The sequence below is a fragment of the Oncorhynchus masou genome, unplaced genomic scaffold (assembly GCF_036934945.1).
Source record: "Oncorhynchus masou masou isolate Uvic2021 unplaced genomic scaffold, UVic_Omas_1.1 unplaced_scaffold_751, whole genome shotgun sequence".
Taxonomy (NCBI): domain Eukaryota; kingdom Metazoa; phylum Chordata; class Actinopteri; order Salmoniformes; family Salmonidae; genus Oncorhynchus; species Oncorhynchus masou.
The window spans coordinates 1-65,000 of record NW_027013971.1 but is presented as its reverse complement, the minus strand read 5'-3'; the positions used below and the strand labels follow the sequence as shown (position 1 = coordinate 65,000).

At 45.9% G+C, this 65,000-nt stretch overlaps 2 protein-coding genes and 1 pseudogene across 2 annotated transcripts; 1 reads left to right on the top strand and 2 right to left on the bottom strand.

Moving 5' to 3' along the window:
• Positions 1 to 26,472: 26,472 nt before the first annotated feature.
• On the bottom strand, positions 26,473 to 29,646 carry LOC135537331 (protein SEC13 homolog; annotated as a pseudogene).
• A 1,391-nt stretch (positions 29,647 to 31,037) lies between these two features.
• Positions 31,038 to 57,713, top strand: LOC135537333 (cullin-associated NEDD8-dissociated protein 1-like). Its single transcript, XM_064963532.1, is given in 18 exon segments — positions 31,038 to 31,205; positions 33,154 to 33,297; positions 33,942 to 34,096; positions 34,460 to 34,583; positions 34,844 to 35,025; positions 35,028 to 35,099; positions 39,125 to 39,230; positions 39,427 to 39,584; positions 40,544 to 40,839; positions 41,094 to 41,235; positions 42,333 to 42,560; positions 42,754 to 42,967; positions 43,351 to 43,890; positions 44,059 to 44,681; positions 44,992 to 45,161; positions 50,413 to 50,577; positions 51,182 to 51,289; positions 57,126 to 57,713. Coding segments are annotated over 18 exon segments (3,720 nt in total). The 5' UTR covers positions 31,038 to 31,137; the 3' UTR covers positions 57,351 to 57,713.
• Positions 57,714 to 60,237: 2,524 nt separating this feature from the next.
• LOC135537330 (large ribosomal subunit protein eL32-like) lies at positions 60,238 to 61,553 on the bottom strand. The gene is made up of 2 exons (XM_064963531.1): positions 61,354 to 61,553; positions 60,238 to 60,418 (listed from the first exon to the last, which is right to left on the bottom strand). The coding sequence occupies exons 1-2, from the start codon at positions 61,473 to 61,475 to the stop codon at positions 60,289 to 60,291; spliced, it is 252 nt and encodes an 83-aa protein (XP_064819603.1). The 5' UTR covers positions 61,476 to 61,553; the 3' UTR covers positions 60,238 to 60,288.
• Between the last annotated feature and the right edge of the window lie 3,447 nt (positions 61,554 to 65,000).

Below are 65,000 nucleotides of genomic sequence, written 5' to 3'. Positions count from 1 at the left end.
CGGTGTTATCCGTCGGCGCTGGGAAACAGCCCGGTGTTATCCGTGCGCGACAACAGCCCGGTGTTATCCGTGCGCGACAACAGCCCGGAGTTATCCGTGCGCGCGACAACAGCCCGGAGTTATCCGTGCGCTGACGAAACAGCCCGGAGTTATCCGTGCGCTGGGAAACAGCCCGGTGTTATCCGTGCGGGAAACAGCCCGGTGTTATCCGTGCGCTGGGAAACAGCCCGGTGTTATCCGTATGGGGAAACAGCCCGGTGTTATCCGTGCGCGGGAAACAGCCCGGTGTTATCCGTGCGCGGGGAAACAGCCCGGTGTTATCAGTGCGCGGGGAAACAGCCCGGTGTTATCAGTGCGCGACAACAGCCCGGTGTTATCCGTGGCGCGACAACAGCCCGGTGTTATCCGTGGCGCGACAACAGCCCGGTGTTATCCGTGCGCGACAACAGCCCGGAGTTATCCGTGCGCGACAACAGCCCGGAGTTATCCGTGCGCGACGAAACAGCCGGAGTCATCCGTGCGCGGGGAAACAGCCCGGTGTGTCATCCGTGCGCGGGGACAACAGCCCGGTGTCATCCGTGCGCGGGACAACAGCCCGGTGTCATCCGTGCGCGGGGACAACAGCCCGGTGTCATCCGTGCGCGGGGACAACAGCCCGGTGTCATCCGTGCGCGGGGACAACAGCCCGGTGTCATCCGTGGCGCGGGGACAACAGCCCGGTGTCATCCGTGCGCGGGGACAACAGCCCGGTGTCATCCGTGCGCTGGGACAACAGCCCGGTGTCATCCGTGCGCGGGACAACAGCCCGGTGTCATCCGTGCGCGGGGACAACAGCCCGGTGTCATCCGTGCGCGGGGACAACAGCCCGGTGTCATCCGTGCGCGGGGACAACAGCCCGGTGTCATCCGTGCGCGGGGACAACAGCCCGGTGTCATCCGTGCGCGGGGACAACAGCCCGGTGTCATCCGTGCGCGGGGACAACAGCCCGGTGTCATCCGTGCGCGGGGACAACAGCCGGTGTCATCCGCGCGCTGGGACAACAGCCCGGTGTCATCCGCGCGCGGGACAACAGCCCGGTGTCATCCGTGCGCTGGGACAACAGCCCGGTGTTATCCGTGCGCGGGGACAACAGCCGGTGTCATCCGCGGCGCTGGGAAACAGCCGGTGTTATCCGCGTGCTGCGGGGACAACAGCCCGGTGTTATCCGTAGCGGGGACAACAGCCCGGTGTTATCAGTGCGTGGGGACAACAGCCCGGTGTTATCAGTGCGTGGGGACAACAGCCCGGTGTTATCCGTGCGTGGGGACAACAGCCCGGTGTTATCCGTGCTGGGAAACAGCCCGGTGTTATCCGTGCGTGGGGAAACAGCCGGTGTTATCCGTGCGCGGGGACAACAGCCGGTGTTATCCGCGCGTGGGGACAACAGCCCGGTGTTATCCGTGCGCGGGGACAACAGCCCGGTGTTATCCGTGTAGCGACAACAGCCCGGTGTTATCCGTGCGTGGGGACAACAGCCCGGTGTTATCCGCGCGTGGGGACAACAGCCTGGTGTTATCCGTCGAGCGACAACAGCCCGGTGTTATCCGTGCGGCTGACAACAGCCCGGTGTCATCCGTGCGGCGGGGACAACAGCCGGTGTCATCCGTGCGGGGAAACAGCCCGGTGTTATCCGTGCGTGGGGAAACAGCCCGGTGTTATCCGTGCGTGGGGACAACAGCCCGGTGTTATCCGCGCGGGGACAACAGCCCGGTGTTATCCGTGCGCGACAACAGCCCGGTGTTATCCGTGCGTGGGGACAACAGCCCTGGTGTTATCCGTGTAGCGGGGACAACAGCCCGGTGTTATCCGTGCGCGACAACAGCCCGGTGTTATCCGTGTAGCGGGGACAACAGCCCGGTGTCATCCGTGCGCGGGACAACAGCCCGGTGTCATCCGTGCGGGGACAACAGCCCGGTGTTATCCGTGCGGGAAACAGCCCGGTGTTATCCGTGCGTGGGGACAACAGCCCGGTGTTATCCGTGCGTGGGGACAACAGCCGGTGTTATCCGTGCGTGGGGACAACAGCCCGGTGTTATCCGCGTGCGTGGGGACAACAGCCCGGTGTTATCAGTGCGTGGGGACAACAGCCCGGTGTTATCAGTGCGTGGGGACAACAGCCCGGTGTTATCCGTGGGCGACAACAGCCCGGTGTTATCCGTGCGCTGGGAAACAGCCCGGTGTTATCCGTGCGCTGGGGACAACAGCCCGGTGTTATCCGTGCGCGACAACAGCCCGGTGTTATCCGATGCAGCGGGGACAACAGCCCGGTGTCATCCGTGCGGCGGGGACAACAGCCCGGTGTCATCCGTGCGGGGGACAACAGCCCGGTGTTATCCGTGCGGGGAAACAGCCCGGTGTCATCCGTGTAGGGGACAACAGCCCGGTGTTATCAGTGCGTGGGGACAACAGCCCGGTGTTATCAGTGCGTGGGGACAACAGCCCGGTGTTATCCGTATGCGTGGGGAAACAGCCCGGTGTTATCCGTGCGTGGGGACAACAGCCCGGTGTTATCCGTGCGCTGGGACAACAGCCCGGTGTTATCCGTGCGACAACAGCCCGGTGTTATCCGTGCGTGGGGACAACAGCCCGGTGTTATCCGTGCGCGGGGACAACAGCCCGGTGTTATCCGTATGGCGACAACAGCCCGGTGTTATCCGTGCGGCGGGGACAACAGCCCGGTGTCATCCGCGCGCTGGGACAACAGCCGGTGTCATCCGTCGGCGCTGGGACAACAGCCCGGTGTTATCCGATGCTGTGGGAAACAGCCCGGTGTCATCCGTGCGCTGGGACAACAGCCCGGTGTTATCCGCGGCGTGGGGACAACAGCCCGGTGTTATCCGTGCGTGGGGGACAACAGCCCGGTGTTATCCGTGCGTGGGGACAACAGCCCGGTGTTATCCGTGCTGGGAAACAGCCCGGTGTTATCCGTGCGTGGGGAAACAGCCCGGTGTTATCCGTGCGTGGGGACAACAGCCCGGTGTTATCCGTGTGACAACAGCCCGGTGTTATCCGTGCGTGGGGAAACAGCCCGGTGTTATCCGTGCGGCGCTGGGACAACAGCCCGGTGTTATCCGTCGCGCGACAACAGCCGGTGTTATCCGTGCGTGGGGACAACAGCCGGTGTTATCCGTGCGCTGGGACAACAGCCCGGTGTTATCCGTGCTGGGGACAACAGCCCGGTGTTATCCGTGCGCTGGGACAACAGCCCGGTGTTATCCGTGGCGCGACAACAGCCCGGTGTTATCCGTGTAGCGGGGACAACAGCCGGTGTCATCCGCGCGCGGGGACAACAGCCTGGTGTCATCCGTGCGCGGGGACAACAGCCCGGTGTCATCCGTGCGCGGGGACAACAGCCCGGTGTCATCCGTGCGCGGGACAACAGCCCGGTGTCATCCGGGTGCGCTGGGACAACAGCCCGGTGTTATCCGTGCGCTGGGAAACAGCCCGGTGTCATCCGTGCGTGGGGACAACAGCCCGGTGTTATCAGTGCGCGGGGACAACAGCCCGGTGTTATCCGTGCGCGGACAACAGCCCGGTGTTATCCACGCATGACAACACAGCTGTAAGGCAGCAGAGGCCAGAGCTAGCAGTATCCTACCATCAGCACCACTCTACTAGACCCACAAGCATTTCCCTAAACCCACAATAACATCTGCTAACCATGTGTATGTGACCAATAACATCTGCTAACAATGTGTATGTGACCAATAACATCTGCTAACCACGTGTATGTGACCAATAACATCTGCTAACCATGTGTATGTGACCAATCACATCTGCTAACCACGTGTATGTGACCAAAAACATCTGTATGTGACCAATAACATCTGTATGTGACCAATCACATCTGCTAACCACGTGTATGTGACCAATAACATCTGTATGTGACCAATAACATCTGCTAACAACGTGTATGTGACCAATAACATCTGCTAACCACGTGTATGTGACCAATAACATCTGCTAACCACGTGTATGTGACCAATAACATCTGCTGACCACGTGTATGTGACCAATAACATCTGCTGACCACGTGTATGTGACCAATAACATATGCTGACCACGTGTATGTGACCAATAACATATGCTGACCATGTGTATGTGACCAATAACATCTGCTAACCATGTGTATGTGACCAATAACATCTGCTGACCATGTGTATGTGACCAATAACATCTGCTAGCCACGTGTATGTGACCAATAACATCTGCTAACTATGTGTATGTGACCAATAACATATGCTGACCATGTGGCCATTAACATATGCTAACCATGTGTATATGTGACCAATAACGGGAGAACACCGTACAACAACCGGAGAATACCGTACAACCGGAGAATACCGTACAACCGGAGAATACCGTACAACCGGAGAATACCGTACAACCGGAGAATACCGTACAACAGCAGAATACCGTACAACAGCAGAATACCGTACAACAGCAGAATACCGCACAACCGGAGAATACCGTACAACAGCAGAATACCGTACAACAGCAGAATACCGTACAACAACAGAATACCGTACAACAGCAGAATACCGTACAACAGGAGAATACCGTACAACAACAGAATACCGTACAACAACAGAATACCGTACAACAGCAGAATACCGTACAACAACAGAATACCGTACAACAGCAGAATACCGTACAACAACAGAATACCGTACAACAACAGAATACCGTACAACAGGAGAATACCGTACAACAACAGAATACCGTACAACAGCAGAATACCGTACAACAGGAGAATACCGTACAACAGCCTCTCCATGTAAATGGATTAATGCTATTGGTCGTTTTCAAAAGAAGTCCAATAAAAGCGTAGCAACTGCCAGGCACAGCGAAATGCTGCTTCCTGCAAGACAATAGTTGAATTGATTAGAGAGGATGTGAGGATGTGCTGTGAAGAACTCTCCCATGTTCGGTACTTATTGGTACCATGTTCGGTACTTATTGGTACCATGTTCGGTACTTATTGGCACCATGTTCGGTACTTATTGGTACCATGTTCCGTACTTATTGGCACCATGTTCGGTACTTATTGGCACCATGTTCGGTACTTATTGGTACCATGTTCGGTACTTATTGGTACCATGTTCGGTACTTATTGGCACCATGTTCGGTACTTATTGGCACCATGTTCGGTACTTATTGGCACCATGTTCGGTACTTATTGGTACCATGTTCAGTACTTATTGGTACCATGTTCGGTACTTATTGGTACCATGTTCGGTACTTATTGGCACCATGTTCGGTACTTATTGGTTTCCCTTCTAAACCTGAGTAGCAATCAGACGAGGGAGATTGTCTGAGAGAGTCAGTCTTTGTGACAATAGGCACACTCGTGTCTGTGTGTCTGTCTCTGTGTGTGTGTGTGTGTCTCTGTGTGTGTGTGTGTGTCTGTCTCTGTGTCTGTCTCTGTGTGTGTGTGTGTGTGTGTGTGTGTGTGTGTGTGTGTGTGTGTGTGTGTGTGTGTCTGTCTCTGTGTGTCTGTCTCTGTGTGTGTGTGTCTCTGTGTGTGTGTGTGTGTGTGTGTGTCTGTCGGGTACAAATATCTCTATAACCTTTCAAAGTGGCACTATTACAGTGTCCTTTTATCTCTCCTTTCAAATAATGGATGGTGTGTTCAGAACTCTATCCTGGTCCTATCAGAAGTGTGACTCCAAGGTTCCTTCACTAGACTACTGCAGCAGGCGTCCTGTCTCCAAGGTTCCTTCACTAGACTACTGCAGCAGGCGTCCTGTCTCCAAGGTTCCTTCACTAGACTACTGCAGCAGGCGTCCTGTCTCCAAGGTTCCTTCACTAGACTACTGCAGCAGGCGTCCTGTCTCCAAGGTTCCTTCACTAGACTACTGCAGCAGGCGTCCTGTCTCCAAGGTTCCTTCACTAGACTACTGCAGCAGGCGTCCTGTCTCCAAGGTTCCTTCACTAGACTACTGCAGCAGGCGTCCTGTCTCCAAGGTTCCTTTACTAGACTACTGCAGCAGGCGTCCTGTCTCCAAGGTTCCTTCACTAGACTACTGCAGCAGGCGTCCTGTCTCCAAGGTTCCTTCACTAGACTACTGCAGCAGGCGTCCTGTCTCCAAGGTTCCTTCACTAGACTACTGCAGCAGGCGTCCTGTCTCCAAGGTTCCTTTACTAGACTACTGCAGCAGGCGTCCTGTCTCCAAGGTTCCTTTACTAGACTACTGCACCAGGCGTCCTGTCTCCAAGGTTCCTTTACTAGACTACTGCAGCAGGCGTCCTGTCTCCAAGGTTCCTTTACTAGACTACTGCAGCAGGCGTCCTGTCTCCAAGGTTCCTTTACTAGACTACTGCAGCAGGCGTCCTGTCTCCAAGGTTCCTTTACTAGACTACTGCAGCAGGCGTCCTGTCTCCAAGGTTCCTTTACTAGACTACTGCAGCAGGCGTCCTGTCTCCAAGGTTCCTTTACTAGACTACTGCAGCTGGCGTCCTGTCTCCAAGGTTCCTTCACTAGACTACTGCAGCAGGCGTCCTGTCTCCAAGGTTCCTTTACTTGACTACGAAACACACAGACACGACCCCGCCACACCCTACGGTGCATTGTCAGCGTATCATTCCCCTAGCTGCGTCCTCATTTCTTACACCACCAAAATCGGCCCTCCACTGTGTGTGTGTGTGTGTGTGTGTGTGTCCCCTGAGAGGAGAAAAACTTCTACCCATAATGTAATTGACAGATCTTTACTGTCCATGCCTAAGGGACTGCGATTGACTCTGCTGAAGAGTGGCTGCACACACACACACACACAGAGAGCGTATGTATGAACCCGTGTCTTAACGCACACACACACACACACACAGAGAGCGTGTGTATGAACCCGTGTCTTAACGCACACACACACACAGAGAGCGTGTGTATGAACCCGTGTCTTAACGCACACACACGCACGCCTGATGAGTGACTATGGACACTTGTCTTAACTTTTAACCTACCACTCAACTCAGCTCGCAGGAAACAGCACCACACTGACTGACAGACAAGATAGATGACTGCTGGTTTTTCTGTTTCTTCAGGAGGACAACTAGCCCCACTGCAAGATGGCATCTTTCAACAGCAGCTATGAAGAGTCAACCACGAGGAGGAAATGACTGTAGTTCTGTCTCAATCAACAACAACAGCCCTCAAAGCTTCTTCTTCTGGGCCACTGGTCGTAGAGAAATGTATACAGATCTACAAATCAGGTAGAATTACATTCCTAGCATATTGTACACTGTGTTCTGTTCTACCCTCTAAAGAGCAATAGTGGTGTGGATCTAGTAACGTTAGGAACAGACAGAGCGAGGAACAGTCTCCCCAGTACTCACGGGATCAGAGCTCTAAGTGTTCTGGGTAATCCAGGACCATATGGTCTACCCAAGGCCTTGTAGTAACACAGGGTCAGTAACAGGAGGTCTGCCTGGTGCCTGGAGGTGTAGGAATCCCAGTAGACTGTAGTTCTAGGACACCCAGCAGGGTCGTAGGGTCACCCTGGCTCTAGGACACCCAGCAGGGTCGTAGGGTCACCCTGGCTCTAGGACACCCAGCAGGGTCGTAGGGTCACCCTGGCTCTAGGACACCCAGCAGGGTCGTAGGGTCACCAGGATCATGTCTCCCTTGCCTGTCTGTAGTCCTCACTAGACCCACAGAGCGGAAGAGTCTCTCTCTGCATCTCTCTCACACACACACACACACACACACACACACACTACATTTTCCTGACAGAGACCTAAACTGAATAAATATGAGTCCTGTATTTTAATGTCAGACGTTGATCTCTTCCATCGTCCAGCCAGTCTCATCTTTGCATCTCAAAGCAGGGAAGTGCGAGTCATAGACAGATACCCATGTACCAATGACTTACTACTGTACATAAAAACGTGCTTATTGCACGGAAAATGTCATTAGTTGTCCTGTGAATCAGAGTGCTGGATTATTCTCAGCACACATTAAGCCTGCCTGCCACAGTGTGTACCTACATAGGTATTAGGACCAAAAAAAGTGTTTTAATGGTTTAGGATAAATACAGCAGGCACAATGGCCTGCAGAGAGAGGCAGAGACATGATGCTCTGAGTCCTCCAACCACATTATCACCCTGAAGAGAGTGCTCCGCGTGGACTAACCCTGAAGAGAGTGCTCCGCGTGGACTAACCCTAAAGAGAGTGCTCCGCGTGGACTAACCCTAAAGAGAGTGCTCCGCGTGGACTAACCCTAAAGAGAGTGCTCCGCGTGGACTAACCCTGAAGAGAGTGCTCCGCGTGGACTAACCCTAAAGAGAGTGCTCCGCGTGGACTAACCCTAAAGAGAGTGCTCCGCGTGGACTAACCCTAAAGAGAGTGCTCCGCGTGGACTAACCCTAAAGAGAGTGATCCGTGTGGACTAACCCTGAAGAGAGTGCTCCACGTGGACTAACCCTAAAGAGAGTGCTCCGCGTGGACTAACCCTAAAGAGAGTGATCCGCGTGGACTAACCCTAAAGAGAGTGCTCCGCGTGGACTAACCCTAAAGAGAGTGCTCCGCGTGGACTAACCCTGAAGAGAGTGCTCCACGTGGACTAACCCTAAAGAGAGTGCTCCACGTGGACTAACCCTAAAGGAGTCGGTGTCCAAACTTTTGACTGGTACTGTATATATCACAAAGACCCACTACACACACACCATGTGCACTTAACTTGAGAACCTTACATAGAAGGAATAGCAGAGTATTTTAACCTATAGAATATACAGTGCCTTTGGAAAGTATTCAGACCCCTCGACTTGTTCCACTTTGTTATAGGTTACAGCCTTCATTCGGAAATGTATCAAATCTACACATTACCCAATAATAACAAAGCAAAAAAAACAGGTTCTTAAAAATGTTTGCAAATGTATTAAAAATAAAAATTAACTGTTTTCACATTTACATAAGTATTCAGACCCTTTACTCGGTACTTTGTTGAAGCACCTTTGGCAGCGATTACAGCCTCGAATGTTCTTGGTTATGACGCTACAAGCTTCGACACACCTGTATTTGGGGAGTTTCTCCCATTCCTCTGTGCAGATCCTCTCAAGCTCTGTCAGGTTGGATGGGAGCGTCGCTGCACAGCTAATTTCAGGTCTCTTCAGAGATGTTTGATTCAAGTTCAAGTCCGTTCAAGTCCGGATTCAATGACATTCAGGGACTCATGCCTTAGGGATGTTTCTCAGCGGCAGGGACTGGGGGACTAGTCAGGATTGAGGGAAATATGAACGGAGCAAAGTACAGAGAGATCCTTGATGAAAACCTGTTCCAAAGCGCTCAGGAACTCATGTTCACTTTCCAACAGGACAACGACCCTAAGCACACAGCCAAGACAATGGAGAATTGGTAGACTACAGAATTGGAATAGATGATGCTGCCACCACCATGCTTCACCGTAGGGATGGTGCCAGGTTTCCTCCAGATATGACGCTTGGCATTCAGGCCAAAGAGTTCAATCTTGGTTTCATCAGACAAGAGAATCTTGTTTCTCATGGTCAGTCCTTTAGATGCCTTTTGGCAAACTCCAAGCGGGATGTCATGAGCCTTTTACTGAGGAGTGGCTTCTGTCTGGCCACTCTACCATAAAGGCCTGATTGGTGGAGTACTGCAGAGATGGTTGTCCTTCTGGAAGTTTCTCCCATCTCCACAGAGGAACTCTAGAGCTCTGTCAGAGACCATCAGGTTCTTGGTCATCTCCCTGACAAAAGCCCTTCTCCCCCAATTGCTCAGTATTGCCGGATGGCCAGCACTAGGAAGAGTCTTGTTGGTTCCAAACTTCTTCCATTTAAGAATGATGGATGCCAATGAGTTCTTTGGGACCTTCTATGCTGCAGAAATGTTGGTACCCTTCCCCAGATCTGTGTCTCAACAAAATCCTGTCTCAGAGCTCTACGGACAATTCTTTCCACCTCATGGCTTGGTTTTTGCTCTGACATGTACTGTCAAGTGTGGGACCTTATATAGATGGGTGTGTGCCTTTCCAAATAATGTGCAATCAATTTAATTTACCACAGGTGGACTCCAATCAAGTTGTAGAAACATTGTAGAAAACAAGATGCACATGAGCTCAACTTTGAGTCTCATAGTAAAGGGTCTGAATACTAAAATGTAAGTAAGGTATCTGTTTTGTTATACATTTGAAAACATTTCTTTAAAAAAAATGCTTTGTCTTTGTGGGGTATTGTGACGTCATTGTGGGGTATTGTGGGGTCATTGTGACGTCATTGTGACGTCATTGTGTGTAGATGGCTGAGGGTATATTTTTTTGGTTTATCCGATTTTTAATGTGGGAAAAAGTCAAGGGGTCTGAATTCTTTCCAAAGGCGCTGTACATGTTGTACATCATCATCAGCACACAAGAAAGCATGGAAACGTGTCATAGAGCACAGCACAAGAAAGCATGGAAACGTGTCATAGAGCACAGCACAAGAAAGCATGGAAACGTGTCATAGAGCACAGCACAAGAAAGCATGGAAACGTGTCATAGAGCACAGCACAAGAAAGAATGGAAACGTGTCATAGAGTACAGCACAAGAAAGCATGGAAACGTGTCAGAGCACAGCACAAGAAAGAATGGAAACGTGTCAGAGCACAGCACAAGAAAGCATGGAAACGTGTCAGAGCACAGCACAAGAAAGCATGGAAACGTGTCATAGAGCACAGCACAAGAAAGAATGGAAACGTGTCAGAGCACAGCACAAGAAAGCATGGAAACGTGTCAGAGCACAGCACAAGAAAGCATGGAAACGTGTCATTGAGCACAGCACAAGAAAGAATGGAAACGTGTCATAGAGCACAGCTTCACATCACATACACATGTGCACTTTCAGTGGTCTACATCCATTAGAATATGTTGCCATTGACTCATTTATGAGCACACCAGAAGGAAAGGAGAAATAAAATTAAGTGTAAACTAAAATATCTGCTTTTACTGAGCGATCATGCATATGCCAACAGTGATCAGTCAGTCATGACAGTCCCAAGCTGTGGTGTTATAGTACAGACCCATGTTGGGGGGCTGTAATGCCCTCAGGGTAATCAGGGCAACACGCACACACACAAATGCACATACACACAAACGCTTGCAACGTGTGCGTGCACACACACCATCTGTACAATAAACTGTTTGGAAAGCTCCATCTCACACAGACTACACAGCCGTGAGTACACAGTCTACACAGCCAGTAATTAACACCTAAAAACACTTAATAGGTGTGAGCGCGTAGACGTTACAGTGCAATTATGTTAATGTTAATGAATTTACCCCCATAATTACTCTAGCACACAGGGTGGCAGGGTAGCCTAGTGGTTAGAGCATTGGACTAGTAACTGGAAGGTTGCAAGTTCAAATTCCCAAGCTGACAAGGTACAAATCTGTCGTTTTGCCCCTGAACAAGGCAGTTAACCCACTGTTCCTAGGCCGTCATTGAAAATAATTATTTGTTCTTAACTGACTTGCCTAGTTCAATAACGGTAAAATAAAAAATAAATAAAACACACTCATGAATCTACGGACATGATTATCCAAATCATTCACATGTTCATCAATATTATTTTCTAAAAATGACATATTTAGGAGCATATTTTTTTTAGAGAGCTTGATAAACGGAGTGTGAAACCGGGAAATAACAGAAGTGCATAGGTTTATTTTCACTTTAAAACTCTTGGAGTGCGTCCCTATGTGAGCCCTTTGTCTAAAGTAGTAGACTAAAGATAGGAACCAGCCTTGGTATACAGACAACCTGGGTTAATTGAAAGGGGAATACCTAGTCAGTTGTACAACTAAATGCCTTCAACTGAAATGTGTCTTCCTCATTTAACCCCCAACACTTCTGAGTCAGAAGCTACCTGGCCCAACGCTCTAACCACTGGGCAACCTGGCCCAACGCTCTAACCACTGGGCAACCTGGCCCAACGCTCTAACCACTGGGCAACCTGGCCCAACGCTCTAACCACTGGGCTACCTGGCCCAACGCTCTAACCACTGGGCTACCTGGCACCCAGATATATATATATATATAAATAAATATAAGAGAGGGGGAACTAATGAAGTACATCTTATAATATTGAGCACATGAGCTTCTAGAATCAGAATAGTATGTTTTCAACATCATTGGGATGGAGAAGTGTACATTAGTGAACCTCCCTTTACTCTGTCTTGTAGCCAGGCTACCATCCTGGTTTAACAAGCCCCCCCCACCCACTCCCAGTCTGAAGATAACACCTTCAAACAGTCCCACCTCTTGGCTCAGATTAGAAAGTACACTTAAAAACACACACACACACACACACACACACACACACCAAAACCTGAAGTTCTATAGCAAACCTCATGCTATTCTATACATTTTTTGCAATGAGGCTGGGAGAACATGTAGCAGTTCTACAACTAATTTCCTGGTTTAAAAAAAAAAAAAATAAAATTGGCATGGTTTCTTACCTGTTCATATAGTATCTTGGTTTACAGACAAGATACTGGGACTTACCTGTTACCAGTCTTTCCTCAACAGAACCAGTTGGGTTCCTCCCATGATAATATGTATGCAAAGGCACAAGATAAGAGGCTGGTTGAGCCTCTCCCTTTAAAATCCCACCTCTGACACCAAATGCAAACTAGCAGGAGAGTTCAGGTGACCTACTGTATGCCTGGCTGGCACATAAACCCAAACACACAGTGGATACCAAAAGTTATTTCTCCAGTAAATTCAAATGTATACTCATTGTCACGTCACATGCTTTAGAGGTAGAGCACTTGTGTGGCACATCTACTGTAGCCCATGAAGCAACAGTGTTTCGGACTCAAATCCATGGACTCCATACATGTGCATAATGACAACTTATTGTAAAGTAGCCTAATAGACAACTGAGTGAGTTGGAATTCTGCCAAGTCGAATAGACAGACACAGACGACCCAAAACCAGTTGACTACGGAACCACACAATCTGTGAACCCACGGCTCGGCTACAGAACCAGTCATAATGAAAACATCTTGTAACAACACAGCTGTCGCAAGAGGAAAGCGGCAACTAAAATCATAAAGACACGTGCTGCTAAGAGCGGCGCGCAGCTCTGAGCCCAGTAGCGCTTTATTCCAACCTGAGACATCAAAACTACCCTCATTTCATTCAACACAGCTTCAAATATTGTGCTTAAATATCTAAAATCAGAAATGACAAACCTCAGCATCACAAGAAACATCGCCTTTTGCATCGCCTTTTGTCATAATAAAAACCCTCGGTCTTACCTTGTTCGTTGATTCTCTGCAGGCATAAAGTCAGATTTAATTTCCAGCCGGGCATGTTGGTAAAGATGAAAGCGCTCTCTGAACAGAGATAATGATGTTGTAGTAAGGCAAACGATGATGACGGAGGAGAACGGTCGTAAACTGCTACTTCACTTCAGATTATGTGTCAGCGAGCGCCGCAGTAAGTGTCCCTTTTCGGCACTTCAGAGAGAGTGCGAGTCCCGGGAAGTGTTGGCAAAAAAACATACCCTAAGCAGTTGGACATTGGTCATTTTTGGCAACCTGCGCTCAGGGTAGACGTAACATAGTAAACGTAAAATCCATCTCACTCCATTTAATGATATGCTACAGTGCCTTGCAAAAGTACTCACCCCTTTGGCGTTTTTCCTATCTTGTTTCATTACAACCTGTAATTTGGATATCATGCAATGGACATACACAAAATAGTCCAAATTGGTGAAGTGAAATTTAAAAAATGACTTGTTCAAAAAAACAATTCCAAACAGAAAAGTGATGCATGCATATGTTTTCACCCCTTTGCTATGAAGCCCTAAATAAGATCTGGTGCAACCAATTACCTTCAGAAGTCACAAAATTATTTAAATAAAGTCCACCTGTGCGCAATCTAATTGTTACACATGGAATAAACAAACGTACAGTCAATAACACAATGGAAACTATCTATATACAGTGTGTGCAAATGACGTAAGATTATGGAGGTAAGGTAATAAATAGGCCGTAGTGGCAAAGTAATTACAATTTAGCAAATAAACACTGGAGTGATAGATGTGCAGAAGATGAATGTGCAAGTCGAGATACTGGGGTGCAAAGGAGCAACAACAAAAAATAACAATATGGGAATGAGGTAGTTGGATGGGCTATTTACAGATGGGCTATGTACAGGTGCAATGATCTGTGAGCTGCTCTGACAGCTGATGTTTAAAGTTAGTTAGAGAGATATGAGTCTCCAGCTTTAGTGAGTTTTGCAATTCGTTCCAGTCATTGGCAGCAGAGAACTGGAAGGAAAGGCGGCCAAATGAGGAATTGGCTTTGGGGGTGACCAGTGAAATATACCTGCTGGAGCGCGTGCTATGGGTGGGTGCTGCAAAGGTGACCAGTGAGCTGAGATGAGACGGGGCTTTACCTAGCAAAGACTTATAGATGACCTGGAGCCAGTGGGTTTGGCAACAAATATGAAGCGAGGGCCAGCCAATGAGAGCATACAGGTCACAGTGCTGGGTAGTATATGGGGCTTTGGTGACAAAACAGATGGGACTGTGATAGACTGCATCCAATTTGCTGAGTAGAGTGTTGGAGGCTATTTTGTAAATAACATCGCCGAAGTCAAGGATCGGTAGGATAGTCAGTTTTACGAGGGTATGTTTGGCAGCATGAGTGAAGGAGGCTTTGTTGCAAAATAGGAAGCTTTTGATTCTAGATTTACAGTCTAACCAGACACCTAGGTATTTGTAGTTGTCCATATATTCTAAGTCAGAACCGTGACTTGCCGAGTTAAATAAAGGTTTAAAAAAAAGCATTTCCAGAACCTGCTCCTAGGAACCCCAAGGGGTGCACGTTTTGTTTTTGTCCGAACACCACACGGCTGATTCAAATGATCAAAGCATGATGATTCATTGATTATTTTAAGGCAAAAACCAAAATGCCTATCCCTTGGCATCCGGGACCGAATTTAGGATAGCCTGGGTTAAGATTAGGGTTAGCGAACATGTTAAGTAGTTGCAAATTAGCTAAAAAAAAGGTACTAAAGTTACTAAATAGCTGAAGTTGTACGAGATGTGATTCAAACACGCAACCTTTGGCTTGGTAAAACCTTGCTTTTGGCTGAAAGGAAAGATTCACCCATTTTGAATGTAAGCTGTAGATGAATGCTATGGTAGTTGAATGTTACTGTAGTTGAATGCTACGGTAGTTGAATGCTACTGTAGTTGAATGCTACGGTAGTTGAATGCTACTGTAGTTGAATGTTACTGTAGTTGAATGCTACTGTAGTTGAATGCTACTGTAGATGAATGCTATGGTAGATGAATGTTATTGTAGTTGAATGCTACTGTAGTTGAATGCTACTGTAGATGAATGATATGGTAGTTGAATGTTACTGTCGTTGAATGCTACGGTAGTTGAATGCTACTGTATTTGAATGCTACGGTAGTTGAATGCTACTGTAGTTGAATGTTACTGTAGTTGAATGCTACTGTAGTTGAATGCTACTGTAGATTAATTCTACTGTAGTTGAATGTTACTGTAGTTGAATGTTAATGTAGTTGAATGCTACTGTAGTTGAATGTTACTGTAGTTGAATGCTACTGTAGTTGAATGTTACTGTAGTTGAATGCTACTGTAGTTGAATGCTACTGTAGATGAATGTTACTGTAGTTGAATGCTACTGTAGATGAATGTTACTGTAGTTGAATGCTACTGTAGATGAATGTTACTGTAGTTGAATGCTACTGTAGGTGAATGCTACTGTAGTTGAATGTTACTGTAGTTGAATGCTACTGTAGATGAATGTTACTGTAGTTGAATGTTACTGTAGTTGAATGCTACTGTAGTTGAATGCTACTGTAGTTGAATGCTACTGTAGATGAATGCTACGGTAGATGAATGTTACTGTAGTTGAATGCTACTGTAGTTGAATGCTACTGTAGATGAATGCTATGGTAGTTGAATGTTACTGTAGTTGAATGCTACGGTAGTTGAATGCTACTGTATTTGAATGCTACGGTAGTTGAATGCTACTGTAGTTGAATGTTACTGTAGATGAATGTTACTGTATGTTGTATTTGTGAATCTCTGAGCAATGCTCTATTGATTCCCGGGGTCACTTCAGGGGTCATTGCAGGGGGTCATTGCGGGGCTGCAGCTGGGTTCATCTCATTCAAGCAGGCAGAAAAACAGCCTGTATGACACGTTTTGCATCATATTTTTGGTTTGTTGTCATTGTGAAGTTTGTTATTCATGGACATAACTGAGCAGCACATATAGACACCGCTTGGGAAGCAGAGAGACAGAGAGAATCACACACCGCTTGGGAAGCAGAGAGACAGAGAGCATCACACACCGTTTGGGAAGCAGAGAGACAGAGAGCATCACACACCACTTGGGAAGCAGAGACAGAGAGCATCACACACCGCTTGGGAAGCAGAGAGACAGAGAGCATCACACACCGCTTGGGAAGCAGAGAGACAGAGAGCATCACACACCGCTTGGGAAGCAGAGAGACAGAGAGAATCACACACCGCTTGGGAAGCAGAGAGACAGAGAGCATCACACACCGCTTGGGCAGCAGAGAGACAGAGAGCATCACACACCGCTTGGGCAGCAGAGAGACAGAGAGCATCACACACCGCTTGGGAAGCAGAGAGACAGAGAGCATCACACACCGCTTGGGCAGCAGAGAGACAGAGAGCACCACACACCGCTTGGGAAGCAGAGAGACAGAGAGCATCACACACCGCTTGGGAAGCAGAGACAGAGAGCATCACACACCGCTTGGGAAGCAGAGGGACAGAGAGCATCACACACCGCTTGAGAAGCAGAGAGACAGAGAGCATCACACACCGCTTGGGAAGCAGAGAGACAGAGAGCATCACACACCGTTTGGGAAGCAGAGAGACAGAGAGCATCACACACCGCTTGGGAAGCAGAGAGACAGAGAGCATCACACACCGCTTGGGAAGCAGAGAGACAGAGAGCATCACACACCGCTTGGGAAGCAGAGACAGAGAGCATCACACACCGCTTGGGAAGCAGAGACTTGCGCCGCAGCTTGCACGTCTCAGAACAGGAACGCTCGGGAGCGGAGAGTCTCCGCTGATAGGCTCCCTGGTTTCAGTAGCGGAGGACGCAGACTCCTCAACAGCCCATCTGTCTGATCCCAACACTTATAAGCTCGTGATTTTCTCAAACATGACAATGCTTATGGCATTATAAAATGGAGGAAAATGGTGAATTAAGATGCATCTATTTCGTTGAGTATTCAATATGCTACTCTCTCTCTCTCTCTCTTACACACACACACACTGAGATGGCACAGCTAAACATGTTACCTCAGTTGCAGTTCCATTCCTCCTCAGAGAGCTGAATGATGATGATGGTAGTGGTGATGACAGTGATGAAGATGAGGATGATGGTAGTGATGATGGTAGTGATGATGATGATGATGGTGATAGTGATGGGATGATGTAGTGATGATGGTGAAAGTGATGATGATGATGGTAGTGGTGATGATGATGATGATGGTACATGTGATGGTGATAGGGATGATGAGGATGGTAGTGATAATGATGATGGTACAGGTGATGGTGATAGGGATGATGAGGATGGTAGTGATAATGATGATGGTACATGTGATGGTGATAGGGATGATGAGGATGGTAGTTATAATGATGATGGTACAGGTGATGATGATGATGATACAGGTGATGATGATGATGGTAGTGATGATGATCAAATCAAAGTTTATTAGTCACGTGCGCCGAACACAACAGGTGTTTACAGTGAAATGCTTACTGACAAGCCCTTAACCAACAATGTAGTTTTAAGAAAATACCAAAAAAAGGTAAGTTATTAAATTATTAATGAAGAGCAGTAAATAACAATAGTGAGGCTATATACAGGGTATTACGGTAAAGATTCAATGTGGAGGCTATGTACAGGGTATTACGGTACAGAGTCAATGTGGAGGCTATATACAGGGTGTTATGGTACAGAGTCAATGTGGAGGCTATATACAGGGTATTACGGTACAGAGTCAATGTGCAGGCTATATACAGGGGGGTACCGGTACAGAGTCATTGTGGAGGCTATATGCAGGGGGTACCGGTACAGAGTCAATGTGGAGGCTATATACAGGTGGTACCGGTACAGAGTCAATGTGGAGGCTATATACAGGGGGTACCGGTACAGAGTCAATGTGGAGGCTATATACAGGGGGTACCGGTACAGAGTCAATGTGGAGGCTATATACAGGGGGTACCGGTACAGAGTCAATGTGGAGGCTATATACAGGGGGTACCGGTACAGAGTCAATGTGGAGGCTATATACAGGGGACACTGGTACAGAGTCAATGTGGAGGCTATATACAGGGGTACTGGTACAGAGTCAATGTGGAGACTATATACAGGGGGTACCGGTACAGAGTCAATGTGGAGGCTATATACAGGGGTACTGGTACAGAGTCAATGTGGAGGCTATATACAGGGGACACTGGTACAGAGTCGATGTGGAGGCTATATACAGAGGGTACCGGTACAGAGTCAATGTGGAGGCTATATACAGGGGGTACCGGTACAGAGTCAATGTGGAGGCTATATACAGGGGTACTGGTACAGAGTCAATGTGGAGGCTATATACAGGGGGTACCGGTACAGAGTCGATGTGGAGGCTATATACAGGGGACACTGGTACAGAGTCAATGTGGAGGCTATATACAGGGGTACCGGTACAGAGTCAATGTGGAGGCTATATACAGGGGGTACCGGTACAGAGTCAATGTGGAGGCTATATACAGGGGGTACCGGAACAGAGTCAATGTGGAGGCTATATACAGGGGACACTGGTACAGAGTCAATGGGCAGGGGCACTGGCGTCAAGGTAATTGAGGTAATATGTACATGTAGGTAGAGTTATTAAAGTGGCTATGCATAGATAATAAGAGTAAAGGGGGGTGCAAGTAGTCTGAGTAGCCATTTGATTAGATGTTCAGGAGTCTTATGGCTGCACTGGGCCATACGCACTACCCTCTGTACTGCCTTGCGGAGCAGTTGCCATACCAGGCGGTGATGCAACCCGTCAGGATGCTCTCGATGGTGCAGCTGGAAAACCTTTTGAGGATCTGAGGACCCATGCCAAATGTTTTCAGTCTCCTGAGGGGGAATAGGTTTTGTTGTGCCCGCTTCACGACTGTCTTGGTGTGCTTGGACCATGTTAGTTTGTTGTGGATGCCAAGGAACTTGAAGCTCTCAACCTGCTCCACTACAGCCCCCTCGATTAGAATAGGGGCGTGCTCGGTCATCCTTTTCTTATGGTCCAGAATCATGTCCTTTGTCTTGATCACATTGAGGGAGAGGCTGTTGTCCTTGCACCACACGGTCAGGTCTCTGACCTCCTCCCTATAGGCTGTTTCATCTTTGTCAGTGATCAGGCCTACCACTGTTGTGTCATCGGCAATGATGGTGTTGGAGTCATGCCTGACAGTGCAGTCATAAGTGAACAGGGAGTACAGGAGGGGACTGAGCACGTACCCCTGAGGGGCCACTGTGTTGAGGATCAGCTGGGCGGATGTGTTATTACCTACCCTCACCACCTGAGGTTGGCCCGTCAGGAAGTCCAGGATCCAGTTGCAGAGGGAGTGTTTAGTCCCAGGATCCTTAGCTTAGTGATGAGCTTTGAGGGCTCTATGGTGTTGAACACTGAGCTGTAGTCAATGAACATGATTCTCACATAGATGTTCCTTTTGTCCAGGTGGGAAAGGGCTGTGTGGAGTGCAATAGAGATTGCATCATCTGTGGATCTGTTGGGGAAGTATGCAGATTAGAGAGGGTCTAGGGTTTCTGGGATAATGGTGTTGATGTGAGACATGACCAGCCTTTCAAAGCATTTCATGGCTACATATGTGAGAGCTAAAGGTCAGTAGTCATTTAGGCAAGTTACCTTAGTGTTCTTGGGCACAGGGACTATGGTGGTCTGCTTGAAACATGTTGGTATTACAGACAGAGAGATGTTGAAAATGTCAGTGAGGACACTTGCCAGTTGGTCAGCGCATGCTCTACGGGGTACACGTCCTGGTAATCCGTCTGGCCCTGCGGCCTTGTGAATGTTGACCTGTTTAAAGGTCTTACTCACATCGGCTGTGGAGCGTGATCACACAGTCGACGGGAACAGCTGATGCTATTTAGCCCGTCTGGTAGGTTCGTGTCACTGGAAGGCTCTCAGCTGTGCTTCCCTTTGTAGTCTGTAATAGTTTGCAAGCCCTGCCACATCTGACAAGCGTCGGAGCCGGTGCAGTACAATTCGATCTTAGTCCTGTATTGACGCTTTGCTTGTTTGCAAATGTTCCAGTCTGTGCTAGCAAAACTTTACTGTAGTTTAGCAGCTGCTTCATCTGACCACTTTTTTGACCAAGTCACTGGTGCTTCATGCTTTAATTTGTGCTTGTAAACAGGAAGCAGGAGGATAGAGTTATGGTCAGATTTGCCAAATGGAAGTTGAGGTGGTAGAGGTGATGATGATGGTAAAGGTGATGAAGATGGTAGTGATGATGATGGTGGTAGAGGTGATGATGATGGTAGTGATGATGATGGTGGTAGAGGTGATGATGGTAGTTGTAGTGATGATGATGGTAGAGGTGATGGTGGTGGTAGAGGTGATGGTGGTAGAAGTGATGGTGGTGGTAGAGGTGATGGTGGTAGAGGTGATGGTGGTGGTAGAGGTGATGGTGGTGGTAGAGGTGATGATGGTGGTAGAGGTGATGGTGGTAGTAGAGGTGATGGTGGTAGAGGTGATGGTGGTGGTAGAGGTGATGGTGGTGGTAGAGGTGTTGATGGGGGTAGAGGTGATGATGATGGTAGAGGTGATGATGATGGTGAGAGTGATTGTGGTGGTAGAGGTGATGATCGTGGTAGAGGTGATGGTGGTAGAGGTGATGATGATGGTGAGAGTGATTGTGGTGGTAGAGGTGATGATGGTGGTAGAGGTGATGATGGTAGAGGTGATGGTGGTGGTAGAGGTGATGGTGGTGGTAGAGATGATGGTGGTAGAGGTGATGGTGGTGGTGGTGGTAGAGGTGATGGTGGTAGAGGTGATGATGATGGTAGAGGTGATGGTGGTGGTAGAGGTGATGGTGGTAGAGATGATGGTGGTGGTAGAGGTGATGGTGGTGGTAGAGGTGATGGTGGTGGTAGAGGTGATGATGATGTTGAGAGTGATGGTGGTGGTAGAGGTGATGATGATGTTGAGAGTGATGGTGGTGGTAGAGGTGATGGTGGTGGAAGAGGTGATGATGGTGGTGGTAGAGGTGATGATGATGGTGGTGGTAGAGGTGATGGTGGTGGTAGAGGTGATGATGATGTTGAGAGTGATGGTGGTGGTAGAGGTGATGATGATGTTGAGAGTGATGATGGTGGTAGAGGTGATGATGATGTTGAGAGTGATGGTGGTGGTAGAGGTGATGGTGGTGGTAGAGGTGATGATGATGTTGAAAGTGATGGTGGTGGTAGAGGTGATGATGGTGGTAGAGGTGATGATGGTGGTAGAGGTGATGGTGGTGGTAGAGGTGATGATGATGTTGAGAGTGATGGTGGTGGTAGAGGTGATGATGATGTTGAGAGTGATGGTGGTGGTAGAGGTGATGATGGTGGTAGAGGTGATGGTGGTGGTAGAGGTGATGATGATGTTGAGAGTGATGGTGGTGGTAAAGGTGATGATGATGTTGAGAGTGATGGTGGTGGTAGAGGTGATGATGTTGAGAGTGATGGTGGTGGTAGAGGTGATGATGATGTTGAGAGTGATGGTGGTGGTAGAGGTGATGATGGTGGTAGAGGTGATGGTGGTGGTAGAGGTGATGATGATGTTGAGAGTGATGGTGGTGGTAGAGGTAATGATGATGTTGAGAGTGATGGTGGTGGTAGAGGTGATGATGATGTTGAGAGTGATGGTGGTGGTAGAGGTAATGATGATGTTGAGAGTGATGGTGGTGGTAGAGGTGATGATGATGGTGAGAGCGATGGTGGTGGTAGAGGTGATGGTGGTGGTAGAGGTGATGATGATGTTGAGAGCGATGGTGGTGGTAGAGGTGATGATGATGTTGAAAGTGATGGTGGTGGTAAAGGTGATGATGATGTTGAAAGTGATGGTGGTGGTAGAGGTGATGATGATGGTGAGAGCGATGGTGGTGATGGTAAAACAAATAATAAGAAACAAATACATATTTTAGGAATTAAAGTGAGTTATACTTCTGTACTGCTTATGCAATCGGTTATGAAGACTTTAGTAGTGTTGCGTTAAATACAGCCTGACCTAATTACTTTGACTCGTCATTCCCCAGGGAGCCTAGTTCATCGATGACTCCCCTTCCATCACACTCTGTTCTGGACTGTCACCTCCAGCTCCTTCCACCCCATGCCAGATCCTGTCTTCTCCAGATCATTCCACCCCATTCCGAATGTTTTGGGTTTCTGCTTTAAGCGCCCGCTTCTAGGTGTTTCTTTGGCACCTCTCTAGGTGTTTCTTTGGCACCTCTCGAGGTGTTTCTTTGGCACCTTTCTAGGTGTTTCTTTGGTACCTCTCGAGGTGTTTCTTTGGCACCTTTCTAGGTGTTTCTTTGGTACCTCTCGAGGTGTTTCTTTGGCACCTCTCTAGGTGTTTCTTTGGCACCTCTCTAGGTATTTCTTTGGCACCTCTCTAGGTGTTTCTTTGGCACCTCTCTAGGTGTTCCTAAGTGTTTCTTTGGCACCTCTCTAGGTGTTTCTTTGGCACCTCTGTAGGTGTTTCTTTGGCACCTCTCTAGGTGTTTCTTTGGCACCTCTGTAGGTGTTTCTTTGGCACCTCTCTAGGTGTTTCTTTGGCACCTCTCTAGGTGTTCCTAAGTGTTTCTTTGGCACCTCTCTAGGTGTTTCTTTGGCACCTCTGTAGGTGTTTCTTTGGCACCTCTCTAGGTGTTCCTTTGGCACCTCTCCAGGTGTGCCTTTGGCACCTCTCTAGGCGTTCCTTTGGCACCTCTCTAGGTGTTCCTTGGTGTTTCTTTGGCACCTCTCTAGGTGTTTCTTTGGCACCTCTCTAGGTGTTTCTTTGGCACCTCTCTAGGTGTTCCTTGGTGTTTCTTTGGCACCTCTCTAGGTGTTTCTTGGTGTTTCTTTGGCACCCCTCTAGGTGTTTCTTTGGCACCTCTCCAGGTGTTCCTTGGTGTTTCTTTGGCACCTCTCTAGGTGTTTCTTTGGCACCTCTCTAGGTGTTCCTTGGTGTTTCTTTGGCACCTCTCTAGGTGTTCCTAGGTGTTTCCTTGGTGCCCTCTTTTCCTTTTGCCTTTGGTGGTTTTAGCAGAGAACTTGCCTGGTGATGGTGGAGTGCCTTTCGGGGGATGTGGCCAATCTCCATCATCAGCTCCGGATCGCCTTTTTTTTTTTTTGGTGCACTCCCACAGGTCCATGTTGCTGACCTTGAGTGCGTTCCCGCCCGACTACATTGCTGACGCATCCCAGATCTTACAACGCTTGGATAGGTATTTTACATATCAGCTAACCACATCATGTTATAGCAATCTGGTGCCTGACGGCACACTCTTTAACGTGGCACGCAACCATTGGCTGATGCAATATCATGGGACCACGGCCAATGAGGGGATTCAATTAAGGTGGCCTGGTTACCCGGACAGTTTTCACCTGGCTGCCTCCCGGGTATGAGCCGTGTGCCTCACTCAAAGCTGATGGTCAAGTAGGCTGAAAACAAAGTGACGTATGTCAGGTACGTGGAGTTATGATTTAAGATTCAGTTTTCACGTTTAAGGGTTTGATCTTGACAAAATCCCAATATGTGCGTTACCTGCCTTGAAAATGTAAACATATTTTATGGAAATGACATGCTCCTGGACGATGCACCATGCTGTTTTGTTGAAAATCACCAGGAGGAGCAGATTACTGTTCGGTTTGTCAAGGGCGCTCCTCCCTCACCATTCCCCCCCCCCCACCCAGTCACGACACGGGCCATAACTCAGTGCACCAAGGTTCAGCATAATCAAACTCCCACAGTGCACCAAGGTTCAGCATAATCAAACTCCCACAGTGCACCAAGGTTCAACATAATCAAACTCCCACAGTGCACCAAGGTTCAGCATAATCAAACTCCCACAGTGCACCAAGGTTCAACATAATCAAACTCCCACAGTGCACCAAGGTTCAACATAATCAAACTCCCACAGTGCACCAAGGTTCAACATAATCAAACTCCCACAGTGCACCAAGGTTCAGCATAATCAAACTCCCACAGTGCACCAAGGTTCAGCATAATCAAACTCCCACAGTGCACCAAGGTTCACCATAATCAAACTCCCACAGTGCACCAAGGTTCAGCATAATCAAACTCCCACAGTGCACCAAGGTTCAGCATAATCAAACTCCCCCAGTGTCTGCCTGCCCATCTGATTCAGGGATGAGCAATTCCAGTTCTTAGGGGCCTGATTGGTATCACAGGTTCTCAACGCTCGCTAACACACCTGACAAAACGAATTGTATTCTAAACTGGAGACCATGATTCGTTGATTACTGGAGTCAGGTGTGTATCAGCTGGGGTAATAGTGTGTCACCAATCAAGCCCCTGAGGACTGGAGTTTCTCATCCCTGTTAGGATCTGTTATAGACAAATATGGCCTTTGGCATGGAATAAATAGCCGAGCCAGAAGCGAGACAATCCACTCGCTGTTATTTTTCTGGTTCAATTGAAGTCAAATGAACTAAGCAGACCAAAGCTAGAGAGCCAACCCGTTAAGCTGACAGGAACTGGCAATTTTATTCCCCAATGGTAAACGTCCTGAGTGAACTATGTTCACTTATCCAACATCTTCCGCTGAGCAATACAGATTTTCCCTTTGAAGATCTGTTTTTAAAATCATTTTGAAAATATCAAAAATGGAACATTCTCGCTTTTCAACAATCAATTGGAAAATCTCAACAGTTTCATATTTGACAAGCAAGTATAATCTTTGTCTGAGCAGGTTTAACGCTGTTTCCTGCCATGTAATATTCTAATTTCACCCTCCATTTGCATAATTGTGCATTAAACGAGTATCATTAAACAAACTAGTAAAAATAACACTTCGTTATTAATCATTTACTAACACCTTGAAGTTCAGGAGCTGCGGAAAGTGGAGTTTCATGACAACCATGCATGGACGACATCCCAAATGGCATACTATTCCCTATATAAAGGTTAAACCCTATTTGCGAAACAGGGTCAAAAACAATGCACTATATAGGGAATAGGGTTCTGGGTCTAAAGTAGTGCACTATATAGGGAATAGGACTCTGGTCTAAAGTAGTGCACTATATAGGGAATAGGGTTATGGGTCTAAAGTAGTGCACTATATAGGGAATAGGGTTCTGGTCTAAAGTAGTGCACTATATAGGGAATAGGGTTCTGGGTCTAAAGTAGTGCACTATAGAGGGAATAGGGTTCTGGTCTAAAGTAGTGCACTATATAGGGAATAGGGTTCTGGTCTAAAGTAGTGCACTATATAGGGAATAGGGTTCTGGGTCTAAAGTAGTGCACTATATAGGGAATAGGGTTCTGGGTCTAAAGTAGTGCACTATATAGGGAATAGGGTTCTGGGTCTAAAGTAGTGCACTATATAGGGAATAGGGTTCTGGTCTAAAGTAGTGCACTATATAGGGAATAGGGTTCTGGTCTAAAGTAGTGCACTATATAGGGAATAGGGTTCTGGTCTAAAGTATGCACTATATAGGGAATAGGGTTCTGGTCTAAAGTAGTGCACTATATAGGGAATAGGGTTCTGGTCTAAAGTAGTGCACTATATAGGGAATAGGGTTCTGGTCTAAAGTATGCACTATATAGGGAATAGGGTTCTGGGTCTAAAGTAGTGCACTATATAGGGAATAGGGTTCTTGTCTAAAGTAGTGCACTATATAGGGAATAGGGTTCTGGGTCTAAAGTAGTGCACTATATAGGGAATAGGGTTCTGGGTCTAAAGTAGTGCACTATATAGGGAATAGGGTTCTGGTCAAAAGTAGTGCACTATATAGGGAATAGGGTTCTGGGTCTAAAGTAGTGCACTACATAGGGAATAGGGTTCTGGTCTAAAGTAGTGCACTATATAGGGAATAGGGTTCTGGTCTAAAGTAGTGCACTATATAGGGAATAGGGTTCTGGTCTAAAGTAGTGCATTATATAGTGAATAGTGCTCTGCGTCTAAAGTAGTGCACTATATAGGGAATATGATTCTGGTCTAAAGTAGTGCACTATATATGGAATAGGGTGCCATTTGGGACTCATGCCCTGCGTTTTACTGAGCCAACAAACAAATTGGTAGTTAGCCCAGATCTGGGACTAGGCTAGGTGGTAGTTAGCCCAGATCTGGGACTAGGCTGGGTGGTTTGTTAGCCCAGATCTGGGACTAGGTAGTAGCTATAACTGATCTGGGACTAGGCTTGGTGGTAGTTAGCCCAGATCTGGGACTAGGCTAGGTGGTAGTTTACTCGCTGCTCCATCTGTGATGGTTGATACGGCTCCCTGGACTTTGTTGACATCGCTGATGCAAGCCCACTGGCCGTCCATAGACTCCTTCCACAGAGTCACCTAGAGACAGGCAACGACAGTCACAATTAAAGACTAAATTAAAAAGGTTTATTTAGTGAAAGAGTAAACATTTCAACCCTGACCTGTGTGTGTGTGTGTGTGTGTGTGTGTGTGTGTGTGTGTGTGTGTGTGTGTGTGTGTGTGTGTGTGTGTGTGTGTGTGTGTGTGTGTGTGTGTGTGTGTGTGTGTGTGCGTACTGACCTTGCTGTCGTGTGTGTGTGTGTGTGTGTGTGTGTGTGTGTGTGTGTGTGTGTGTGTGTGTGTGTGTGTGTGTGTGTGTGTGTGTGTGTGTGTGTGTGTGTGTTGACCTTGTTGTCCCCTCCGGATACAGCCAGGATGTTTCCGGTGACGGACCAGCTGACACGCCACATCGTTGAACTCGTGGAGCAGTTTATCCGTCCACTCGTTACCTGAAGGGTCGTCACACGCCCAGATGAAAACCGTCCTGCAGTCAGACAGCAAGAGAGAGTTTTTGTTATGAGATAAATGTCTTAGCCACACTAGCAGACAAGACCACAACAAACAACTGTTTTATTTTAAACTGCCGTTCGCGTGGGTCCCAACAGACCTTACAAGATGATCGAATGTGGTTATGTGTCCAACTCCATTTAAATTCAGGAAGTGACATTTTGAGGGCGAAAACACCTCTAATTGTAAATAAAACGGCCACTTTTTCAAATTGTTGGAATTGACGGAATGAACTAAATTGGATTTGACCTTCAGCAGTTTGTTGGTCATATGAGATGAGCCTGAATCAAACACAAGACTGTTTTTTTTTTCTGATAGTAGTAGAGACGTACCTGGGTAGTCCCTATGGAGGGAGCCCAACCTACATCTCTGACCCAATCGCTGTGAGCCTCCAGCTTCTGGTCTTCCTTCCATTGGCCATCCTCCTCTCTAAGAAAGAAGACATACAAACCTGTCTGGCAGCCATTTTAGTAAAATTCTTCACTTAACATATTAACCTATTTAGTAACACTTTTCATGAAAGTGGCTCACGCTATTTCATCATGTTGTAAGTGAATATTTTCTTTAGTTTTATAGAACTATAACGGTGCTGTGCATTTAAACATTAACAGAGGAGACCCCTTGACTTACTTCCAGAGCTTGACCAGGTTGTCACAGCCTCCTGAGACAAACCTCTTGGTGCAGTTGGGTTTCTGACCCGATGGCTGGTCTATCAGACCACCTGGCACCACCGTAGGAGCCCAGCTCACTGCATTTACAGCCAATCTGACAGGACAGAGGGAGTACATTGTGTTGTTACAACACACAGTCACATTGACAGACTGTTTAATAAAGAAAAAGCCCGTTCATACGACCACAACATGTCTAACAATTCAAATGTCGACTACTTTAGTCTGAAACATTCAGGTTTTATTCATACGAAGCGTTATGAGAATAGAAAGCTGTAGGGTTTTACGTCAGACCACACAGTGAAAAAGTACATTAATTTAAACCGTTAACGTTGTTCTCACTGTGTGTGCATTGCAGATCTTCTTCATGTCCCACTGTTGATCCCCTGGACACAGCCCTCAGCCATGATATATTGGCCATATACAAATGCTTATTTTGCTTGCCTTTTAACCGAACCCCTGAAGCACAGGGTCAGGGTCAGCCAAGGTTCCGTGCCCCTGGAGCAATTAAGGGTTACGTGGTTACAGGAGAGGCTCTTACCTGAAGAGTCGTGTCCAGTGTATTCGTACATTTTGTCCCAAGAACCGTTCCTCCTCCTTCCAGATGATCACCTTCCTGTCGCGGGAACACGAGGCCGGGATGTTGCCGTACATGGGGCTGAGCCCAGGCCACCTGCCACACAGGACCCTCGTGACTGTGGTCGAGAGAGAAAATTATAAAACACCAACATTTATACTTCCCTCCGTGTGAGTTTGAAAATGTGAAAAAAAAGTTTCAACAATCACATGTTTTCCTACTACGCTGACCACATGGTAGAATATCTTCTCCTGGTGGGGGAAATAAATATATAACTAGGTTAAATAACTAATAAAAGATAAGAACTGTGATCAAAAGAACAACCACAATAGATCTGTAATCATTTCGGTCACACTTACCCTCTCAAATCCGCCACAAGGATCTGTTCTCCATTTTTGACATGGAAGATTCTTGACAGACCTGTCAGAAGAGCAGGTGGCCTGTCTGGTGCCGGAGTAATCCATCTGGGCATCATGCTTCTACACACAACAGACCGCGTCAGTACAGTTCAAAGGTCGCAGTCAAATCAAATCAGTCAAGGTGCAGTTCGTAATAGACGAGGCATAGCTAGATACAATCAATTCAGAGGATAGTTTTGTTGCATAACAGTCGAGTAAGGAAAAGCTTAATAAAGACATACAGGGCAGTGGAATTAACCTGATACACAACTCATTCAAAATCAAATCAATGACACTCAGTCAACTATCTTAGCTACACTGAACAAAAAAAATATAAAACGGAACATGTCATGTGTTTCATGAGCTGAAATAAACGATCTCAGAAATGTTCCATACTCACAAAAAAGCTTATTTCTCTAAAATGTTGTTCACAAATTTTGTTGACATCCCAATTAATTAGCATTTCTCATTTGCTAAGATAATCCTTCCACCTGACAAATGTGTCATATCAAGAAGCTGATTTAACAATGTGATCGTTACACAGGTGCACCTTGTGCTGGGGACAATAAAAACGCCACTCTAAAAAGTGCAGTTTTGTCACACAACACAATACCACAGGTGTCTCAAGTTTTGAAGGAGCGTGCAATTGGCACGCTGACTGCAGGAATGTCCACCAGAGCTGTTGCCAGAGAATGAAATGTTAATTTCTCTACATCGTTTTAGACCGGCCTCACAACCGCAGACCACGCGTAACCATGCCAACCAATACACCTCCACATCTGGCTTCTTCACCTGCGGGTATCATCTGAGACCAGCCACCCGGACAGCTGATGAAACTGTATTTGGCTACTAACTGTACCCTGACTGATTTGATATGACTGCGACCTTTGAACTGTACTGACATGGTCTGTTCTGTCTTAAGCATGATGCCCAGATGGATTCCTTCCTAGCATACACATAGCGTGGTCTTTTCTTTTTGAAGGTAAAGATCTGAAAAACCTGGAGGTCTTCATGTGGATCCAGCTCAAAGACAGTACAATATGAACACAGTACAATATGAAGATAATACAATATGAAGATAGTACAATATGAAGATATGAAGATAGTACAATATGAAGATAGTACAATATGAAGATAGTACAATGTGAAGACAGTACAATATGAAGATAGCACAATATGAAGATAATACAATATGAAGATAGTACAATGTGAAGACAGTACAATATGAAGATAGTACAATATGAAGATATGAAGATAGTACAATATGAAGACAGTACAATATGAAGATAGTAGAATATGAAGATAGTACAATATGAAAATATGAAGATAGTACAATATGAAGATAGTACAATATGAAGATAATACAATATGAAGATAGTACAATATGAAAATATGAAGATAGTACAATATGAAGATAGTACAATATGAAGATATAAAGACAGTACAATATGAAGATAGTAGAATATAAAGATAGTACAATATGAAGATAATACAATATGAAGATAGTACAATATGAAGACAGTACAATATGAAGACAGTACAATATGAAGATAGTACAATATGAAGATAGGCATAAACTTTTCTACTTCAACTATTTGCACATTGTTATAACATTGTACATAGCCATAATATGACATTTGAAATGTCTCTATTCTTTAGAAACTTTTTTAATGATTGTAATGTTTACTGTTCATTTTTTTAAATTGTTTATTTCACTTTTGTTTCTTATCTATTTGATTTGCTTTGGCAAATGTTAACATATGCTTCCCATGCCAATAAAGCCCTATGAATTGAACTGTTTCCACGATCACATTTGTAGGCGATGTCATGGCGCAACTCAGTCGCTCATGAATTATGTACAATATTTACACATTTTATGTACTAATAACGAGAGACTGGGTTGCATGGCGACGTTGGCGAAACTCATGCGTGGAATCAAGTCTTCGGGTCTAACGGTCGTCTCGCTACGAACTGCGCGTCTTTCGATATAAAGTTGTTTTTTGACGAAATTGAAAACGTGTCAGTTTGTCACTTTCACGAGGTTGGAGTGATAACATGTTCAACTACTTAAAACATTGGCTCGAATATAGATTGTGCCATTAGATTTCGAGAAAATGTACAACTTAAGGAAGAAAAACGTTTCTGATGCGCTGAGCGTTGGTTCCTGATTGGTTCCACCAGGTGTCAGTATAAACTAGGAATTCATTCTCGACTCACTCGTAACACGGTCGTGCCTATTTATAACGAACCCTCAAAGTGTCATGTTTCTCAGTTTGTTCTTGTCCAAAGTTAGCTCGTCGCTATTGCCACCCTGTCTCTCGCCATGTTCTCCGGCTGAAACTTCTGCTCTACACTATTTTCAAAGTTATTCATTCAACTTTTATCATATATAAATTAACTGTAATTGGTAGTCAAGATGTCGAATATCTCCTACCATATCTCCAATCTGTTGGAGAAAATGACATCTACCGACAAAGACTTTCGGTAAGAAGGCCGAGTGTTTTGCGATGCATGTTTGCGTGTGGGATGACAGTAATAATGTGGGCTATCAACAATGACTGTCATTTTTTCGTGTGTGTCAAGTCTGCCACGAAGTATTTTTGACTACTTTTATTACTAATGACTTTAAAAACTGGCCTATAACGTATCTCACCTATTCAAATAATACGCTTAGTGTAGATTAGGCTATAATTACAAATTAAATGCATAACAATAATAACGTCAAGGTTATGATAAAATAAATTCTTACTCCTTTCACGAAAGTGGGTCCAACAATAATAATTATGACGTAATGCTATCTTCCAGAACCTCAAAATGACTTATCACTCACTGTACATTATGATAATTGAATGACAGGTGTGATAGTGAGAGCCATGAAAATAAGAGGTCACAATTCCAGTGGGTCAGAAGTTTACATTCACTAAGTTGACTGTGCCTTTAAACAGCTTGGAAAATTCCAGAAAATTATGTCACGGCTTTAAAAGCTTCTGATAGGCTAATTGACATCATTTGAGTCAATTGGAGGTGGACCTGTGGATGTATTTCAAGGCCTACCTTCAAGCTCAGTGCCTCTTAGCTTGACATCATGGGAAAATCAAAATAGATCAGCCAAGATGTCAGAAAATAAATTGTAGACCTCCACAAGTCTGGTTCATCCTTGGGAGCAATTTCCAAATGCCTGAAGGTACCACATTCATCTGTACAAAGAATAGTATGCAAGTATAAACACCATGGGACCACGCAGCCGTCATACCGCTCAGGAAGTAGACGTGTTCTGTCTCCTAGAGATGAACGTACTTTGGTGCGAAAAGTGAAAATCCATCCCAGAACAACGTCAAAGTACCTTGTGAAGATGCTGGAGGAAACATACAAAATAATCTATATCCACAGTAAAACGAGTCCTATATCGACATAACCTGAAAGGCCGTTCAGCAAGGAAGAAGCCACTGCTCCAAAACCGCCCTAAAAAAGCCAGACTACGGTTTGCAACTGCACATGGAGACAAAGATCGTACTTTTGGAGAAATGTCCTCTGGTCTGATGAAACAAAAATAGAACTGTTTGGTCATAATGAACATCGTTATGTTAGGAACCGAAGAATACCATTCCAACTGTGAAGCATGGGGGTGGCAGCATCATGTTGTGGGGGTGCTTTGCTGCAGGAGGGTCTGGTGCACTTCACAAAATAGATGGCATCATGAGGAAAGGAAAATGATGTGGATATATTGAAGCAACATCTCAAGACATCAGTCCGGAAGTTAAAGCTTGGTCACAAATGGATCTTCCAAATAGACATGGACCCCAATCATACTTCCAAAGTTGTGGCAAAATGGCTTAAGGACAGCAAGGTCAAGGCATTGGAGTGGCCATCACAAAGCCCTGACCTCAATCATATGGAAAATTTGTGGGCAGAACTGAAAAGGCGCTTGCGAGCAAAGACGCCTAAAAACCTGACTCAGGTACATCAGCTCTGTCAGGAGGAATGGGCCAAAATTCACCCAACTTATTGTGGGAAGCTTGTGGAATGCTACCCAAAACGTTTGACCCAAGTTAAACATTTTAAAGGCAAGGCTACCAAATACTAATTGAGTGTATGTAAACTTCTGACCCACATGGAATGTGATGAAATAAATAAAAGCTGACATTTCACATTCTTAAAATAAAGTGGTGATCCTAACTGTCCTAAGAAAGGGAATTTTTACTCTGATTAAATGTCAGGAATTGTGAAAAACTGAGTTTAACTGTAATTTACTAAGGTGTATGTGAACTTCCAACTGCAATCGTATATATACTTTATTGTTCATTTTGTGAGAACCAAAACAGATAGTGGACTCATTTCCTCCACGTTCATGGCCATAATAAAGTAATACTGTCTAAAATACAGTAGATAACTTTGTGTTAGTGGAATAACTGGACTCATCTTTTCCTCCAAGCTTCATGGCCACCAATGACCTGATGATGGAGCTTCAGAAGGATTCTATCAAGTTGGATGAAGACAGCGAGAAGAAGGTGGTCACCATGCTCCTGAAGCTACTGGAAGATAAGAATGGAGAGGTGCAGAATCTGGCTGTCAAGTGGTAGGCTAATGCTGGCCATGTCTCTTTATAATATCCATTGTGTTTTGTAAAGCGTTAAAATGCACAAGGCATCACCACTTGGGCTTCTGAGTGGCACGGCGGTCTAATAAGGCACTGCATCACAGTGCTAGAGGCCTCACTACAGACCCTGGTTCGATTCCAGGCTGTATCACAACAGGCCGCGATAGGTAGTCCCATAGGGCGGTTCACAATTGGCCCAGTGACGTCCGGGTTAGGGTTTGGCCGGGATAGGCCGTCATTGTAAATAAGAACTTGTTCTTTAACTGACTTGCCTATTTAAATAAAATCTCTTGTGTGTCACAAAGGTATTTCAGATTTTTTTAAAGTCACATGTTGATAGTGAGGGTGGCCTAGTGGTTAGATTGTTGGACTGGTAACCGGAAGGTTGCAAGTTCAAATCCCGAGCTGACAAGGTACAAAGCTGTCGTTCTGCCCCTGAACGGGCAGTTAACCCACTGTTCCTAGGCTGTCATTGAAAATAAGAATTTGTTCTTAACTGACTTTCCAAGTAAAATTAAAAAAAAAATAGTTAAGTCTTTCTCAAGGAGCACTTGCAGATATAACAACTTTATTTTGTTTTTCAATCAGTTAGTTGGGTAATGCTTTGTGTCTCTCTGCTGCAGTCTGGGTCCCTTGGTGAGCAAGGTGAAAGAGTACCAGGTTGAGATCATGGTGGATACTCTCTGCTCTAACATGGTGTCAGACAAGGAACAACTCAGAGACATCTCCAGTATGGGTCTGAAGACAGTCATCGCTGAGCTGCCCCCATGCTCCGCAGGTACGAGTCTCTGTTGTTGTTGTACAAGCTACACTACAGTATTGGTTCTCCTCCTTGGAGGAGCTCTGAAATGGAAACTGTCCAATGAGAGTGTTTTATATTATGTCAGCTAACCATGTAGCGAATCGGATTGGTGAAAGCAATGACTGGAGGAAGTGTCCACCATTGTTAAATCCATGACAGGTGCCCAATCCCAAATGCACCCCTAAACCTTATAGGCATAGGTTTTAGGGCTTAGTGGTCCATTTGGGATTGAGCCAGGTAGTATAGCCTACAAGTGCACCTCTTCGGTAAAAAGGGTAGAGAATCTGAATGCAGAAAATTATACAGTTCTAGAATTCCTCTTTTCCTTTGAGTTACCAGGTCAGAGCCTGACTGCCAACGTGTGTAAGAAGATCACATCTCAGCTGATAGGAGCCATGGGGAAACAGGAGGATGTTTCTGTTCAACTGGAGGCCTTGGACATCCTGTCGGACATGTTGGGAAGGTAAGTACTGCTTTTCTAGAGTGTAATAAACATTTTTTTTTTTTTTTTAAGCAGAAGACTCCATGACGACCAGTATTTATCTTATACAGATCTGGATCAAATACAGGTCAATTCTCGTATTGATGTGTTTTTGATTACATTTAGAGTTTTTGGACCATTGTACTTGGAAAATCAAGCACGGCTCAGATATTTGAAAGAATGTTACATAATGTTGTTTAAAAAAAAATCTGATCCTGTACCCTCTCTGTTCACCCCTATAGGTTGAGTGGTACGTTGATCAGCTTCCATGCCTCCATCCTGACCAGCCTGCTCCCCCAGCTGACCAGTCCCCGTATGGCTGTGAGGAAGAGGGCTATCATGGCCCTGGGTCACCTGGTGCCCAGCTGCAGCACAATTCTCTTCACCCAGCTCACTGAGCACCTGCTGGCTGAGCTGGGCCGAGGACAGAGACCTCCACCACACGCACCTACATCCAGTGTCTGGCCACCGTCAGCCGCCAGGGAGGGCATCGAGTCGGTGAGGCAGCTAGCTAGCCTTAGCATGGGGTGAGGTGATGTTCAACGGGCAGGAGAGGGAAGGGTGAGGTGCTGTTCAACAGGGTACAGGGTAGGGTGAGGTGAGGTGAGGTGATGTTCAATAGGGTAGAGGGTAGGGTGAGGTGCTGTTCAACAGGGTAGAGGGTATGGTGAGGTGATGTTCAACAGGGTAGAGGGTAGGGTGAGGTGCTGTTCAACGGGGTAGAGGGTAGGTTGAGGTGATGTTCAACAGGGTGGAGGGTAGGATGAGGTGCTGTTCAACAGAGTAGAGGGTAGGTTGAGGTGCTGTTCAACAGGCAGGAGAGGGTTGGGGGAGGTGATGTTCAACAGGGTAGAGGGTAGGGTGAGGTGATGTTCAACAGGCAGTAGAGGGTAGGGTGAGGTGATGTTCAACAGAGTAGAGGGTAGGGTGAGGTGATGTTCAACAGGGTAGAGGGTAGGGTGAGGTGATGTTCAACAGGCAGTAGAGGGTAGGGTGAGGTGATGTTCAACAGGCAGGAGAGGGTAGGGTGAGGTGATGTTCAACAGGCAGGAGAGGGTAGGGTGAGGTGATGTTCAACAGGCAGGAGAGGGTAGGGTGAGGTGATTTTCAACAGGGTAGAGGGTAGGGTGAGGTGCTGTTCAACAGTGTAGAGGGTAGGGTGAGGTGCTGTTCAACAGGCAGGAGAGGGTAGCGTGAGGTGATGTTCAACAGGGTAGAGGGTAGGGTGAGGTGCTGTTCAACAGGGTAGAGGGTAGGGTGAGGTGATGTTCAACAGGCAGGAGAGGGTAGGGTGAGGTGATTTTCAACAGGGTAGAGGGTAGGGTGAGGTGATGTTCAACAGGCAGGAGAGGGTAGGGTGAGGTGATTTTCAACAGGGTAGAGGGTAGGGTGAGGTGCTGTTCAACAGTGTAGAGGGTAGGGTGAGGTGCTGTTCAACAGGCAGGAGAGGGTAGCGTGAGGTGATGTTCAACAGGGTAGAGGGTAGGGTGAGGTGATTTTCAACAGGGTAGAGGGTAGGGTGAGGTGATGTTCAACAGGCAGGAGAGGGTAGGGTGAGGTGATGTTCAACAGGCAGGTGAGGGTAGGGTGAGGTGATGTTCAATAGGGTAGAGGGTAGGGTGAGATGATGTTCAACAGGGTAGAGGGTAGGTTGAGGTGATGTTCAACAGGGTAGACGGTAGGGTGAGGTGAGGTGATGTTCAACAGGGTGGAGGGTAGGGTGAGTTGATGTTCAACAGGGTGGAGGGTAGGGTGAGGTGATGTTCAACAGGGCAGAGGGTAGGGCGAGGTGATGTTCAACAGGCAGGAGAGGGTAGGTTGAGGTGATGTTCAACAGGGTAGACGGTAGGGTGAGGTGAGGTGATGTTCAACAGGGTGGAGGGTAGGGTGAGTTGATGTTCAACAGGGTGGAGGGTAGGGTGAGTTGATGTTCAACAGGGTGGAGGGTAGGGTGAGTTGATGTTCAACAGGGTGGAGGGTAGGGTGAGGTGATGTTCAATAGGATAGAGGGTAGGGTGAGGTGATGTTCAACAGGGTGGAGGGTAGGGTGAGGTGATGTTCAACAGGCAGGATAGGTAGGGTGAAGTGCTGTTCAACAGGCAGGATAGGGTAGGGTGAGGTGATGTTCAACAGGCAGTAGTGGGTAGGGTGAGGTGCTGTTCAACAGGGTCGAGGGTAGGGTGAGGTGCTGTTCAACAGGTTAGAATGTATGGTGAGGCTATGTTCAACAGGGTAGAGGGTAGGTTGAGGTGCTGTTCAACAGGCAGGAGAGGGTAGGGTGAGGTGCTGTTCAACAGGCAGGAGAGGGTAGGGTGAGGTGATGTTCAACAGGCAGGAGAGGGTAGGGTGAGGTGATGTTCAACAGGCAGGAGAGGGTAGGGTGAGGTGCTGTTCAACAGGGTAGAGGGTAGGGTGAGGTGCTGTTCAACAGGCAGGAGAGGGTAGGGTGAGGTGCTGTTCAACAGGGTAGAGGGTAGGGTGAGGTGCTGTTCAACGGGGTAGAGGGTAGGGTGAGGTGATGTTCAACGGGGTAGAGGGTAGGGTGAGGTGATGTTCAACAGAGTAGATGGTAGGGTGAGGTGCTGTTCAACAGGCAGGATAGGGTAGGGTGAGGTGCTGTTCAACAGGCAGGATAGGGTAGGGTGAGGTGATGTTCAACAGGCAGGAGAGGGTAGGGTGAGGTGCTGTTCAACAGGGTAGAGGGTAGGGTGAGGTGCTGTTCAACAGGGTAGAATGTATGGTGAGGTGATGTTCAAGAGGGTAGGGTGAGGTGATGTTCAACAGAGTAGAATGTATGGTGAGGTGCTGTTCAACAGGGTAGAACGTATGGTGAGGCTATGTTCAACAGGGTAGAGGGTAGGTTGAGGTGCTGTTCAACAGGCAGGAGAGGGTAGGGTGAGGTGCTGTTCAACAGGGTAGAGGTTAGGGTGAGGTGCTGTTCAACGGGGTAGAGGGTAGGGTGAGGTGATGTTCAACTGGGTAGAGGGTAGGGTGAGGTGATGTTCAACAGTGTAGAGGGTAGGGTGAGGTGATGTTCAACAGAGTAGATGGTAGGGTGAGGTGCTGTTCAACAGGCAGGAGAGGGTAGGGTGAGGTGCTGTTCAACAGGCAGGATAGGGTAGGGTGAGGTGATGTTCAACAGGCAGTAGAGGGTAGGGTGAGGTGATGTTCAACAGGCAGGAGAGGGTAGGGTGAGGTGCTGTTCAACAGGGTAGAGGGTAGGGTGAGGTGCTGTTCAACGGGGTAGAGGGTAGGGTGAGGTGATGTTCAACAGTGTAGAGGGTAGGGTGAGGTGATGTTCAACAGAGTAGATGGTAGGGTGAGGTGCTGTTCAACAGGCAGGAGAGGGTAGGGTGAGGTGCTGTTCGACACGCAGGATAGGGTAGGGTGAGGTGATGTTCAACAGGCAGGAGAGGGTAGGGTGAGGTGATGTTCAACAGGCAGGAGAGGGTAGGGTGAGGTGATGTTCAACAGGCAGGAGAGGGTAGGGTGAGGTGCTGTTCAACCGGGTAGAGGGTAGGGTGAGGTGATGTTCAATAGGGTAGAGGGTAGGGTGAGATGATGTTCAACAGGGTAGAGGGTAGGGTGAGGTGATGTTCAACAGGGTAGAGGGTAGGGTGAGGTGATGTTCAACAGGGTAGAGGGTAGGGTGAGGTGATGTTCAACAGGGTGGAGGGTAGGGTGAGGTGATGTTCAACAGAGTAGAGGGTAGGGTGCGGTGCTGTTCAACATGCAGGATAGGTCTGGTGAGGTGCTGTTCAACAGGCAGGATAGGGGTAGGGTGAGGTGATGTTCAACAGGCTGTAGAGGGTAGGGTGAGGTGCTGTTCAACAGGGTAGCGGGTAGGGTGAGGTGCTGTTCAACAGGGTAGATTGCATGGTGAGGTGATGTTCAACAGGGTAGATTGCATGGTGAGGTGATGTTCAACAGGGTCGAGGGTAGGGTGAGGTGATGTTCAACAGGTTTGAGGGTAGGTTGAGGTGCTGTTCAACAGAGTAGAGGGTAGGTTGAGGTGCTGTTCAACAGGCAGGAGAGGGTTGGGGGAGGTGATGTTCAACAGGGTAGAGGGTAGGGTGAGGTGATTTTCAACAGGGTAGAGGGTAGGGTGAGGTGATGTTCAACAGGCAGGAGAGGGTAGGGTGAGGTGATGTTCAACGGGTAGAGGGTAGGGTGAGGTGCTGTTCAACAGGGTAGAGGGTAGGGTGAGGTGCTGTTCAACAGGGTAGAGTGTAGGGTGAGGTTGGCTGGGGATCAGTTTCTTTAAGCTTGATTGTTGAATTTATAGTAAAATAAAAAATCTGAGCTCTGGAAATGAAATGACATCCAAGTTATTTATTTTTTTCCGAAACCAACTTGATATCTGTCAAAGTGGTTGCAAATCAAAATGGACATTGTTGAACTTTTAGTCACCAGAGAGAAGCATTGTATTGGTCGGTCTGGTAAGTGGTTGTACTTTTAGTCACCAGAGAGAAGCATTGTATTGGTCGGTCGGGTAAGTGGTTGTTTTATTGCTCTTGTTCCAGGTGAGCACCTGGAGAAGATCATCCCCATGGTGATGACGTTCTGCAGTGTGGAGGACGATGAACTCAGGGAGTACTGCTTCCAGGCCTTTGAAGCCTTCATCCGCAGGTAAAAAAATAAATAAATAAAAACTTGAGTGAATCTCTCTCTCTCTCTCCTCTCTACTTGAGGTTGCTCTTGTGATTTATTCCACCCATTACTAGCTGACCAGAGCCCAGTGCTCACACAAGATTAGACACAGATGAAAAAACAGACCCATAACTACTAAATTCGTTCAATAGTTGATCTGTTATTTCTATATGAGATGCCCCAAGGAGATGTCCCCACATATGTCCACGGTGATCAAGCTGTGTCTGAGGTACGTCACCTATGACCCCAACTACAACTATGATGTGGATGAGGGCGGGGATGAGGACGGGGATGAGTCCATGGACACAGAGGACGGAGAGGATGAGGACCAAGGTACTCAAACTATCAACAAACCTATCAACAGCAACTATGCTGATGTGCAATTATTAAATAGAGTTAGGATCAGGGTCTGATTTTGGATTAGATTTAGGGTTAGGGTCAGATTTGGGGTTAGGGTTAGGGTCAGGTTTGGGGTTAGTTAGGGTCAGGTTTGGGGTTAGGGTCAGATTTGGGGTTAGGGTTAGGGTCAGGTTTGGGGTTAGTTAGGGTCAGGTTTGGGGTTAGGGTCAGATTTGGGGTCAGGTTTGGGGTTAGTTAGGGTCAGGTTTGGGGTTAGGGTTAGGGTCAGATTTGGGGTTAGTTAGGGTCAGGTTTGGATTAGGGTTTAGGGTCAGTTCTGGGGTTAGGGTCAGGTTTGGGGTTAGAGTTAGGGTCAGGTTTGGGGTTAGGGTCAGGTTTGGGGTTAGAGTTAAGGTCAGGTTTGGGGTCAGGGTCAGGTTTGGGGTCATGGTCAGGTTTGGGGATAGAGTTAGGGTCAGGTTTGGGGTTAGGGTCAGGTTTGAGGTTAGAGTTAGGGTCAGTTTTGGGGTTAGGGTCAGGTTAGAGTTCGGGTCAGGTTTGGGGTTAGAGTTAGGGTCAGTTTTGGGGTTAGGGTCAGGTTAGTGTTAGGGTCAGATTTGAGATTGGAGTTAGGGTCAGATTTGAGGTTAGAGTTCGGGTCAGGTTTAGGGTTAGAGATGGGGTCAGGTTTGGGGTTAGAGTTCGTGTTAGGGTCAGGTTTGAGGTTAGAGTTAGGGTCAGGTTTGGGGTTAGGGTCAGGTTTGGGGTTAGAGATGGGGTCAGGTTTGGGGTTAGAGTTAGTGTCAGGTTAGAGTTAGGGTCAGGTTTGAGGTTAGAGTTAGGGTCAGGGTAAGGGAATTTAGGGAATTTAAATGCAATCTATTAGACATTAATTGTAATATGGTATGCGTATATGGACATTGGAACAAAGTCAACATTCTTTTCCCTTGCAGAGTCAGATGACGAGTACAGTGACGATGACGACATGAGCTGGAAGGTACGGAGGTCGTCTGTGAAGTGTCTGGAGGCTGTGATCAGCACAAGGAGAGACCTGCTAGTGGAGCTCTATGGGTCCGTGGCTCCAACCCTGCTGGCTCGGTTTAAAGAGAGGGAGGAGAACGTCAGGACGGACATCTTTGTAGCTTTTGTTGCCTTACTCAAACAGACCAGGCCTTCTCAGGGCCTCATCGCCACGGCAACAGAGCCTGGAGTCCAAGAAGATCCAGCCATCACTCTGCTCAAGAAACAGGTTATTTGTTTTGCTTTTTGTTGTTGTTTTTGTTGTTGTTGTTTTCTAAACATTAATCAACCGCGTTAGTCTCATGGGGCTAAAATGCCTTTTAAAGTGGGACCTCATCCAAGACATCAGCAGAGCATACAGTAATAGTGTATATCACAATACAGAGATGACAAGGTGAATTAGGAGACATATTTCAGTACGTTTTAATGTGAGCTTTCATTAGTTTGAGGTGTTCCTCAGGGCTTTTTGTTGTTGTTTCCCAGGTCCCCACAGTAGTGAAGGCTCTCCACAAGCAGCTGAAGGAGAAGAGTATGAAGTCTAGACAGGGCTGTTTCAGTTTGCTGACAGAGCTGGCCAACGTACTGCCAGGAGCCCTGGGAAAACACATACCATCTCTCATCCCTGGTAATCTCACTCACACCCTCACATACCATCTCTCATCCCTGGTAACCTCACTCACACCCTCACATACCATCTCTCATCCCTGGTAATCTCACTCACACCCTCACATACCATCTCTCATCCCTGGTAATCTCACATACCATCTCTCATCCCTGGTAACCTCACTCACACCCTCACATACCATCTCTCATCCCTGGTAATCTCACTCACACCCTCACATACCATCTCTCATCCCTGGTAATCTCACATACCATCTCTCATCCCTGGTAATCTCACTCACACCCTCACATACCATCTCTCATCCCCGGTAACCTCACTCACACCCTCACATACCATCTCTCATCCCCTGTAACCTCACTCACACCCTCACATACCATCTCTCATCCCTGGTAATCTCACTCACACCCTCACATACCATCTCTCATCCCCGGTAAACCTCACTCACATCCCTGGCAACCTCACTCACATCCCTGGTAAACCTCACTCACATCCCTGGCAACCTCACTCACACGTTCACTTACCCGCAGCTTCTTATCGAAATTACTACATTCCTTTGTTCATTTCTGAGGCCAGTAGTTTTTCCATTACAAATCGGATTTCATTTAGATCCCCATTGGCTGTTGCAAAAGCAGCAGCTACTCTTCCTGGGTTCCACAATAAACAAGAATCATGACAGAATACAGGACAATAATAGACAAGAACAGCTCAATGACAGAGCTACATAACATTTAAAATGATCTTGACCATCTGCTGAGTGACGAGTAGGGCCTCAGGAGGTGATCTTATAGAAGGGGTCCTCCTGAGGCAGGAGGATGGCTGCTTAGGAGGACCTTGAGGAAAGACAGGGCATCGATCATGTGACCTGGCCAGGAAAAACTCAGGGCCTACTGTAGTTATAGGCAACAACAGTTGTTAATTTCTTCTCTGTAGTTAGTCAGGACAATTTCGCGTTCTAGCCACGTGGTCAGGAAAACTCCCGTCAATAAAAATATAGTAATATAACTTAAAAGGAAATAATGCTTGGAAGGGTTATAGATACAATGTCAAAAAAGTCATCTCGACATTCATATTCACCTTTTCTCTGGCATCTCTCTTTTCAGGTATAGTTCACTCCCTTACAGACAAGTCTACCTCGTCCAACATGAAGATCGATGCCCTCTCTTTCCTCAATGTCCTCCTGTGCAGCCATCCTCCTGCCGTGTTCCAGCCTCACATGAAGGTTATTCTGCCTCCGGTGGTGCAGTGTGTGGAGGACCCCTTCTATAAGATCACCTCCGAAGCCCTACTGGTCACGCAGCAGATGGTCAAGATCATATGCCCGTTAGGAGGTAGGTACTGTAGCCCAGAGGTTAGAGAGGTGGATCAGTAATCAAAAGGTTGCTGGTTCAAGTCCTGGTCCATGGGGAGGAAATTGTGAGGACTGAACTGGCTACTGGTGTCAGAGCATTGTTTTTACTGGGGTTGGGATGAAAGGTAGAATAAGAAATTCCGTTCCAAATAAAAGTATCTATTCTACTCTAGATAAACTACCCGCCTTCGATGTCAAGCCCTACGTGAAGGATGTGTTCTCTGCCACTCTGAAGAGGCTGAAGGCTGCAGACATTGACCAGGAAGTGAAGGAGAGGGCCATTTCCTGTATGGGTCACATCGTGTGTCACCTAGGAGACCAGCTGGGCGGGGACCTCCAGCCGACACTGCAGATCTTCCTGGAGAGACTGAAGAACGAGATCACCAGGTAGGTAGCCTAGTGTTTTGCAGGTACAAATCCCTGCTCCCAACTGTAAAAAAACAACATCTGGTGTAGGCTGGGAAGTGAGCCTGCAACAGGAGAGTTACTGGCATCAGTATCCCAATACTATCTCGTGCCATTGAGCAAGACACTCAATCCCATAAACTAAACTGTGGCTAACTCTTTCATCAAAGCTCTCTGTGGGTTTATATGTATATTGTGTGTGTGTGGGGGGGGGGGGGTGTAAAACAAAAAGTGTCTCCATGACAATAATGTATGTTATCCAGGGTTCATCTTTGCATCTCTCCAATAATGGCTTCTGTGACAACTTGTGGAGCGTCGTTGAGGGCTGTCTCTGTTTCAAACTGGTCCAATTCTTCTCCTCACAGGCTGACAGCGGTGAAGACACTGACTCTCAACGCCACATCGCCCCTCAGGATCGACCTCCGACCTTTACTCACTGAGGGCATCCCCATCCTAGCCTCCTTCCTCAGGAAGAACCAGCGCGCCCTCAAGCTGAGCACACTGACAGCCTTCAACATGATAGTTATGAACTACAGCGACAGCCTGAAGCCGCCCGTGATCGAGGCTGTGCTCAACGAGCTACCTGCCCTGATCGAGGAGAACGACATGCACATATCCCAGGTGGCGGTGATGCTTCTCACCTGTATAGCTAAGGTGTGCCCCTCCTCCCTGTCCAAGATCGGGAACACCGTCTTACCTGGTGTGTTTCATCTGGTTCATTCCCCATTGCTGCAAGGAGGGGCTCTGTCGGCCATCTTGGAGTTCTTCAAGGCCCTGGTGGTCACTAAGGCTGGGAACATGGGATACAACGACCTCTTGAAAGCTCTCACCGGTCCTTTCCACGGCTCAGCGAAGGCTACAGACCCCACACCCATGCACAGACAGTCTTACTACTCTGTGGCCAGGTAGGAGTAGTGGTTTGTTCGATTGATTAATTGATTGATTGATTGATTGAGCGTACAGATAAAGAGGATAGATATAAGTGATATACCTATAGTGTCTTGTAGAGGCATGAGAAACACAAAATGATGTTTTTATTTTTTCTGTTTTATATTGTCTCTTGTTTTGGCCAGGTGTGTAGCTGCTCTATCCTCCGTGTGCCCTAAAGAAGCATCCGGAATGGTCACCGGCTTCATCCAGGAAGTCAAGAACCCCAAGTGTTCCGAGTCCGTCAGAATCCTGTCTTTCCTGTGTCTGGGGGAGGCGGGGCGTACCATGAACCTGGGGGGTCAGAAGGAACTAAAGACCGTGATCCTGGAGGCCTTCTCCTCTCCCAACGAGGAAGTCAAGTCAGCCGCTTCCTGCGCTCTGGGGAACATCTGTGTGGGCAACCTGGAGGACTACCTTCCCTTTATGCTGACGGAGATTGGTAGCCAGGCTAAGAGAAGGTACCTGCTGTTACACAGCCTCAAAGAGGTGATCAGCGCCTGCTCGACGGAGAGCTTGTTGGCCCACGTCGAGGATATCTGGGCTCTGCTCTTTAAGAACCGCGAGTGTGCCGAAGAGGGGACGAGGAATGTGGTGGCGGAGTGCCTGGGGAAACTCACCATGGCCAACCCGGCTCAGCTCTTGCCCAGGCTCAAACAACAGCTGTCCTCAGGGTCTCCTGTGGCCCGCAGTACTGTGGTCACTGCTGTTAAGTTCACCATCGTTGACCAGCCTGTACCTATAGATTCACTACTCAAAGGATGCATAGGTAAGATGTCAAAGTGACGCAACATATAACTTTTTCTACACTGGTTATATGATAGCCTTATTCAACCGTAGTGCACTTCTTTTGGGTTAAAGCCACGTCTGGTTAAAAATAGTGCACTTTATGGAGGAATGGGGTGTCATTTAAAATGCACCCACAACATGCTGCAACGTCCAGGGTTGTATTCATTCAGTTAATGAAAAAAATAATAATATTTGCAACGGGAAATATTTTTTGGTGTGTTTGCCTCCCGGTTTCTGTTTGATTTCTCCCATTTGGTTCTTAATGAACATCACCCTGTTCTCTATGCCAGGTGACTTCCTGAAGACTCTGCAGGACAAAGACCCGAATGTGCGTCGTGTGGCCTTGGTGATGTTCAACTCAGCGGCCCACAACAAACCTTCTCTGATCCGCGGTCTGCTAGCCTCAGTACTGCCTAGCCTCTACAACGAGACACAGATCAGGAAGGACCTCATCAGAGAGGTAGTGTGTGTGTGTGTGTGTGTGTGTGTGTGTGTGTGTGTGTGTGTGTGTGTGTGTGTGTGTGTGTGTGTGTGTGTGTGTGTGTGTGTGTGTGTGTGTGTGTGTGTGTGTGTGTGCAGCTAGCCTCAATATCACCTAACCTCTACATACAAGACACAGATCAAGAAGGACCTTATCAGAGAGGTAGTGTGTGTGTGTGTGTGTGTGTGTGTGTGTGTGTGTGTGTGTGTGTGTGTGTGTGTGTGTGTGTGTGTGTGTGTGTGTGTGTGTGTGTGCAGCTAGCCTCAATATCACCTAACCTCCACATACAAGACACAGATCAGGAAGGAGGCTGTTGCCTTGACCGTGTTACCGCCACACCTGATGTCATGTGATGTCATGTGTCATGGCTGAATTCCATGTGACCGTTGAGTCACTGTAATCTCCTCTTATACACTCTGGAAGAGCTTTAGTAGTACTCGACAACTCGATAACGATCATCGGGTCGTCGCTAATGGCCTGGTACTCAGGGCTCCATTGTCCCTGATAACCTCTCTGACATCAATGCAAATGAGATGGGAAAATCACATCAAAACACGTATCATTAAAACAGTATCAGTGCTTTTAAAACTCACCTCACTGTGATCGATACATGTGAAGAAAGAGGTTCAATAACAGGTTGAAACTGAGTGGGGAACAAAGTGGTTGTTGCGGATGTTGTTTCAAAGCCAAACACAACGAAATGGACAGCTGCTTTGTAAGATTATGCATATTAGAGTGTATGTATAGTCCTTATATATATCCGACCAAGCCAGAAAAAAATAACAACCCTGAATTGAAATAATGATTGTGCCATTATGCAATACATAGTGTTTTGGAAATTCTTACACAGGGACACTCGAAGTCAATCTTAGATTAATCGCTGTTTATTGTCAGCAAGCTAGAGTGAGTACAGTCAAACTTAGATGTTTTATATACCGACAAGTTATATTTGCATGATTATTCATAATTAATGTTTGCTTCATTCATGTGACGACAATACTGGGTCATGCATGTGACAGACCAATACTGGGTCATGCATGTATACTGGGTCATAATGTACAGATACTGGTCATGCATGTCATTCATGTGACGGGTCATGCATGTGACAGACCAATACTGGGTCATAAATGTGACAGACCAATACTGGGTCATGCATGTGACAGACCAATACTGGGTCATGCATGTGACAGACCAATACCTCACAATGCTTCTGATGTCTAAGCTGAGACCTTAAAAACGGAGATATCCCTTTGCTCTAAACAAGTTTCTGGGCGTCCTGTCAAATTGCAGATACTGATAGTGAGGATTCGTTCAATCAGTCACTTACATGAACACAGACATTAGAAAAGCACAAACAGAAAAATGTCCGTCACAATAGTCTATTGCTTATTACGCCTGGCAGAAAAACATTTAAAAACTGATTTAAGATGTCTTTGGTACGTAATTGGTCGAGCCTAAACGTATTCAGAGTTGGGCGACAATTATAGTGAATTTTGTATTTTGAATGGCCTCGTAATAGGTCATATTTTATATTTTCATAATTAATAGGCTGACACATTACAGAGTATCTGACCACCGTGCGTTTCCATCTCATCCTCTCTCTCCTTCATTCCTTTATTGAGCACGTAGAGGGGCGGTCAACAGTTTAATGAAATATGTTTCCTCGTGAAAACATGTTACTAAACTCAGCAAAAATAGAAACGTCCCTTTTTAGGACCCTACCTTTCAAAGATAATTAGTAAAAAATCCAAATAACTTCCCAGAGCTTCATTGTAAAGGGTTTAAACACTGTTTCCCAGTGTTTCCAATGCTTGTTCAATGAACCATAAACAATTAATGAACATGCACCTGTGGAACGGTCGTTAAGACACTAACAGCTTACAGACGGCAGGCAATTAAGGTCACAGTTATGAAAACTTAGACCACTAAAGAGGCCTTTCTACTGACTCTGAAAAACACCAAAATCAAGATGCCCAGAGTCCCTGCTCATCTGTGTGAATGTGCCTTAGGCATGCTGCAAGGAGGCATGAGGACTGCAGATGTGGCCAGGGCAATAAATTCAATATCGGTACTGTGAGATGCCCAAGACAGCACTACAGGGAGACAGGACGGACAGCTGATCGTCCTCACAGTGGCAGACCACGTTTCACACCTGTACAGGATCGGTACATCCGAACATCACACCTGCAGGACAGGTACAGGATGGCAACAACAACTGCCTGAGTTACACCAGGAATGCACAATCCCTCCATCAGTGCTCAGACTGTCCGCAATAGGCTGATAGAGGCTGGACTGAGGGCTTGTAGGCCTGTTGTAAGGCAGTTCCTCACCAGACATCATAGGAAACAACGTCGCCTATGAGCACAAACCCACCGTCGCTGGACCAGACAGGACTGGCAAAAAGTGCTCTTCACTGACGAGCCGCGGTTTTGTCTCACCAGGGGTGATGGTCGGATTCACGTTTATCGTCAAAGGAATAAACGTTATACCGAGACCTGTACTCTGGAGCGGAATCGATTTGGAGGTGGAGGGTCCGTCATGGTCTGGGCGATGTGTCACAGCATCATCGGGCGGAGCTTGTTGTCATTGCAGGAAATCTCAATGCTGTGCGTTACAGAGAAGACATCCTCCTCCCTCATGTGGTCCCTTTCCTTCACGCTCATCCTGACATGACCCTCCAGCATTACGATGCCACCAGCCATACTGCTCATTCTGTGCGTGATTTCCTGCAAGACAGGAATGTCAGTGTTCTGCCATGGTCATTGCAGAAGTATTCATCCCCCTTGGCGTTTTTCCTATTTAGTTGCATTACAACCTGTAATTTAAATGGGTTTGTATTTGGATTTCATGTAATGAACATACATAAAATAGTCGAAATTGGTCAAGTGAAATGAAAAAAATTACTTGTTTCAATAAATTCCACAACAACAGAAAAAACTGGAAAAGTGGTGCGTGCATATTCGCTATGAAGCCCTAAATAAGATCTGGTGCAACTGATTACCTTAAGAAGTCACATAATTAGTTAGTCAGTCCACACAGGTGGACTTTATTTAAGTGTCATATTTGGGGCAGCAGGTAGCCAAGTCGGGAAGCGCGTTGGGCCAGTAACCGAAAGGTTGCTAGATCGAATCCCCAAGCTGACAGGGTAAAAATCTGTCGTTCTGCCCCTGAACAAGGCAGTTAACCCACTGTTCCTAGGCCGTCATTGTAAATAAATAATAACTTGTTATTGACTGACTTGCCAAGTTAAATAAAGTTTAAATAAAAAAAATAAAACATGATCTCAGTATATATACACCTGTTCTGAAATGCCCCAGTGTCACGTTCGTGGAGGAGACCAAGGAGCAGGAGAGAGATGAATACATACTACTTTAATGAAGACGAAGAGACACTTAACAAACTTACAAAACAATAAACCGAACGTGCCGCTATAATATACTAGTACAGGCAACTGGACATGGACATAGATAATCACCCGTGAAATACTCAAGGAATATGGCTGCCTAAATATGGTTCCCAATCAGAGACAACAATAAACAGCTGCCTCTAATTGAGAACCAATCTAGGCAACCATAGACATACAAAAAACCCTAGACAGGACAAAAACATATAATCACCCATGTCACACCCTGACCTAACCAAAATAATAAAGAAAACAAAGAATACTAAGGTCAGGCGTGACACCCAGAGTCTGCAACACCACTCAGCAAGGGGCACCACCAAGCAAGCGGCACTATGAAGACCAAGGAGCTCTCCAAACAGGTCAGGGACAAAGTTGTGGAGAAGTACATATCGGGGTTGGGTTATAACAAAATATCCGAAACTTTGAACATCCCACTGAACACCATTAAATCCATTATTAAAAAATGGAAAGAATATGGCACCACAACAAACCTGCCAAGAAAGGGCCGCCCACCAAAACTCACGGACCAGGCAATGAGGGCATTAATCAGAGAGGCAACAAAGAGACCAAAGAGAACCCTGGAGGAGCTGTAAAGCTGCACAGCGGAGATTAGAGTATCTGTCTGTAGGACCACTTTAAGCCGTACACTCCACAGAGCTGGGCTTTATGGAAGAATGGCCAGAAAAAAAAGCCATTGCTTAAAGAAAGAAATAAGCAAACACAGTTGCTGTTAGCCAAAAGGCATGTGGGAGACTAAAATTGAGCTTTTTGGCCATCAAGGAAAATGCTATGTCTGGCGCAAACCCAACACCTCTCGTCACCCCGAGAACATCATCCATGTTGTGGGGATGTTTTTCATCAGCAGGGACTGGGAAACTGGTCAGAATTGAAGGAATGATGGATGGCGATGGGAAACATGTTTCAGTCTTCCAGAGATTTGAGACTGGGACGGAGGCTCACCTTCCAGCAGGAAAATGACCCTAAGCTGCTAAAGCAACACACAAGTGTTTTAAGGGGAAACATTTAAATGTCTTGGAATGGCCTAGTTAAGGCCCAGACCTCAATCCAATTGAGAATCTGTGGTATGACTTAAAGATTGCTGTACACCAGCAGAGCCCATCCAACTTGAAAGAATTGGATCAGTTTTGCCTTGAAGAATGGGCAAAAATCCCAGTGGCTTGATGTGTCAAGCTTATAGAGACATACCCCAAGAGACTTGCAGCTGTAATTGCTGCAAAAGGTGGCTCTACAAAGTATTGACTTTGGGGGGGTGAATAGTTATGCACACTCAAGTTTCTTTGTCTTATTTCTTATTTGTTTCACAAGAAAATATATTTGTATCTTCAAAGTGGTAGCCATGTTGTGTAAATCGAATGATACAGATCCCCCCCCAAAAATCTATTTTAATTCCAGGTTGTGAGGCAACACAATAGGAAAAATGCCCAGGGGTGAATCCTTTCACAAGCTACTGTGTGTGTCGAGTGGAGTCCAATGTGTGCATTTTGATAAATCCCCTGTATTGACTATATGTTGAATATGTGTATGTTGTAAAATGAGAGGATGGTATCGCTTTAATCACAGTACAGGCAACCATTACGTCAATAACAATAAACGGATCGACGAAGAACACTTAGGTGATAAAATAACAAACGGATTATCGAATAACAAGCTTGCTTTTTAGACACAAACACATTCACACACTCGCTCACTCGCTCGCTCGCTCACTCACTCACTCACTCACTCACTCACTCACTCACTCACTCGCTCACTCCACTCACTCACCCTCCTCCTCCTCCTCTTCTTCCTCCATTACTCTGTCTATGTCAGGTGGAGATGGGTCCGTTCAAGCACACAGTGGACGATGGTCTGGACGTGAGAAAGGCAGCGTTTGAGTGCATGTATACTTTACTGGACAGCTGTCTGGACTGCTTGGACATCTTCGAGTTCCTCGACCGCGTAGAAGAAGGCCTTAAAGACCACTACGACATCAGAGTAAGACTGCACGTAAACTTTGCAGGACCGCAAACTTAACTTCTTCAAGGCCATTTGAAATCCCTAAAACATGGTACTAGTGTGTTGGGGCACTCCTAAACCGGACAAATGATGCTTAAAGTACACAGCCAATTTAATGGTTTTAGATGAGAGCAGTGCCACGCTGTCTGTCAGAAAAAATTGGGGAGGTTTTTAAATCTAAATCTTAATTCACCCAGAACTCTTTTTTAACGAGAGACCAACTTTGATGTAATGAGAGATTTGTCAACCAATGCCATAAAGATGTACTTACCACAACCTCCTCATTTGCTAAGTTCTCCTTATTTTACAGTGTTCTCCTCTTGTTTTGTATCGGCATTAGCACTGTATATATGACCCCAATTCTAACTCCCAAGACGGTGGCAATTTGAAAACATGAACAAGTAGATTGTGCTGATTTAAAAGGCACATTGAACCATGTTGCACGCTCCAAATTCTAACAGGCTAGTGCTCAAACTGAATTCCTCCATTATTATGCACGTCCGGCATTGAAAACAGATAGAATGTCTCTCCCATCTTATTTCTCTAAAATGTCTTCCTGCCTGTCCTGTCCCCCCTTACCCAGATGTTGACATTCATCATGCTGGCCAGACTCTGCTGTCTGTGTCCCAATGCTGTGGTCCAGAGACTGGACAGACTGATCGAACCTCTCAGGGTTACCTGCACCACTAAGGTAAGGAGACTTATGACATGGCAGTCCACACAAGCCTCAAATAATTAAAAGCGAGGGCCTATCCGAGTGGCGCAGTGGTCTAAGGCAGTACGAGCTGTGTCACTAGAGATTCTGGGTTGGACTCCAGGCTCTGTCGCAGGCGGCCGTTACCAGGAGACCCATGGGGGCGCACAATTGGTCCAGCGTCGTCCGGGTTAGGGAGGGTTTGGCCGGCAGGGAGGTCCTTGCCCCATCGCGCACTAGCGACTCCTGTGGCGGGCCGGGGGCAGTGCACGCTGACACGGTTGCCAGGTGTACGGTGTTTCCTCCGACACTTTGTTGTGGCTGGCTTCTGGGTTAAGTGGGCGTTGTGTCAAGAAGCAGTGCGGCTTGGTTGGGTTGTGTTTCGGAGGACGCACGGTTCTCGACCTTCGCCTCTCCCATGTCCGTACGGGAGTTGCAGCGATGAGACAAGACTATAACTACCAATTGGATGCCACGAAATTGGGGGTCATTTTTATTTTATTTTTTATAATTATTATTAAAAGCGTCACTTTTCTTATGTGGATGTCAACAAACTAGAACAGATCCACCTTGACTTGTGCGCAGGACACATATTTGCACTTTTCGTCTGGTTTGAATTGACTAACCATCCGTAAACATCTTACCATTATTATGCTAAGCTATACTGGTTAGGAAATATAACTGTGAAAGAACACCAATCAAAACCATGTGCATTATTGCATCATCTTCGTTCCAGGGGAAGGTCGGGCTTGTGCCAGTCCACAGTCTAAGAACCTTCTATTTGGGTTGTATAATGTACTTCGACAATATGCCAAGTAGTAAATTGTGTGAACTGACGTTCACAAAAGCATGAAGGACATTTATAGCAGAATTACAATTCGATGTTCATCCTGCAAGAATGTTATATACAGTGAGCTCCATAAGTATTGGGACAGTGACACATTTCTGTTTGTTTTGGCTCTGTACTCCAGCATTTTGGATTTGAAATGATACAGGTGACTACGAGGTTAAAGGTCAGACTGTCAGCTTTAATTCGAGGATATTTTCATCCATATCAGGTGAACCGTTTAGATATTACAACACTTTTTGTACATAGTCTCCCTATTTTAGGGGACCAAAAGTATTGGGACAAATTGACTTACAGTGCCTTCAACAAGTATTCATATCCCTATCCCTATCAACAAGTATACATATATATATCATATATATATATATATATATATATATATATGTCTTATTCCACTTTTTGTTGTGTTACAGCCTGAAATTCAAAATGGATTAAAACATTTTTTTCTCTCACACACATCTACACACAATACCTCATAATGACAAAGTGAAAACATGTGTATATTAGATATTTCTGTATTTCATTTTCAGTACATTTGCCAACATTTAAAAAACAAAACAAGTGTTCACACCCCTGAGTCAATACATACAAGAATCACCTTTGGAAGTGATTACAGCTGTGAGCCTTTCTGGGTAAGGCTCTAATAAGAGCTTTGCACGCCTGGATAATTCTTCCAAGCTCTGTCCAATTGATTGTTGATCATTGCTAAGCAGCCATTTTCAAGTCTTGCCATAGATTTTCAAGCTGATTTAAGTCAAAAGTGTAACTAGGTCACTCAGGAATATTCAATGTTGTCTTGATAAGCAACTCCAGCGTATATTTGGCCTTGTGTTTTAGGTTATTGTCCTGCTGAAAGGTGAATTTGTCTCCCAGTGTCTGTTGGAAAGCAGACTAAACCAGCTTTTCCTCTAGGATTGTGCTTAGGTCTATTCTGTTTATTTTGTCCGAAAAAAAAAACTCCCTAGTCCCTGCCGATGACAAGCATACCCATAACATGATGCAGCCACCACCATGGTTGAAAATATGAACGTGATACTCAGTGATGAGTTTTGTTGGATTTGCCCCAAACATGACGCTTTGTATTCAGGATATAAAGTTAATTTCTTTGCCACATGATTTTGCAGTTTTACTTTAGTGCCTTATTAAGAACAGGACGCATGTTTTGGAACATTTGAAATTCACTGCTCAACTGAGGAACCATATAGATAATTGTAATGTGTGGGGTAGTCATCAAACAATATATGGTAAACACTATTTTATTGCACACAGAGTCCATGCAACTTATTATTTGACTTGTTAAGAAACATTGTTACTCCTGAACTTATTTATACCATAACAAAGTGGTTGAATACTTATTGACTCGAGACATTTCAGCCTTCTATTTTTTATTCATTTGTAAAAAAAAAAATGTTTCAAAAAACCGTCATTCCACTTTGACATTATGGGGTATTTATTGTGTGTAGGCCAGTGACACAGAATCACAGTTTCATTCATTTTAAATGTCGGCTATAACAACAAAATGAGGAAACATGTAAGAGGTGTGAATACATTCTGAAGGCCCTACAGCTACAACCTGTTAGTTTAGAGCTGTGAACACATAGCTACAACCTGTTAGTTTAGAGCTGTGAACACATAGCTACAACCTGTTAGTTTAGAGCTGTGAACACATAGCTACAACCTGTTAGTTTAGAGCTGTGAACACATAGCTACAACCTGTTAGTTTAGAGCTGTGAACACATAGCTGCAACCTGTTAGTTTAGAGCTGTGAACACATAGCTACAACCTGTTAGTTTAGGGCTGTGAACACATAGCTACAACCCGTTAGTTTAGTGCTGTGAACACATAGCTACAACCTGTTAGTTTAGAGCTGTGAACACATAGCTACAACCTGTTAGTTTAGGGCTGTGAACACATAGCTACAACCTGTTAGTTTAGAGCTGTGAACACATAGCTACAACCCGTTAGTTTAGTGCTGTGAACACATAGCTACAACCTGTTAGTTTAGAGCTGTGAACACATAGCTACAACCTGTTAGTTTAGAGCTGTGAACACGTAGCTACAACCCGTTAGTTAATTTAACCTGTTAGTTCATTTAACCTGTTAGTTCATTTAACCTGTTAGTAAATTTAACCTGTTAGTTTAGTGCTGTGAACACATAGTTACAACCCGTTAGTTAATTTAACCTGTTAGTTCATTTATCCTATTAGTTTAGTGCTGTGAACACATAGTTACAACCTGTTAGTTTAGAGCTGTGAGCACGTAGCTACAACCCGTTAGTTCATTTAACCTGTTAGTTCATTTAACCTGTTAGTTCATTTAACCTGTTAGTTCATTTAACCTGTTAGTTTAGTGCTGTGAACACATAGTTACAACCCATTAGTTTAGTGCTGTGAACACATAGTTACAACCTGTTAGTTAATTTAACCTGTTAGTTTAGAGCTGTGAACACATAGCTACAACCTGTTAGTTTAGAGCTGTGAACACATAGCTACAACCTGTTAGTTTAGGGCTGTGAACACATAGCTACAACCTGTTAGTTTAGAGCTGTGAACACATAGCTACAACCCGTTAGTTTAGTGCTGTGAACACATAGCTACAACCTGTTAGTTTAGAGCTGTGAACACATAGCTACAACCTGTTAGTTTAGGGCTGTGAACACATAGCTACAACCTGTTAGTTTAGAGCTGTGAACACATAGCTACAACCCGTTAGTTTAGTGCTGTGAACACATAGCTACAACCTGTTAGTTTAGAGCTGTGAACACATAGCTACAACCTGTTAGTTTAGAGCTGTGAACACGTAGCTACAACCCGTTAGTTAATTTAACCTGTTAGTTCATTTAACCTGTTAGTTAATTTAACCTGTTAGTTTAGTGCTGTGAACACATAGTTACAACCCGTTAGTTAATTAAACCTGTTAGTTCATTTATCCTATTAGTTTAGTGCTGTGAACACATAGTTACAACCTGTTAGTTTAGAGCTGTGAACACGTAGCTACAACCCGTTAGTTCATTTAACCTGTTAGTTCATTTAACCTGTTAGTTCATTTAACCTGTTAGTTTAGTGCTGTGAACACATAGTTACAATCTGTTAGTTAATTTAACCTGTTAGTTTAGTGCTGTGAACACATAGTTACAACCCGTTAGTTTAGTGCTGTGAACACATAGTTACAACCCGTTAGTTTAGTGCTGTGAACACATAGTTACAACCTGTTAGTTAATTTAACCTGTTAGTTTAGAGCTGTGAACACATAATTACAACCCGTTAGTTAGTTTAACCGGTTAGTTTAGAGCTGTGAACACATACTGCAGTTACAACCCGTTAGTTAATTTAACCTGTTAGTTTAGTGCTGTGAACACATAGTTACAACCCGTTAGTTAATTTAACCTGTTAGTTTAGTGCTGTGAACACATAGTTACAACCCGTTAGTTAATTTAACCTGTTAGTTTAGAGCTGTGAACACATAGTTACAACCCGTTAGTTAATTTAACCTGTTAGTTTAGTGCTGTGAACACATAGTTACAACCCGTTAGTTCATTTAACCTGTTAGTTTAGTGCTGTGAACACATAGCTACAACCGTTAGTTAATTTAACCTGTTAGTTTAGTGCTGTGAACACATAGTTACAACCCGTTAGTTAATTTAACCTGTTAGTTTAGTGCTGTGAACACATAGTTACAACCGTTAGTTAATTTAACCTGTTAGTTTAGTGCTGTGAACACATAGTTACAACCCGTTAGTTAATTTAACCTGTTAGTTTAGTGCTGTGAACACATAGTTACAACCCGTTAGTTAATTTAACCTGTTAGTTTAGTGCTGTGAACACATAGTTACAACCCGTTAGTTCATTTAACCTGTTAGTTTAGAGCTGCGAACACATAGTTACAACCCGTTAGTTCATTTAACCTGTTAGTTTAGAGCTGTGAACACAGTTACAACCTGTTAGTTAATTTAACCTGTTAGTTTAGTGCTGTGAACACATAGTTACAACCTGTTAGTTAATTTAACCTGTTAGTTTAGTGCTGTGAACACATAGTTACAACCTGTTAGTTTAGAGCTGTGAACACATACTGTAGTTACAACCCGTTAGTTAATTTAACCTGTTAGTTTAAAGCTGTGAACACATAGTTACAACCCGTTAGTTCATTTAACCTGTTAGTTTAGTGCTGTGAACACATAGCTACAACCCATTAGTTAATTTAACCTGTTAGTTTAGAGCTGTGAACACATACTGTAGTTACAACCCGTTAGTTCATTTAACCTGTTAGTTTAAAGCTGTGAACACATAGTTACAACCCATTAGTTAATTTAACCTGTTAGTTTAGAGCTGTGAACACATACTGTAGTTACAACCCGTTAGTTCATTTAACCTGTTAGTTTAGTGCTGTGAACACATAGCTACAACCCATTAGTTAATTTAACCTGTTAGTTTAGAGCTGTGAACACATACTGTAGTTACAACCCGTTAGTTCATTTAACCTGTTAGTTTAAAGCTGTGAACACATAGTTACAACCCGTTAGTTCATTTAACCTGTTAGTTTAGAGCTGTGAACACATAGCTACAACCCGTTAGTTCATTTAACCTGTTAGTTTAGTGCTGTGTACACATAGCTCTGTGTGCAAGTGTTTTACATGATATTTAAATGACTACCTCATCTCTGCACACCACACATAAAATTACCTATAAGGTCTGGCAACCTCCCCAGTTATTGTAATGGTAAGTGGTTAGCATGTCTCGGGGTACAATATTTGTCTGTAACTTTCTCACTCATCATTATTCACGATTAATTCAGGGTTATCCGTAACCATTGTAGCATCCACATGAATGTAGAAGTGTTTAGAAACATTATATTCTAATTTACATTTCTTTTTTTTTTAAAGTGACTCCAAAATAACACAATACTTTGAGCTCACTGTATTTACGTTAACGTTGCCAATAAAAGATGACAGCGCTTACATAACATTTGCTTCTTCTATCGTCGTCCCAGGTGAAGGCGGGGTCAGTGAAGCAGGAGTTTGAGAAGCAGGAGGAGCTGCGTCGTTCAGCGATGAGGGCCGTGGCAGCCTTGCTCTCTATCAGCGAGGTGGAGAAGAGTCCTGCCATGGCCGACTTTGCCAACCAGATACGCACCAACGCAGAGATGGCCTCCATCTTAGAGAGCATTCAGGGAGACACACGCTCCAGCACAGTGGAAAGCATGGACACCAGTTAGAACCAAACGACAGGAGGGGACACCCTCCCAGGATAATTTGAAGTTATTCTTTAAAATAGAACAGAAACCGAAGCCAATGCCCAGCATTTTTGGCTAGATGCAAAATTGTATGACTGTCATAGGCCGTATTCACTGCCACTGAAATTATTTATATGCTGCCTTGAAAGTTGAGTTGAAAACGTGCCTTATTGGCTAGTCGGGATGTCGTAGGGCCTAATCAATGGCAATTATTCATCTGCCTTAATCAACGTTGAGATGAAAACGTGCCTTCTGATCAAGGACTTTAAGGCCAGTGGTATTCAGTGCCATTTTGGTAGGGCTGTGATATTGATACAGTATTCTCCGTGAATACATTGCAAATAAACAAACGTTTTGTTCATTTAACTGTGCATCGTCTAGTGTGTAACATGTAAGACTTGCATAATGCATTACAGCCCCCTACTAATATACAGGGCATTCTGGAAAGTATTCAGACCCCTTGACTTTTTCCACATGTTGTTACCTTACAGCCTTATTCTAAAATGGATTAAATAGTTTTTCCCTCATCAATCTCCACACAATACCCCATAATGACATCACAATACCCCATAATGACATCACAATAGCACATAATGACAACGCAAAACGTTTTTTTTTTTTTTTTTAAATTCATTTTTACAAAACGATTCAAAATAATCTTAAATATCACATTTACATAATTATTCAGTCTCTTTACTCAGTACTTTGTTGAAGCACCTTCGGCAGCAATTACAGCCTCGAGTCTTCTTGGGTATGACGCTACAAGCTTGACACACCTGTATTTGGAGAGTTTCTCCCATTCTTCTCTGCAGATCCTCTCAAGCTCTGTCAAGTTGGATGGGGAGCGTCACTGCACAGCCATTTTCAGATCTCTCTAGAGATGTTCAATCAGGTTCAAGTCCGGGCTCTGACTGGGCCACTCAGGGACATTCAGACACTTGTACCGAAGCCTCTCCTGCGTTGTCCTGTTGGAAGGTGAACCTTTGCCCCAGTCGGAGGCCCTGAGCGCTCCGGAGCAGATTTTCATCAAGGATCTCTATATTTTGCTCCGTTCAATCCTTCCCCAGTCACTGCCACCACCATGCTCAACTGTAGGGAAGCTGTCAGAGTGACCATCAGGTCCTTAGTCATCTCCCTGACCAAGGCCCCCCCCCGAATTGTTCAGTTCGGACGGGCGGCCGGCACTAGGAAGTCTTGGTGGTTCCAAAGTTTATTTATTGAAGTCCCCACTGTTCTTGGGGGACGATCAATTCAGCAAATGTTTTGGTGCCGTTCTCCAGATCTGTCTCGTGACACAATCCCGTTTCTCACGGACAACTCCGTGGACCTTGTGGCTTGGTTTTTCCACTGTCAACTGTGGGACCTTTATATAGGCAGATGTGTTGCCTTTCCAAATCATGTCCAATCAATTACCACAAGTAGACCGACAATCAAGTTGTAGAAACATCTCAAGGATGATCAATGGAAACAGGATCACCCGGAGCTCAATTTCTACAAAGCAAATGGTCTGTATGTTTCTTTTCAATACATTCGCAAAAACGTCTTAAACCTGTTTTCACTTAGTCATAGATTTATTTTTGTGATCCATTTCAGACTAAGGTTGTAATACTGAAGCAGGGTTCCCCAACTGGCGTCCCACGAGTGGCTTTATTTTGCATTTATTGTCTGGACATTAATTTTGTAAACCGGTTCCAAGTATTCCCACGCAGAGAGAAACACAAGATTATATATAAACGTAGGCAAAGTTTAAAATATATCTGTTAGGACTTCTTGAGGTCAATTTGCAGTCTGCTAATTATTTTGGGATTATGTTCCCGGCCTCCCAACCATCTGAACAACATACTTTGTAATTGGCCTGCAGCTGAATCTAGTTGATGATCCCAGCCTTAAAGCCGTCATAATGCATTAAGACCCCTAATATATCACACCAGTAACCGGAAGGTTGCGAGTTCAAACTCCGAGCTGACAAGGTACAACTCTGTCGTTCTGCCCCTGAACAGGCAGTTAACCCACTGTTCCTAGGCCGTCATTGAAAATAAGAATTTGTTCTTAACCGACTTGCCTAGTTAAATAAAGGTTAAATAAATAAAAAATAAACCCTAAAGCCGACATAATGCATTAAGACCCTCCTAATATATCACACTAAATGCATTATGACCCCCACCCAATAATATATCACCCTAAAGCCATTATAATGCATTATGACTCCCCCACCCTAAGGCCATTATAATGCATTATGACCCCCCCCCCCACCCTAAGGCCATTATAATGCATTATGACCCCCCCACCCTAAGGCCATTATAATGCATTATGACCCCCCCCCTAAGGCCATTATAAAGCATTATGACCCCCCACCCTAAAGCCATTATAATGCATTATGACCCCCCCACCCTAAAGCCATTATAAAGCATTATGACCCCCCCACCCTAAAGCCATTATAATGCATTATGACTCCCCCCACCCTAAGGCCATTATAATGCATTATGACCCCCCCCCCTAAGGCCATTATAATGCATTATGACCCCCCCCCCACCCTATCACACTAAAGCCATTATAATGCATTATGACCCCCCCCCACCCTATCACACTAAAGCCATTATAAAGCATTATGACCCCCCACCCTAAAGCCATTATAAAGCATTATGACCCCCCACCCTAAGGCCATTATAATGCATTATGACCCCCACCCTATCACACGAAAGCCATTATAATGCATTATGACCCCCCCACCCTAAGGCCATTATAAAGCATTATGACCCCCACCCTAAGGCCATTATAAAGCATTATGACCCCCCCCACCCTAAGGCCATTATAAAGCATTATGACCCCCCCCCCACCCTAATATAACAGGCACATACAGTAAATACTATTGACAGGTTTATAGATCATTTATTGAAAGACGAAGAGTCGTGGTCCCAGATCACTCGTGTTCCTCGCTGCGTAGCCTGGCGTTGGGGTTGGTGATCTTGATGGCCAGCTGAGCTGCCCTCTCCACAATCAACTTCCTGTTCTTAGACGACACGTTGTGGGCTATCTCTGCAGCATGGGTCCTGGGGTAGGGAGATGGTTATAGTAACAAGACACAAGAGGGCAAAAAGGGGAGATTTCATTTCTCCAGAAACAACTGGATGTCATCAGGGTTAGGGGTCGATTAAATTTCAATTCAGGAAGTAAACCACGAAATTCTAATTCCTCAATGCTTATGTAATTCAAATGGAATTAGACTTAACTAGATTTATAAGTCATTATACGCAGGACATCTACAGAACACACATGCACAAAGGGTTAATCCACATAGCCTGGTCAAGCAGACAGACCGCGACCCCCTATTTCATTTCAGAATGTGAGCTACTGTGAGATCCGGCTGTTTTTAACCAGGCTAGGACACAAACATAAGCCAAAATGAAATATTGCACTTGAATGAACACCTCAAAATTAATGAATAGGATTCTAAGAAAAAGATTCACAAGACTTAAGACAAACCAAACCATAACATTGCACCACATGCGAAACCATCAGTCTACTTTCTACCCCTGGGCTACGTTCAGTAGGCAACGCAAACGTTGTTCATGAACTGTCATGAATAAAGCCAACAGGACTCCTTATTATACATGTCTATTATATGGAGTTGTATATAACATTTTCTATGGTGAATGTTCCACAAACGTGGTGCCCTGCTGAATGCAGCCCCGCTGAGCTGAACGCAGCCCCGCTGAGCTGAACGCAGCCCCGCTGAGCTGAACGCAGCCCCGCTGAGCTGAACGCAGCCCCGCTGAGCTGAACGCAGCCCCGCTGAGCTGAACGCAGCCCCGCTGAATGATCACAGGTGGGATTCCATTTCTGAACCCTTCTTGTCACGGATTTAACAATGCTGAAAAGCTCATCCAGTCAATGCGTACACCAATCCAATGCTTTTAAAGCCGTGACGGGGGAGAGCGCAAGTGTACACGTTCGGAGAAAGGAAGAAATAAATATGGGAACATACTTGTTGCTCATCATGAGGACCTCCAGCTCTCTGATGTTGTGCACCAGGAACTTCCTGAAGCCGGAGGGCAGCATGTGTTTGGTCTTCTTGTTGCTGCCGTAGCCGATGTTGGGCATCAGCATCTGGCCTTTGAAGCGCCGCCGCACCCGATTGTCGATTCCACGGGGTTTTCGCCAGTTTTGCTACAAAAAGATAAAAACATAAGTGAGGCGAGTAGTAAGGTGATATCCTGCAGTAGCCAGCTAGCGCGGTGACTAAACTGGTCAGGTAAGGGCGTAGGACAGTTAAGACAGACCGTTCACCTGAACTGGTCAGGTAAGGGCGTAGGACAGTTAAGACAGACCGTTCACCTAAACTGGTCAGGTAAGGGCGTAGGACAGTTAAGACAGACCGTTCACCTGAACTGGTCAGGTAAGGGCGTAGGACAGTTAAGACAGACCGTTCACCTGAACTGGTCAGGTAAGGGCGTAGGACAGTTAAGACAGACCGTTCACCTAAACTGGTCAGGTAAGGGCGTAGGACAGTTAAGACAGACCGCTCACCTGAACTGGTCAGGTAAGGGCGTAGGACAGTTAAGACAGACCGTTCACCTGAACTGGTCAGGTAAGGGCGTAGGACAGTTAAGACAGACCGTTCACCTGAACTGGTCAGGTAAGGGCGTAGGACAGTTAAGACAGACCGTTCACCTGAACTGGTCAGGTAAGGGCGTAGGACAGTTAAGACAGACCGTTCACCTAAACTGGTCAGGTAAGGGCGTAGGACAGTTAAGACAGACCGCTCACCTGAACTGGTCAGGTAAGGGCGTAGGACAGTTAAGACAGACCGTTCACCTGAACTGGTCAGGTAAGGGCGTAGGACAGTTAAGACAGACCGTTCACCTACGCCCCTTCCTTATTAAAGACGCACTCCAGGAGCTTAAAAACACAAATTGGATTAACAGTAAACACAAAACAAAAAATTGTAGGACATATCATACGAAATGGATGATGTAAACAAGAATTTTATTTTATTTTAAAAAAGGGCAACTTTTGGACTGCGAGCACCACTTTCAAAACTATCGGCTGAAATTAAACCCCACCCCCCACCTAAAAGGGAGGTTTAGCCTCATCAGTCCCAACGCATCTCCAGACCTTATATTTAGCCACACAATGAAGTGATTTACCATTTTCTGATCAGGACAACAAGTAGGACACAACTATTTAACAAATCAGTTATATTCTTGCGTTTTATTGACGTAAATCAAAAACCTGAACAAACTTTAATTTAATATGAATACAGTAAGTACGGAAATGGTTTGCTTTAGTGGGAAATTAATAAACTAGTCAATGACCATTGGATTTGTGACAGCAACTATTTGAGCTTATTACAGTATTATAGACACTATGTTCTGGGATTTCCTATGATCTTCTATGTAGGGTAGCAGGTAGCCTAGTGGTTAGAGTGTTGGGCCAGTAACCAGCAGGTAGCCTAGTGGTCAGTGTTGGGTCAGTAACCAGCAGGTAGCCTAGTGGTCAGTGTTGGGACAGTAACCAGCAGGTAGCCTAGTGGTCAGTGTTGGGACAGTAACCAGCAGGTAGCCTAGTGGTCAGAGTGTTGGGACAGTAACCAGCAGGTAGCCTAGTGGTCAGAGTGTTGGAACAGTAACCAGTAGGTAGCCTAGTGGTCAGAGTGTTGGGCCAGTAACCAGCAGGTAGCCTAGTGGTTATAGTGTTGGGCCAGTAACCAGCAGGTAGCCTAGTGGTCAGAGTGTTGGGCCAGTAACCAGCAGGTAGCCTAGTGGTCAGAGTGTTGGGTCAGTAACCAGCAGGTAGCCTAGTGGTTAGAGTGTTGGGTCAGTAACCAGCAGGTAGCCTAGTGGTTAGAGCGTTGGGCCAGTAACCAGCAGGTAGCCTAGTGGTCAGAGTGTTGGGTCAGTAACCAGCAGGTAGTCTAGTGGTTAGAGTGTTGGGCCAGTAACCAGCAGGTAGCCTAGTGGTCAGAGTGTTGGGCCAGTAACCAGCAGGTAGCCTAGTGGTTAGAGTGTTGGGTCAGTAACCAGCAGGTAGCCTAGTGGTCAGAGTGTTGGGTCAGTAACCAGCAGGTAGCCTAGTGGTCAGAGTGTTGGGCCAGTAACCAGTAGGTAGCCTAGTGGTCAGAGTGTTGGGCCAGTAACCAGCAGGTAGCCTAGTGGTCAGAGTGTTGGGCCAGTAACCAGCAGGTAGCCCAGTGGTTAGAGCGTTGGGTCAGTAACCAGTAGGCAGCCTAGTGGTTAGAGTGTTGGGTCAGTAACCAGCAGGTAGCCCAGTGGTTAGAGTGTTGGGTCAGTAACCAGTAGGTAGCCTAGTGGTTAGAGTGTTGGGGCGGCAGGTAGCCTAGTGGTCAGAGTGTAGGGGCGGCAGGTAGCCTAGTGGTCAGAGTGTAGGGGCGGCAGGTAGCCTAGTGGTCAGAGTGTAGGGGCGGCAGGTAGCCTAGTGGTCAGAGTGTTGGGTCAGTAACCAGCAGGTAGCCTAGTGGTCAGAGTGTAGGGCGGCAGGTAGCCTAGTGGTCAGAGTGTTGGGTCAGTAACCAGCAGGTAGCCTAGTGGTCAGAGTGTAGGGGCGGCAGGTAGCCTAGTGGTTAGAGTGTAGGGGCGGCAGGTAGCCTAGTGGTCAGAGTGTAGGGGTGGCAGGTAGCCTAGTGGTCAGAGTGTAGGGCGGCAGGTAGCCTAGTGGTCAGAGCGTTGGGTCAGTAACCATTAGGTAGCCTAGTGGTTAGAGTGTAGGGGCGGCAGGTAGCCTAGTGGTCAGAGTGTAGGGGCGGCAGGTAGCCTAGTGGTCAGAGTGTAGGGCGGCAGGTAGCCTAGTGGTCAGAGTGTTGGGCCAGTAACCAGTAGGTAGCCTAGTGGTTAGAGTGTAGGGCGGCAGGTAGCCTAGTGGTCAGAGTGTTGGGCCAGTAACCAGCAGGTAGCCTAGTGGTCAGAGTGTTGGGCCAATAACCAGCAGGTAGCCTAGCGGTTAGAGCCTCTGCTCCCTGAACAAGGCAGTTATAACCCACTGTTCCGAGACGGTCATTGAAAATAAGGATTTGTTCTTTAATAACCGACTTGCCTCGTTAAATAAGAGGTAAAATAAATGTTTAAAAACAACCTTTACCTTCCTAACGACTTGTGTGTAGCTTTTGAGTGAAATAAAGCTGAACATGTTACATGCGTTTGTAGCTCAAACTCGTCGGACTCTACTTCCGCCCGTTATTCAGACCAATCACATGTTAAAAAGGGACTAGAAACCCAAATTGCGCAGGCGTCGTGTGTGGGGGGGGGACATTGGGTTAAAGAAACAGCAGCACGATCAAGTGTCACTTTCAGAGATCGCTCTTCATTTGAAATACAAATAAAAGGTATGTTCCAGACCTCAACAATAACATCTGGGTCATGTTCATTAGACACCAAAACAGAAGAAAAACTGACACGGGGAAGGAACTACCTGAATTTGTCCAATTGGAACACATGGTTTTCCATGTGCCCTAAATGCAGTATTTTCAAACCTCGCCATCAGGGAGGACCCCCACAGAAGTTTTAAAACACGATTTTGTTGTAGCCCTAAACTAGCTCACTGACCTACCCTAATGAACACAACCCTGGGGAGTCGAGGAGAGGTTGTAAAACGTCTACCCCCTAATGAACACAACCC

Coding starts and splice junctions, on each gene's coding strand:
- LOC135537330 (XM_064963531.1), bottom strand. CDS start 61,475: ATGCTGATGCCCAACATCGGCTACGGCAGCAACAAGAAGACCAAACAC. Junction 60,419..61,353: donor GTCCTCATGATGAGCAACAA/GTATGTTCCCAT, acceptor TCCCTACCCCAG/GACCCATGCTGCAGAGATAG.